General features: G+C 41.8%; 2 protein-coding genes across 3 annotated transcripts in view; one reads left to right on the top strand and one right to left on the bottom strand.

The window, feature by feature from the left end:
• The window catches only part of svbp (small vasohibin binding protein), a 7,023-nt gene extending 2,161 nt beyond the window's left edge, over positions 1–4,862 (top strand). The window contains exon 3 of the mRNA XM_088938013.1: positions 2,111–4,862. Within this exon, the coding sequence (XP_088794139.1) occupies positions 2,111–2,197 (87 nt within the window). The 3' untranslated portion in view covers positions 2,198–4,862. The remainder of the gene's footprint in view (positions 1–2,110) is intronic.
• Positions 4,863–35,847: 30,985 nt separating this feature from the next.
• On the bottom strand, positions 35,848–69,294 carry cdc42 (cell division cycle 42). 2 transcript variants are annotated; one of them, XM_088938409.1, is made up of 6 exons: positions 69,206–69,294; positions 49,948–50,094; positions 48,831–48,903; positions 45,448–45,557; positions 44,379–44,576; positions 35,848–37,149 (listed from the first exon to the last, which is right to left on the bottom strand). In XM_088938409.1, exons 2-6 carry the CDS (start codon positions 50,050–50,052, stop codon positions 37,060–37,062), a joined length of 576 nt encoding a protein of 191 aa, XP_088794535.1. In that variant the 5' UTR covers positions 50,053–50,094; positions 69,206–69,294; the 3' UTR covers positions 35,848–37,059. The 2 variants fall into 2 exon arrangements, with proteins under 2 accessions (XP_088794535.1, XP_088794536.1); XM_088938410.1 differs by lacking the exon at positions 35,848–37,149 and adding an exon at positions 39,229–39,973.
• Positions 69,295–72,089: the final 2,795 nt, after the last annotated feature.

Here is a 72,089-nt window from a genome sequence, read left to right as displayed (position 1 = left end):
GGACACCTGGACCAGATCAGAATTCGAATTGATCATTGTTAGCTAATTATATCCCACCTTCATATGGTTTTACAAAAATCAGCAGTTAAACTGCATCTTTAAATTATTTTGTTTTAATCACCATTATTTGAAATTTGCTTTTTATTATCAACTGAATACTGATCAATAGCTCCAAGCTGCACTGATCTCCCAAACCAAATAGTGACTGAACAGCTGTGCTTGTTCTGATCAGTGACGGGATTCATGAACAGCTGATCGCAGCAGGTCATATAAAAAAAAGAAAAATGAATAATAGGTATCGATAGTGACCCTGCAACTACTTGTTTTTATTTCCTTTGACTGTTTTATTGTCAGAGTATTGAGGCGATTGATATGTTTAGAACATGTTTTTGTTTTCGTGTATAAAGGTTTTTTGCTTTCAGTTTCAGTAACTTCAAACTTCTGTTCTGTCTGAAAGTGTCCAGTTTATTGCCTGGTGGCCACCCTACACCTACACTGGGGATCTGCAGCCCTGTTCATATAGAACTGCAGTCCTGCAGTCTACAGGGTGCTTTAAAAATTCAGTTCACTCAGATGGAAATACAGTATGTTAACTCCACTTAAAGGGGAACTGCAGTCCCAATTTCTCAGACTCGTTATTAGATCTCGGTAACAAAATAAATTCATTGAAGGTACAGAAAAATTTGACAAATTTCGAATTAAGCAATTATTTGTGAATCAAGAAAAGATTGTCTCGAAGTCAAGAGCATTAATTCTACTGGATTAAAAGACATGTCTTCACTAGCCTGCTTGTTCACAGTGTAATAGCACCGCTTCACATCACCGGAAATTTTGTCTATTTTGTCATCTAAATTGGAGGTTTTATAAGTTACTGTGTACATTACATACTTTTATTGTGGTTTGATTTGCACTCATCTTTCTAACCCCAAAATATAAAAATAGCGTTACAGTTCCCCTTTAATTAAGCAACCGTAAGAACTAAGGCAATCTTAGACATAGAGACCATCTGACTCATTTGGCACTTAAGTAGCTAATTAATCCAATCTTTTCTCGAAAGAAACCAGGATATCAGATTCCCCTACAAGGCTGGTAGCCAGTTCCATACTTCCACAACCCATTAAGTAAAGATGTGCCTCCTGTTCTCAGTTTTAAATGCTCTTTCCCTTGTCTCCACTGGTTCATGAATCACGGTTTACTTTCAAGAAGTCCATTGAGATGCCTTTTGTCAGTCCTTCCATAGTTTTTTCTGTACAAGATTTAAAACATTCAGTTCTAAAGATTCTCAAGGTCTCCTTAAATGGGTATAGAGACAAGAGACCAGCACCACTGTTCTGCATCTTGTGTTCTGTATTTTATTCCAGGAGTGAAATTTAAATCTCTGCCCCATGGAACCCCACAAGCTTGCTTTGTGGGTTGAATATACAGATAAAAATGTACCCAGTAGATTTTAACATAATTGCTGGACTATACTACATATAGTATATAAGATAGTTGTGTTGCAGAACGTCTGCCAGAATGTGGATTCACATATGCGAACATTGAGGAAAAGCTAAGGGTCAATCACCTGTCAAGACAGTTACATTATGAAAAACAGAGAAGTGCTAATATTACCTTGTTCCACTTTTACTGTTTGTCTACCACTTGCCATACTATGATCAGACAAAAAGGAAGAGAACCACATCAGGACACGGGATCTCCAATGACCAAGTAGTCAGGATCTCAGTTTAACATCTTATCCCGCAGTGCGCTCTTTGTGTTGAGTGTAATGAGTGCCAGTGCAGACATTACACAGAATTATTGGACTTGATGTTTTAAAATTTGGGGAGTTTCTCTTCACAGATCATCTCGTCTTACAAGCCTGTTCACGCTTCACGGTGACTTAACTTCTGATGCTGAAGAATTTGAGAATTTGAGATTTTGAGATTTTAGATTTTTGGTAGAAAACAAGTTATGTCGGTCCATGTTTTCCCAAATTTTAGATGCGGTTAAGCTGACAGAAGTCTAGAAAAGAAAAGTTTGATTACTACTTACAGAGTGATACAAGCAAAATGCAGTGTTTGTTTTCTTCCTTTCAAACTGAGACGAGTGTCCTGTCTGCCTGTCCTGCTAGATCTACGCCCTGAACAAGGTGATGACTGAACTGGAGCAGCAGCAGTTTGAGGCTTTCTGCAAGCAGATGCAGTCACAGGGACAGTGAGCAAGAGGCCTTATTTGGACACACCTGCAGCAAAACTGCGGGACGAAGCCAGCTTTCTGACAGATTTCACCTGTGGCCAATCACACAGGGAATCTACAGTTTCCTTTAGCTGTTGCAGCCTTGTTATGTGTGCAGGTTCAACCCCAACTTCAGGCAACTTTTTACAGCGGAGTCTGGGTTTTATTCATGCGGTCTGTATTCGTAGGGTTGTCTAATGCACTTCTTGGTAAGGAGAGCAGCGCATTTCTGATGAAGAGATCTTCACCCTTTTTATCACAAAGAGGCAGTGGAGTGTAACCTTTTCAGTTTGATGCAGCATTAACTGAAAAACTGCCCCTGTAGTGCACACCTGAAAGCTGAACATTTTGTCTCTAGTTAGGTTAAAAATATTTAAACAGACAAACCGGGATGAACCTTTGGTGGTAGACTGGTCTGTTACATCTTATTCACTCCCATGGTGAAACGTGCTGTCTGAATTGTTGTAACAATGTGTTATATTTTGAGATGGGATGTACCATTACTTCTATTGGTTTCCTGATTAAAAAAATGATTAAAATGCTATTGTGGTGTATCATAAAGGTCAGGCTCTAATAGTGTTCAGTAAGCTGCTACAGGGTAGTATACTTAATTTCTTTTTATGATGGACATCTTTTTTGCTTTGAAAATGCATCTGTTGTAAATTTACTCAAATTGTAAATTTGTAAATTTACTTAAATTTCGCAGTCACTTTGTTTGGAGGTGCACTGCTAAAATCACATGGCCTGAGTAACTATGACACAGCTCTTAAATTGAGAATTGCTGCTGCTGATCTTGTGAGTTTCTTGACTGGTTCCAGTTTATCACAAGTTTTATTTCTGATATCACTGTAATCCCTCTTTTGGAGAGACAGTGGTAAACTGTCTTAGTTGCCAGCTTGTTAAAAGTGCTATAATGTTTTAACTGTGTTAATATAAACCTTGGGGATTAATTTGTGTTTATTCTGCCCACTCCTTGGCTAGAATTTTACAAATAATGAAAAATGAAATAACGATTGCAAATCAAGTTCTGGTTCAGATGTGAATTTCTCTAATGCAGTGTGAACTGACCTGAAGGAGGCATCGGCCAAACTCACAAGATCAGAATAGTGTAGTTTTTGTGCCAGGACAATTGTTTGCACAAAATGTCATTGGAAACTGTTGTGCAATCTTTTCGATGCATCCACTTTTATGTGCCAGTGTTATAAATTTTCTTATTCCTGGCTAGAAAAATAAGTGCTTTTACTATTATGGTGATTCCGAAGCCTAAAAATAAACACTGTAAAATCCGTTCCCTCTGTTTATGCTCTGAGACTGTGCGCTTTCACAGTCTTGGATAACTTTCTTCTTTTAAACCCGAGTACACCACAATTGGCAGAGATGCATTCAGTTTTTGAAATCCAGTTCCATTTTCAAAATCCTTTTAAATTCAATTTCAGTTACTATTCCCTTTTAATGTCTTCCATTTCCATCTCATTATATAAGGCATTACTGAGCAACATGTATACAGCTTGTCAAACGTACTTACAGATTTAAATTAGAACTGTGTGGTTGCGTGGACTACACAGCTACATCAACACATGTTCTCATTTACACAGTAAGATCTGTCTTGCAAATGGAATTCAAATTGGGAATTAGTATTTACGAGAAACTGGGAATAGAGTGTGTATTTAAAAACAGGAATCAGCCTCAGTCTCGACACTGTGATAATACAATATCCATTCTCATGAAAATTATAGAGAGAATCTTCTGCCTACTGCATTTCTGTTTTTAATACACAAAAGAGAGCAGCTCATTTCTGTTTTATCAGTTGATTTTATAACTCCAGATCAGGGGTCCTGAGCTGTGATCCTGAAGATCTTCAATCCAGTTCATCTTACATAAGATTGGCCCTCTAATTTATTGCTGAACTCGGCACTTGAGGAAAAGACTACTTGGAACTAAGTCCCTCATAATCTCTCAGTTACTTTATTATGCAAATCATCAGCCTTTGGTCACAAAAAAGGCCATCTTAACATGTCAGTTGGTAGTAGTTAGTTGTCCATCTACCACTGACATGTTCCTTTTTTTTGGAGTGTGTTCTAATGATTGAAACTTTGTCTTTTTGCTTTTTAGATAAATGCTGTTGTTAACTTCTATGTCAAAAGCTAACCTTAGTCACAGTAAATGGGTGAGTTGGCAGTGGTTCATTTGAAGGAACAGGTTATAATGACTTCATATATTCTGTGGTATAAAATTACATATGCAATTTTATACCAATTCCCTTTCTGCATTTACATTTTTCATGAAGGCTAATAAACGTAATGCCATTTAGAAAAGATAATTGCTGTGAAAGTTGTGGCTTTATCAAAGGTTAAAACCAAAGTACAACAAAATCGTGATAACTGTATAGTGGCAAGCAAGGGTTTCTTTTGGGCACTGAGCTTTTAAAGAGAAAACATAAACAATATATATGCAAAATCTAACCTGTAGCCTTAGGAGATATAGCTGATGCAATATTCGCAGCTACTGCTGTAATCCACTTACAATTCTTAATTTTGAAGGATGACTCCTGAGCCATAAAGGCTTCAATGCAGTTTTACTTCTTATTGTTCTGTGTTGAAGAATTGTGTTATTGTATTTATTTTAACTTAATAAACTTAATTTCTTGATTATTATGTATAGTCTGTTTCTTTTTTAGAAATTCAGTATATTTAAGTTAAATTGTGTGGAATGGCTTGTAAAACCTTATGCTCCGTAATAAGTTAAATAAAATTCTTAAGTGTACTGTAGTAACTGGGTAAATTTTAAGTTCCCTTAATGCAGAGTAACATCAGGACAATGTGCAGGTGTAAGCAGTCCAATGGCTTTCTTTTGTGTTATGCAGCCACGTACTGTACTAGAATTGTCTAGGTACATCCAGAATTAGGAAGCCAACAGCAAAATAAAATGGTACAGATTGTACCGTAGAATTGTAAAGGAAAGAAAAACAGCTACAATTAATTTTAATGATCCAGTGGCTTTCAAAAAATGTTCTATTTAAATTATAAAAAATGCATCTCCAGACTCTTAATTTATTTTGCTTTTCCTCAGTAACGGAGATTGCTTTTCTCCAGACTGTAACTTGTTAGTTTCATACTAATCGAAATGCACAGTAAGACAATAGGAGCTGTATGTTCACAGGACAAAGTTCTGAGCCTTTGTGCATCTGCAATGTTGTGTTACAGTTGTCTAACACAGAGGTTCTCACCACTGGTCTCAGAGGACTCCTGTATCTTCTTGTTTGCCTTCCAGCCAAGCCCTACATTAACTGAGATAATTAATTCCTTATATTGTAGTACTTGCTTCATTAGGCCTTTTTAAAGCTCCAGCATCCTGAATTTTATTGCAGCTAGGACTGGCTGTGTGAAGTCTGCGTGTTTGTGCTGTGTTCACATGGGTTATTGCGGAGAGTTTACTCCTACCTCTGTAAACTGCTCTGACCAGGTTTGATTCATTATTTGTAATTGACAGGTGAGTATATGACGATCATAATTGCAAACTCCCACTCAACTTTTAAAGACACACTTGAGGCCTCAAAAAGCAAGTCGAGATTAGTGGGAATGAAAGTCAGAGGACACGTCTTGCCTGCTTATATCTTCACACCCCCTCACTCCATTCGAACCCAAAAGGCAAGAGTCTGGGTTATGTCTGCACTGGAGTGAGGGATCCAAGCATTAAATGGCTGACCAAGCATGAGAAAAACAAAACGAATCTGCTTTAATAAAGCAAATAAAACTGTCACCGCTGCCTCCCTGAAAACTCCTGCCTGTTGGTTTTGGCATTCAAGGACAATAAAGCCCAGGATTTATGGTATGGAGTGTGCTCCCACTCACTTGACAGGAATCAACCTTACTCCCGTCTGTATCCCTCTTCTCTTCTCTCTTCCTTCTCTACTTCGGCATTTTCTTCCTTCCTTCTTCCTCTCTTCCTCCCACACAGCAACAGCAGGTCTAGGACGGGCTGTATAAAAACACGAAGTCTTGCCATGATGCAGGGTGGTGGACGAATGCATCACAAACCGCATTTAACCCCAAATTACAGACAGGGAATGAAGCACTGGTGGGGAAGAAAGTACTGTATTAGAAAGGTTAAACAGCATACAGTCAAGAGGAGCATGTCCCGGATTACATCAGAAGTTTTACATCCAAAGACTATAAATCCATGATTTGATGGTGGGTCTTTTGTTTGAAGAAGGGGCAAGTCTGCACTGGATTTTTATGAGTTCCATCCAGACTTGAAAATGGGAATTCTGGTAAACCTGGCTACAGCAAACCTCCTTACCAGAAGGGCCACTGGCTGCGAATCCCTGGTGTGTGTTCTGTCAGAAGACATTTTATAAGTGTGTAAAATTACTGCTAACTAATTGTTAACTAATGTACAGGATTAGGACGGTGGCCCAGTGATTAGAATTGCTGCCTTGCAGCGCTGGGGCCCTGGGTTCAATTCCTGAGGTGCTATCTATGTGGAGTTTGCATGTTCTCCCTGTGTTTGTTTGGGTTTCCTTCAGGTGCTCCGGTTTCCTCCCGCAGTGCAAAGTCGTACTGGTAGGTTAATTGGTTTCTGGGAAAATTGGCCCTTGTGTGAGTGAGTGTCTGTCCAGTGATGAACTGGTGTCCCATTGAGGGTGTAGCCTGCCTTGAGCCCATTGCTTGTCAGGGTAGATAAAGGGATTAGAAAATGGATGGATTCACAGATAATGTATAATGATGTATGTGCTTGTACATTCTCTCTATTACTCTAATACTCTTTGTATGAATAGAACGCTCTGTGCAATTTCATGCATGATTATATTGGACATACAGACACTAATAAGTGGTTCTGGAAATGAAGTGTGAATATGCAGTAGATGCACAGAACTTCACATTGTATGTGCACTATACTTGTGTGTCTCTACTTTACTGAAGACTCTGAATGTCTGCAATATCTCTTGTATGCTGTTCACCACCACCCTGGAGCATTTGTGGATTTTGTGTTTTATGTACAACATTTATTTTGTGAAAATACATGTTTAATTGGCATTTCGTGTGAAAATGAACTCTGCTTTCCACTGTGGTCTTGCGGTGGCCTGGAACTATGAGCCCCGGCTGCCAAAGTCACTGCTCTTGGATGCCGGCCTCGCCTCTTTCCAGACCTCCTGCCACCTCCCTTGGTTTCGGGGGTTTAGGGGCAGGGCCCAGCTGGCTTTCCCGCTCCTGTCATGAGAGCCGGTCACCACGCTCGTGCGCCCCTGGTGCTCTGGAGAGCAGGATCGCCTGCCGCCTACAGCTCACGGGCTGGTGGCCATCACCTCAGAAGAACACTGGAGCCATAGAGCTGACAGGTCCAGTCAGTATTCCAGTACTAGAATACCTCTGCCACAAGCACTGCTGGCCCAGGAGCAGAACCCCAGAGACACCAATCTTCTGCTCTTTATTTTCTGGAACTGTCTCTTGTCAGTGCTCAGTTACAGCCTGCAGTTTGAACTCACAAGGTGGACTACAAAAGATCCCCGCCTACAAATACATTATGTTTTCTGCCAAGAATTACTCAATGGCTCCCTTATTCCTATATTTGTCCAGGCTTTAATTGCAAAAACAATTAGGATTATCGATTGACATTTGGAATACCAAAGTCATTCTACATTCAAATGTATTTCACATACACAACCACTAACAATAACTCATAGATTGAGAACATAACCCAGATGTAACATCCGGAGTACAAAGTAAACTTAGAAACTGGAGAGCTATTACCCAGCATTACTTAGGAGGGTTGACAAACTTCAGATTTACAACCTTTTAGAAAACCATGGAAATAGAATTTCAGTTGGATCAACTGAACAGGTAACTTACGATATTAATTGCAATAAAAACATACTGCAAATCCTGCAGTCTTCCAAACTTGGAGAAAAGAACAGAGGATGACCTTTTTTGGATCTCCAGGAATAAACCTTCATCAAACTGTGAAATGCACACTAGGGTTCTTACAGATCATTCTGACATCGCCAGTGTGACTTACAGCAGCCGTAAGAACAGCAGAAGAAAAAGTCACTGTCAATTCAGAAAAGGAGAAAGAGGCAACAAAATCAAGTTCCTCATTTTTACTTACAGTGCTTTTCTCTTCCAGACTGCTTGCAAGAAGATTAAAACTTATTTTTTCCAGTGCTGAGAAAAAAAAAATAAGTTGCAGATCCTCCTGTAGTTACCTGACCGTATCTCATCAGAAATCAATGGTACCACAGTACACAGATGAAAGGGACAGAGGACAGTGGTGCCTCTTGAACCTGACAAAGCCCCACTCACAGGGTTTTAAATCAAGCAGATTGAATTCAGACAGGCCTTTCCCATCAGAGGATTATATGGGATTCATTTCACAACCATCCACCCTGCCCCCTCACTTCTGCCTTGTGCTGTATTTCTGACATTTATGGCACTGTGAGAGAATCATGGACTTTTCTTGGCAAAAATAGAGCGTCTGTCTGCACTGAACAAAATCCACTTGCTGGCAATAAATTTCCTTGTTGCATGAAGATATACAGCCCTTCCAGCTGCACAATTATTATTTACACCCAAAATGTGGATCACTCTGCATTTCCTTTTGATTCACTTGATGCTCCATCAACTGCTCCCAGTTCACCAGTCTGTGATTAAAAAAATGAAAAACACCACAGCCACATAATATCTCTTTAATTAAAAGATATGCTGTATAATTAAAGTTTAAAAATCTGTGTATCTGTGTTTACATCTCTTTAAATTGTATTTATACACAAATTTAAACATTCAAGAACAGAAAACAGAAATTGGCATTGCAGCACTGTTCCGGCAGTGTAAGATACACAAGTTGGAATTTCCCAGCAAACAAGAACTGTCCTGTGGCTCCAGCACGATGGAGATCAATCGCCTGTTGAAGTGTCCTGGTTCAACAAGCGCTCAGTCCCGTGGTATTTGTGGGACTGTGGAACAAGCTACCCAGCCTTGCTGTTGAAGCCAATACTTTGGCTTCTCTTGAGAAAAAGCTGGATGAGATCCCCTGATTAATTAACTACTAACTAGCCAAGGGCCGTAACATTTCTTAAGTTCTCATGTTCTTAAACTAAATGATTTATATGAGCCCAATAGCTCCCTGTTTTTCATAATATCTATAATGTTTTTTTCTTTCCTATCCCACATACACACCCCTTGCTGAAAAGGGGTGCCGAGGGTGTCGTCCACCAGGGTGGCTGTACGGATGAGTGTTCCTGACCAGGGGACCAGGTTCCAGCCACAGGGATGTGCACTGGTCAAACCCAGGTGTTGTAGTGCTGTTAGTACAGCTGGTGGTTGCTGTTAGGTGATCCAGCTGGAGCCAGCGGGGGCTGGGCCTCAGACAAAGCGCCGAACGCAACCAGCACCGCTCTGCTGGGGTCCGAGGATAGGAAAAGCTGAGCTGCAGGGGCCACACCTTGCTGAGGCACAGCAGCGGATGGACGAGGATCTGGCCACAGAGCTCTGGAGCAGGCTGGCTGTACAGTAGTGCTGAAACTACCTCACACAGAGCTCCAGGGAGGGGCAAGCGCCAGCTTTAAGCCGATGTGTTGTTTTTGTTCTGTGGGATGTTTGTACAGTGTGAACTTTTTTAATGTAGAAAATAAGGTCCCACTGTCAATCCGTGAGAAACTCCCGGCTTGCTGTTGGGCTGATACCTGAGGATGTACTGGATGAGTCAAGCCCACCCAGCATCAGCGGTGCCCCAGACTGCTCGGTGACCCAGTCCTCGAACCGGGGATGTCTGAATGACAGGGTTCGACCTGTGCTCTGAAAGAGCACTTTTACTGGCAAAGCCTCCCTTTAATGTTCTTTACATTTCTAAGTGCAGTTCTAAGAGCAAGTTGTACCAATCAAGTAAATAGCAACATTTACACTAATTAATGTGCAGCAAGACATTCCCTCCCCTCAGAAATACCTTTGGCCAAGACAGCTCTACATGTTGTCTCATCTGTCTTGGGGAAGTGCAGTTTATGCAGCCAGACGTAGGACTCATTTCTCTTCCCGCCACACAGCTAGAAGGACCTCAAACCCACGATGGACACTGTGGGCTTACACACTCTTAGCCTTGAACACATACTTTACCATGAATGGCTCATCATGAAGATGAATTTATAAAGCCAGAGATGTCAGTCCAGGCTGCAAAGCTGGATGGGTGATCACCATTTTCGAGGATCTTTCTATTTCTTTCACTGATTACTAGATTGGGGGAATGGATCCGGTGAAGCTAAAGGTTTCTTAAGGAGAAGGAAGACACTGACAAGGGTACTGTCCTCATGATCCAGATGAGCAGCTTGGAGCTCTTCTAAGACCTGCATGTGTTCTTCAGAGTCTGCAGTGCCTTTCAGGAATTCTCAACTGCAGATGCACAACCTAGTGAACTAAAGATAGGTGTAATCAAATAATTTTCAACTAATGTAGATACCTTGGAGAGGTTTAAAAGGAGGGTCTGTAGAGAATGAATTACGCCTGAAAGAAATTTATCTGTATGTCATCAGCACACAGTGACTAAAGGGAGACATTAAGCTCTTTACAATATTAAAATGAATAAATAAGGTTGACTTGGGCATCTAATTTTTAAATGGAATTTGTCCTGAAAAATGCAGTGGACATAAATTGTTATTGCGCAAAATCAGATTTAAACCAAAAATAGAATTTGGAAACAGCCTTTTTCATACACAGAAAGTGATTCATATTTGTTAGGTTCTGTTTGTTGGATACCAAATTGTCTTTTGTCAGGTCTTTTCCTTCCCTGTGTCCAGTTTACATTCCTTAGCACACAGGCTTCTGTCTAGTCTATTTTGGGTAACGTGCCACACTAGTTTTTCAGAGTTGAAGTGTTTTCTGTTTCTTCTTCAGCATGAATCTGTTAATTAAAGTATTTGACTCATACACACACACATATACTATATATATAGAACCTTGGTATGTGAACCCAAAGAGCAGGATAATTTGTAGCCGATTATGTTTCCTAGCAACATTAAGGCTGCAAGGACACAAGTCCCTACAAGTTCTTAATATCTCCCAGAGCCACCAGCGCACCCACAGACCAGAGAAGACAGCATTACTACATAACTGTAGTAGTAATGTTTATTGCTCTTCAGCTACAATCAGTTACTGGTTATCTACTCCCCAAAGGACAACAAAAAAAGAAGTATTCCCATGAGTGAGACACTTGCACTCACAGACACGCATGAATCCTCATGGACCCCCAGTTACCCAAAACATAATGTCCCAAAAGTCCAGCATTGCTATTCTCCTCAAGCACCCCGGCATGCAGGAATGCAGGAGTCGGAAATGAAAACGGGGGGCGTGTCCAAAGTACGCAGGTGTCCAGGGGGGTGAGTCCGGGGCAAACAATCCAGAAGTAGTCCGAACGGGGAATCCAAAACGGGCAAAGTCCAAAGCCGGGCGGTCCATCTGAGACTAGACAGGATAAAAACAGGAACCGGCGGGGAAGAGGAACAGGAACAGAAAATAAAACCATAACAGAGCCAAGCGCATCCAGGTCCCGGGCTCGCACGATACAGGAATCAATGCAAAAGCCCCAAACTGAGTGGACGTCTGGCTTTTAAGGTGGGCTGGGAGGAGGCTGAAACAGGAGGCAGGTGCACAAAATCAAGTACGAAGTGAAAGAGCCGGAGTGCCCTTAAGGGGGAGGGACTACAATCGTGACACAAACGCTCTCTGCAGATCCCCCTTGAACGTTGGAGTCCTCTCTCGTGTCCACTAGTGTAATCCATGTGCCCCCAAATTCTGCTGTTCTCCACCTCTGAGTCCTCCTTACCGAGGCCTTAAAAAGCACTTCCCTGGCCGGGGCTCAGGACTCGTTATGAGAGGTGAGGGTGTCCTTGTCCAGTCATGGGGTGTAGGCAGAGCTGATGGCTGGGGGTCAATTAACAAACTGACTGCAGAGGACCAATTGTCCTGGAGCTCTGCCCTCTCTGCCCCAGGTCCAGTCCGCACGCCTCACCATGCCAGCCCTTTCTGTGTGGTTATTGAGTGACACTCAGTCTGTGTTGATTGGCACCTGCCCCATTATGTGAAGGATTTGTTAAGAGGGAGAAAACAGACATCAAAACCATTGGCCACCAGATGCAAACTTCAAGTCAGTACAGTCCCTGACAACTGTCACCCACTTTAGTCACGCTGTGACATTTTGCTCTGTTGGAAAACAATCTTATTTCCTCAAAGGTTTTTACTGACATTGTGCTTAAATATGCACTTGACTTAAAGTCAAGACAAAATGTCTTGGGATCACAGAATGCTGAAATGAGTTCAGAATCAATCTGAATCAGACCATCTGTCAGAAATTAGAAGTCAGAATCAGAACCAAGAAAAGCACAGGGTTGAGAAGTTGAGAAGGGGAAGACAGACACCTGAGTTAGATGCTGTTACAGTATCACTTTGAGGATGCATAGTGACAAAGCAGTGATCCAGGAATCATTTCACCCTCACCTCACCACTCACAACTGGCAGCCCACTGAAGCTCAGCATGTGTGAGCCTGGCCTGGTCTGGAGGATGGATGGGAGACCTCCTGGGAAAAACTAAGGTTGCTGCAGGAAGAGGTGTTAGTGGGGTCAGCAGGGGGTGCTCACTCTGCAGTCTGTGTGGGTCCTAATACCCCAGTATAGTGAAGGGGACACTATACTGTAAAAAGGCGCCATCCTTCAGATGAGATGTAAATCCGAGGTCCTGACTCTCTGTGGTCATGAAAAATCCCAGGGTGTTTCTCGAAAAGAGTAGGGGTGTAACCCTGGCGTCCTGACCAAATTTCCCATTGGCCCTTACCAATCATGGCCTCCTAATAATCCCCATCTTTGAACTGGCTTCATGACTCTGTTCTCCTCCCCACTGAGAGCTGGTGTGTGGTGACTGCCATCGCATCATCCAGGTGGGGCTGCACACTGGTGGTGGTGGAGATCCCCATTACCTGTAAAGCGCTTTGAGTGGAGTGTCCTGAAATGTGCTATTTAACTGTATGGAATTAATAGTATTATCCTCCCCTATATCCCCTAGCTGTGTCAGTGAAGAAGAGGCAGGAGAACAGAGTTTCAGGCCCAGCAGGGTTTATTGGCCTGATTCTGATTAACAGGTGTGTGTGCTGGTCTTGGAAAGGGGTGCAGAGCCCAGCAACCAGGAGAGAGAGTGCAGCAGCAGCTACTGTAGCACTCCATGAAGTAGAAAGAGAAAGCCACAGGATGCTAAAAGGACAATACACATTAGATGAGTATCTGACCAGGGTAAGAAACAGCAGGGAGAAACAGACACTGACAAAGTCCAGGCTCAGTGACCAGTGTCTGGCCATTGAAACTGAGGGACTCAGCTGGACCTGGCTGCCCAGAGAGGACAGGCTGTGCTCCCGCTGCCAGCAGGGAGAAGCAGAGCTGGAGCTGCAATTTCCTGCTGCACTGCAAGAAAAATTCTGGGATTAGACAAACATTCTTCTCTAAAATAATGAACTAATCCCAGAATTCCAGCTCTTACAATATGATACACTTTATTAATCCTCAAGGCGGATGCCAAAATCAGAAAAGCTTCAATTTTACTGTGGGAAGGAACTCAAAAGAGATGCAGTGCAGTATGTGATCCCCTGTCCCAGCAAGTGGAGCAGACAGAGAGTCTGTCTTACAATAATGTTTTATGTGATGTATGTAAATGTCCAATAATATATTTGTACTATTAATGTCTGTAAATGTTGGGTAAATTGTATTTACTTTGGCAGCCCTGTGATTAACCAGTCATGCCAATAAAGCCCTGTGAATTTGAATTTGAAGGGATCCTCCCCACTTTGTATTATTATTTGTATCGTATTATTGTATAGGGGCGTTGAGTGCATTTGGAAAAGGTAGCAGGTGAGGGGTCAGAGAGCTGTGTTTTGCAGTCCAGTCCCAGGGGTGAACGGTACAGTAATCTGAGATACCCTCTGCTCTTATGAGTAGTGTTAGAGAAAGTTACCTTTAAATGGTAATCCATCACAAGCTATTTATGTAAGGGATTACTTTCTGAAAATTCAACTAAAATTGGAGGAAATTGCTTTGAACAGGTAATGTCTTACTTTGCATAGTAAGTATACACACACTACATGGATCAAGGTAAGTGATGACATTAAAATTACTTCTCTGGGCCTCTTGTTGATTTTAAAAAGAAACCCCTTACCCATGTAACTTAAAACTGTAATGGATAACCTTTTAAAAGTAACTCTGCTTTAACTAATTCCATCTATTTTCTAACTCCGTCTTCTAATTCCAGGTTACGGAAGAGCTGGAGTCTATCCCAGCAAAAAAGAGGCACAAGGCAGGGTACAGCCGGGACAGGATGCCAGTCCATTGCAGGGCAGATACACAGACACAACCACACACACTCTCACAACAAGGCCAGTTTTCCCAGAAGCCAATTAACCTGCCAGCTTGTTTTGGACTGTGGGAGAAAACAGGAGCACCAGAGTACACCTCAGACTGGAAGACACCCTTGTCAATCCATTCTGAATATCAACCATACAACCTACTGACATATTGTCTACGATATGAATATAATTATTTGACAAAGGCACAAAATCTGAAAGTCTACTATAAGTATAACGCAAAACAAGACGTTTAAGAAACAAAATAGCTATTGTTCAGTTTTGTATATATGCAAATAAAAAAATCGCACAGATTAACCATCCTCATCGTTTCAGAATGTTCAGAAGAAGCTTTGAATTAATAATAAGGTTGTCATTTAAAGCTACACTAAAACGCGCGCGGTGCAGTACTGCCATCTTCCAGTGTTTTCAGAAATTGTTATGAGAAGACTAAAGCGGCTAATTTATTTTTTCAACCATTGTAGATTTCGAAAAATGTTGTCTTTCTTTGAATATATTTCATATTTATGAATCCCCAAATCTCATCCCCATTTTGATCAGTCCTTACACCCCAACCATAACTGCCTCTAATTTTATGAACATTATTGAAGTACATATTGACGAATTAACAATCAATGGGATTCAATAGTCCTGCTATACGCGTTACAGTTTAACCAGACCGAAAAACCAGCAGAATTAAAGACATTCTCAAAGTCCAATTTCCCATGAACAAGAAGACTGTACCCTTCAGTCCATATTTAGTAACGTCTTTAAGAATTTTCCCTGATTTTACTCTTCGTATTTTTTAAATTGTCCCCGTATAAAATTAGTTCAATACCAGATACAATTCAAAGGAGGATTAAACTCTGTTTTATACATTAATTTAGTAAAATGACAAACTAACCAAATTTAGGGCTTTGGGTATACAGTACTGTATTTGAACGTGCTGTAAAACACTCAAAATCGTCGGATCCTATGTAATCTACAAAATGCCTAAACGCTGAAATCTTAACCGCTGAATGTGTGGAAATTTAAGAATTTAAGGGCTTTGCAATAGGTCCCATCGTCCTTAAGTATTCAGCATAGCCAATGTTGCAAGTCATTATTGAGTAATGACAACTCTTTTAATAACCGGAATCACATACAGTGTATATATACTGTACATTAATTTAAGGAAATTCGGCAACACACTACTATAGGTTTCATTTTATTTCTAGAGCAAAGAAAGTCCCTTAAAATTATTTCCGAAAATACAGTGGAGAGTTATTTTTGAATAGTAATTGGGCCTCCACCTGAAATTAAAATACACTGACCACGTATTGAAATGCATTATTAAGTTTTCACATCAGGAATACCGGTCCTGGGTATATTCTGTTACGGGGAAAACATCGTTGCAGATAGCCCTGTAATGCCGATTGTGATATATCGTGACGAAAGCGGTAACGTCATTAAAGAGCAAAACATTATCATCAATATTATCTGTTTTTTCCTGCATTATCTTGACTATATCCAGTACCATTGTTTATTATAAAACCCGTGTTTTCATTACATTTTGTGGATCGCTTTCTTTCCTGGACAGTCCGGTAGGTAAACCAGCTCTGATTGGACAATTACAGTTATGTTCACTCAACTATGGATATTTTAATAAAGATTAAATTTAGAAGAACACAGTTTTTTCAGATTAAAATTTCTGATTGATTTTATCCACGCTGAATAACGATATTTTAGTGGTATCACGGTCTGATACAGTTTTGTGCAAATGCAGGAACTTTAGTCTGTTAAGTTATGTTCTGCATATTAGTATTACTAGTGTTAATAATAATATACTTTTTTAATTACATACAAAGCCAATTCGAACTGAGGTCGAATTGGACGGTCGAGCACGTTGTGCTGGTTAGATTGTGACATGTGCGATGATGTCATAAACCAGTAAACGTCACTTCGCGATGTTCGAAGATTCTTCTGTCTCTAACGGATAAATGTCAACATCCAGTGGCTCTTTCGTTCCCTGACACAGGACAAGGAGCGTGCTAGGTAAATCAGCAGAGGGTTTCATTTTGATTTGGGAAATGTAAAATCTAGTAGAATGGGGATGAGGCGATATGTCCACATTCTTAAAAATTCTGTCATCTTTAACCGTTTTTTCTTATATGCTTGTTTGTTTGTCCGATCTCCAACCCATAAATATGCGTGGAAATACATTAGTCTTTTGACGCAATGGTATGCAGTTAGTGTAAGAACTTCGTAACTTAATTCAAGACACCTTTAAATTCAAAATAGGTTTGCATGTACAGTAAGTTATTCTGCTGTCAGCTAAACAATACCAGACACAACAATTACGATAAATCTATACTTGGTAAAGGTATTAATGCTCATAACCCCTCTCTCTCCACCCAGTCCTCCGTTTAAAGGTAATTGCACCTAATGCATTATTTTGCAGTTCAACGACACCTTACCTGTGCTGTTCATTCATTTTTAATATTTAACATTAACCTCAAGCTCTTTGTCATTTCAGATAGTGGTGATACAGGAGCTGGTCCAGTGTTCGCTGTCTCTGTCAGTGCTAGTGCAGATAGACAGTGCTCTAACCCTGCCTCCCCTCCCGCAGGGATGTCCAGGCGCAGCCAGAGGTTAAGAACAGGGTCGGAGGATGAAGCTTCCTTTGGGATCCCCACTTACAGCCAGGTCTCCTACAGAGAGACGCCTGTCAGGTACTCCCGATTCCCTGCCATTGTACTGAACCCTGTTGAGACTGGGCTGGGTCACAGTCAGAGGAAGCCAGGGTCTTGCAGGTGGCGATACTGGAGGCGCAGAGACTCCACATGGCCATGTGTCTGTGGTGCACCTCTCTGGCTCCCCGTGTGTCACCAGCAGTGATGAGAATCCAGATGGGCACGAGGTGGTTGTGGCCCTGGAGTGTGGAGGCTCACAGGTGATGCCAGGCTTGCTGGGGGCCTTGATTAGTGCCCCCTGGTGGGCCAAGGGAGGGCAATCGCTTGACCTGGGACCCCGTCCTCCCCTCCGAACAGGCACCTAACCCGAGAAATATCCCTCTGCCCATCAAATATAAAATGGCCCAAAACAGCAGCCCATACCACGGCCCATGTAAATGTAATTGGAAACAAAATAAATACACATTATGATCCCTTTCAAGTAATTTATCTTTTAGAGGTACTGGAGATTTTCGCCCTCCTTGTGTCTGTCAGGCCAGTGCAGTGTCTCTGTCTGTCTTTCTTTGTCTGTCAGCCCAGTGCAGTGTCTCTGTCTCCCTGTGTCTGTCAGCCCAGTGCAGTGTTTCTGTCTCCCTGTGTCTCTCAGCCCAGTGCAGTGTCTCTGTCTCCCTGTGTCTCTCAGCCCAGTGCAGTGTCTCTGTCTGTCTCTCTCTGTGTCTGTCAGCCCAGTGCAGTGTTGCTCTCTGTCTCTCCCTGTGTCTGTCAGCCCAGTGCAGTGTCTCTGTCTCTCTGTTTCTCAGCCCAGTGCAGTGTCTCTGTCTCTCTGTGTCTGTCAGCCCAATGCAGTGTCTCTCTCTGTCGCTCTGTGTCTGTCAGCCCAGTGCAGTGTCTCTGTCTTCCTGTGTCTCTCAGCACAGTGCAGTGTCTCTGTCTGTCTCCCTGTGTCTGCCAGCCCAGTGCAGTGTCTCTCTCTGTCTCTCCCTGTGTCTGTCAGCCCAGTGCAGTTTGTGTCAGTGTTTCTTCTCTGATGCAGGATCTTCAAGAAGAGAAGGGGTGTGCGTGTCAGGGGTCATGCACCTGTATTTACTTGCAGTGATTCTGAGGAGCCAGTCAGGGCCACCACATCAGCCAGTGGTGGGTGTGTCTTGCCTTTGGTCTGTTGATAGATTAATGCCTCTCATTCACTAGACAGGTGACATTTTTATACAGTGCTGTTCAGGTGTGATTTGTTTTTTACATTTTGCTTTTTTCTAAGGCCCACGATTATTTTTTGAGGGTAAAAAAAAAAGAAATGCAGTCAAAAGCCTGGTGACATTAATCTTTTCTCTTTTCTGTTGATGAAATTCCAAATAGTTAAAATTTATTTGGAAAATAATTTCCATTGAAGAACACACCACATTATGCCTCTAGTATATTCCATAAAAATAAAATAAAATATTTCCAGTTTTGCACTTCTAATAGTAGTTTTAAACTTAATTATTATTGCTCGGACTCATTATAGCCCATAAATGTATATGAAATATTCTCAAGACCAGAATCATACTAGAATCTGTGAACTCTTCCAGCACCAAATCTTTAAAACCACAAGGAGCTCAGGCCCAGTAAATTCTCAACTACAGATCCAGTCTAGCTCAGATATTCTGTTTTTTAACCTCTTTCTCCCCCTCTCACAGCACAAGTTGCACAACCTGCTGTGCAGTCCAGGTAAGCAAACCCAGTGTCTGTGTGTCCTGTAACTGTTCTGTAAAACACCACAATAGATCCCCATCTGTTAAAGAGGTATAGCAGGGTCTTGGTGCATATGTGATGGTGTGTTTGAAGTTGTGTTGGCATGGTTATTCTCCTGTCCATCCAGCCTGTGCATCATTCTTTGCTGCTGTATTTTTCTGTCTGACTTGGTGCATCCGTCCTTCGGATGAGACGTAAAACCGAGATCCTGACTCTCTGTGGTCATTAAAAATCCCAGGGTGTTTCTCTGGGATGAGTAGGGGTGTAACCCCGGCGTCCTGGCCAAATTTCCCATTGGCCTTTACCAATCATGGCCTCCTTATAATCTCCATCTATGAATTGGCTTCATCACTCTGCTCTCCTCCCCACTGAGAGCTGATGTGTGGTGAGTGTTCTGGCGCACTATGGCTGCCATCGCATCATACAGGTGTGGCTGCACACTGGTGGGGGTGGAGGGGATCCCCATTACCTGTAAAGTGCTTTGAGTGGAGTGTCCAGAAAAAGTGCTATATAAGTGTAAGCAATTATTATTATTATTATTATTATTTTTATTATTATCTGTCTCCTCACAGCTCTGTGAAAAAGATGCTTCTACTGTTTGTTCTTCTGGTATTATTGGCTGTTGGTAAGTGGTCATGCTGAATTTTTGTAACTATTACAGTGTAGTTTTTCTTTGTGTGTGACTTTGTTTGCTTCTTAGCTCATGAAAGAAATAGGAGCTTATAGTCTGCAACCGCATTTTTACTACTGTGGTATTTCCTTAGGAATTTGGTTTATCATAAGAAGCACCTCTGTAAATGTATTTGTCATCAGGCCAAGACCAGTGCAACATTAGTTTAGAACAGCACGTTAGTATATTCAGTGATGTACCTTGTAGCATACAGACTACGCAATTCATTAAAACATTTGACTAATAATACTTCATTCAGTTAATAACTCTATCAGAGGTAATATTAAAATCCAATAAACTGTAAAAAAAACAACAACAATGCAAGGATATATAATGCAGAAGGGTGTAAAATAGGGATTTGGCAAAGGAAGAATTTAATATCAACTGTCAAAAAAAGGAACACAAAGATTGTTAACTGTAGAGTAACCAAAAACCTTGCAAGGCACAGGAGTGACAGCCGTAAATAAGCCAATCAAAAGGCAATGTGGTTCTCACTACTGTTTATCTAAAGTTTATTTCATTAATAGGAAAAGATATATTTGCTTTGAATTAATTTTTTTTTTGCTAGAGTAACTGTGATGCTTGTGTATGAGTGGCGTGTTTCCTCGGGGCGTCTTGAGTTGGGCACTGTTTTCCAACAGTGGTCTCAGTCTTCCCGTCTCTGTTCCTGGCAGGCGTTTGCTGTGGGCTTTCTCTGCTCAGTGTTTCCTCCAGCTCAGCAGGTTCTCTGGCAGGCAGTGGAGGTGCCCAGGTAGGATGAGTGTTTCACACCCAGAGAAATCTTTACTTTTTGATGACCTGTTACAGTCTTTACCTAAGCAGTCTGAGAGAGCATCTGGGAGACACCTCTGTGCCTCCAGGTATAAACCCAGCAGACTCAGGAAATCTTTCATTCCCACTGCAAATACACTCTTAAACAATGCGAAGTAGTAACTACCTTGTCTCTTTTCTCCTGTAACACTACTGTGTTCTCTTCCATTTTGGTGATGTCTATTTGTGTTGTGTTTGACTGTGCCATAAAACAAATTTCCCCCAGGGGACAATAAGGCTTGGATTGAATTGAATTGAGTGAAGTATCTTTAGATAGATAGATACTGTATTGATCCCGTGAAGGAAATTGCAGTGCAACAGCAGCTTAACACAGTCAACACAAAACAGTGTAACGAATGATACAATAATAATACAATACATACAATACAATACAATCCGTACAGTGAGAAGTGCACTATGAAGAGTTACTCACAGTCCAGAACATACAAAGAACAAACCAGAACAGTACACAAAAAGTGTACTTTATCCACTTTGGGGATCTGAGCCACTGCCTTCTGATTCAAAGCCCAGACCAGCCTTCACTGTTACACTCTGCTGCCTTTTGATTGCCCACCAGAATCATTTAATGCTTTCTTTATGGTTATGTAACAAATGTTATCAGTTCAGTTCAGTTTATTGTCATATGCACAAGTGCAATGAGATGCTTATTTGCATGTATGCTCCAATACAAGACATTAAGGAAACACCAAAAATATAATCAGTAATCTGACAGTTTATGGGAAGAAACTGTCTCTGAATCTGATGTTCGTGCCTTTATGCTCCTATAATGCTTACCAGAGGGAAGGGGGTAGAAAAATTAGAAACTGGGATGACAGGTGTCCTTAGCGATACTTCCAGCCTTCCTGAGGCAGCGAGTTGTAAAAATGTCTGTAAATATGCTGAGAAAGAAACTAGAGAAAGAACACTACAGTGAAGTAGAATACTCAATCCATGCCAATAAAGTCACATACATCAATTACACTTTATTCATGCTGTTTTAATGAGTGCAGGGACTAAGCCAATGAACATTAAAAAACTCAGGTTTAAGAATTAAGAATTAAGTGTTTCATTGAGCATTTTCAGATATAAATGTGACAATATATAACAAAATAACCTTGAAATAAATGTTTACATTAAATCTTAAATCTGAGTACTGCAAACTAAATATTTAACTCTAAATATAAATCTGAGGTTTCCCGTGTAAAAGAATACTGCATATTTGGACAGCATTATTTACCTGGAGGGGATGGATCGTGGGCTTGGATCAGACAGCAGCTAGGCAGTTCAGTTTCAGCCTGACAACATAGCACAATCCAGAGACCTTGCAAGGTGTCACAGTAGAAAAATATGCAGTATAAATGATATCTTCTTTCTATGTGCCAATAAATCACACATGCACAGGCATGGTGTCACAGGTGTCAAGTGTGCTGCCTGAGCTTTGTGTTTGTGCTGCCGCCTGCTGGTTCTAAAAGGAACTGCACTGGTTCTATAGGTACTGCTTTGAATGGATGAGGTCTTTCATTCACCTTCCTTCTTCACTGTCTGTGCCCCCTGTCTTGGCAGCACCCTGAAGTCCTGACGCGTCTGTCAGCTCTGGAGATGGAAGTGCAGAGGCTGAAGAGAGAGCGAGGGCATGAGAAACAGGGGGAGAGAGGACTAAAGGGGACACAAGCACCTGAATTTGCCTACCTTGGGGTCTCCGAGACTGAAAAATGGGGGAGAATCCAGGTACCCCATTGGGGCAGCACAGTCATGTGAATTTGGAAGGGGAAGGGGGATCTTGCGATAAGCAAAGTATTAACAGTCCTGCCTCCTTTTCCAGTTACATTTGATGATTGTAATGTGTTTTTATTGGCCCAGACAGAAATACAGTTTAACAAGCACCCATCTCCCTTGTCAAAATGTTCCCAGCTGGTAGTGTTTTGAGCTTGTTTCTTTGTTGCAGAAAGAGATCGCACAGCTGAAAGAAGAAGGAGAGAGGAGATGGACTGACATTAAAAAATCGTTTCACCATGTATCTGAGGTACCACACACTCAAAAACCCAGACTAGCTTGTCACAGAATGTAATCAGCATGCCCTCCAGAATATCTCTGGATTGGAAATCTGTTTCATTTGCAACTGCAGGCTAATTAACACTTCCATCATTAATTGTGCAGATGATGTGCACAGCACAGGAAATACACACAAGTGCAAACATGCACCTAGGGTATTGCATGTTTGCATATGCAATCAGTAACACTGGTGGCATCCTTTATGAAACACTTTGTATTTTAAGAAAAGATGACTGAATAGGGGCACCAGGGTGGTGCAGTGGTCAGCATTGCTGTCTCACAGCGCTGGGGCCCTGGGTTTAATTCCGGGCCCGGGGTACTGTCTTTGTGGAGTTTGTATGGTCTCCCTGTGTTTGTGTGGGTTTCCACCAGGTGTTCCATTCCAAAGATATATTGGTAGCTTAATTGGCTCCTGGGATAATTGGCCCTGGTGTATCTATGTGTGTGTGGCAGTGTTTGTGTCTGTGTGTGAGTGGTGGTGTTTGTGTCTGTGTGCCCTGCAATGGACTGGCACCCTGCCCGGGGTGTATCCTGCTTTGCACCTATTGCTTGCTGGGATAGACTCCAGCTCCCCTGTAACCCTCTATTGAATAAAGCAGTGAAGAAATGAATAGATGCATATTGACATTGCAAGAGAATGCCTGTGTAAGCATAAAATTAATGAGCTCTTATCACCCAGTTCTTCTTTTGACTTGCCTTTCCCTCAGGAATGGGAAGCTGACTTGTTGGCCATGAAAACTGCTTTGAAAAGGTAAGAGAATGTTCATTAATCCTGTTTTGTCGGGGCTGAATGCATTCTGTATTACTCCTGAGATTGGTGTGGTCTTATACCCCTGATACAGTACCTACCTTAGACTGGAACCTCCAGTCATTAGTCCACTGGTCTGTGAAAGTAGTGGGTAAGTGGTTTAATAGCCAGTGGGTTGTGGGTCCGAGTCCCTGCTGCAGACACTGCTGTTGCACCTTGAGTGAGGTACTGTAGCCCAGTGGCTCCAGTCCACCCAGCACTATGAATGTGGACCAGCATTGCTGGGCGGGAGTGATCCCTGTGACGGACCAGTGTCCTGTCCAGTGAGAGGGAGTGAGTCACATGATCCCTCCTCCTCTTAAAACAACAGAAACCATGGATGAACTCTTTGCCAGTGAGCCACTGTGGCCCTGGTATGGAAACTATCTGAAGTGTTGTGATTTCCATGCCAGCTTCTCACCACCTTGAGCTTTAAGACAAGAAGGTTTAAAGTCTGAATGATATTAAAGGGAATTAAGAGCAACAGCAAGAGACGACACTTCCCTTAGTTATTTTTAGTTCTACATTTCTGGTTAGACATCAGTAAAACAAATTCCTGCTTTCACCCCTACCCAAAAAGAAAGGAATAAAAACTCCCAACCCTGAGACCTCATTCACTCCAGTCAATCTAAAATCCATGTAATGACAAAATGTGTAACTTAAAAAGATGCCAAAATTTGTGAATAATTTTACAATTATTTAATTCAGGGGGAATGAAAATGTCCCACAGTATAGTCCATAACATCCAAGAAAAACAGCTCAGGAGGAGTAACTAAGAGTCCGTTATTTCAGTTCCAAGTCCAAAGCCTGCCGGTTGGTCAGTCACAGCTGTTGTGGTGACTCCTGTTGTCTGCTGTCTTTAGTGTGCAGTCCTGGAGCAACTGCCCTGCTCTGGCAGGACTCTCTCGACTGGAAGAGAGTCTGACTGCACTACAGCACAAATTCAGCGCACTGCACACTGATCACGGCTCTCAGAATGACCGGCTGGACTTGCTGGAAAGCCTGAAAAGCCAGGTACTAATTTACTGAAACATACAGAATCCTACAGCAGGTGAAGTGGAAGGAATTATTTAACATCATTTCGACCAAAGGTTTCCATTTGACACAGCTGCTGCACAGGCCGAGATACAATGATCTTCACTAACTCACAATAAGGCAGTGACAGTAGATGCAAGTTTGTTTAGCTTTATCTTTGATGAAATGGACTTTGATTATAAATCAGTCTCCCTGTCTTGTTCCTCTGTCCTCTTTTCCTACTGCCTGTTTACTTGCTCTCCTCTTGTGCCCCTCTCTCCGTGTCACTCAATCATTCTCTCTTTCTGCTTCTCCTTACTCTGTCTTTGGCCTCTTTCTCACTGCCTTGCAGATGCGCTCAGAGCTGGTAGAGTATCTGGTGCAGTACCGCTCCAGCCCACAGGAGGGCGATGTGCCCCTGGTGCTGAGTCCTGAGCTGCAGGAAGAGCTGCAGGAATTGGAGCAGAAGATTCTGGCCAGGCTGGCGCAGTGGGAAGGGCAGGAGTGGGCGTGGCACAGTGTGGACAAGATTTTGGAGAGTGAGGACATCACTGCAGTTACACTGCAGGTTGGTCAGAGTGACTGAGAGTCTGATTGTTTTGGTCCAGATGAGCTCCATTTTGCAAAATAATGTTGAACTGCAAAAATATTAATGATCATTTTTCTTATCTTTGATGGTTCTTCCTAGTTCTCCCTCCTTTGCAAATTGAGTTTTAGAAAATATAGAGAATATTTTAAAGCAGAACAGTAGAGTGTCCCTCTGTGTTAAAATGTGGGTCTGTTTTCCCCACTCGTCTGTTTCTTCATATGTTTAAGGATGGGTTGTCTCCTCTCTCTGTGCTTGTGCCTCATGAACTGCAGTGCTTATCTCTCTGTCCCAGGATGTCCATGCAATCACTGAAAGAGCGCTCAAGGTATTCAGAGCCGACAACATTGGATTGGCGGATTATGCTCTTGAATCTGCAGGTAACAAGAATTCAGCAAATTAAGTTCCTATTAATTAGCACTTCCAAAAGCTAGTGTGGGGAGGACAGAAATAAAATCAGCTTGAGCTCCTGGGTATGTGCTTTCAGTCTGATTGGCACTCTTATGCCTGCAGCTTCTTTTCCTTTGATTTACTGTCACCAAGTCCCCAGATACCTGGAAGAAACTCCATGTCTCCATGTCTTCAAGCATGCCTCACACTGTACTGGGTACTGCTGTCTTTATCCCAGGTGGCAGTATCATAAGCACTCCTGGAACCGAGACGTATGAGGCCAAGGTGTCAGTATTCAGCCTGTTTGGTGTTACCATCTGGTTAAACACCCAGACTCCCCGGTCCCTCATACAGGTGAGGCTGTAAAACTAGGGGGCACCTCTGCTCCTGGGGACCCACAATCCAAAAGCTTTCCTAGAGCACATTAGTGTTAAATAAAACTGAAAGCCCTGCAGATTTCCAGGACTGGATTGGGCTGTACCTGTTGTTTCCAGAATACTCCTTTGTAATGGGGTTGTATTCTGCAGTTGAGAAGGCTTTTGCTGAAATTGTCCCGGAGCTGAAATTTAAAGTGTCGCTTACACTGTTAATTCCCCCTGTCTGTCCCCTCGATCCCCCTTTTCCTCCCTCAGCCAGACGTCCATCCTGGGAAGTGCTGGGCTTTCCGGGGCTCTCAGGGATCTGTGATTATCCAGCTGATTGTACCGATCCAGCCCACGGCTTTCACAATAGAGCACGTCCCAAAATCCGTGTCCCCGCTGGGCCAGACTGACAGCGCTCCTCAAGACTTCACTGTATACGTGAGTAACAGTATTGTGTGACAGTGGAACTTCTCTCCATTTTCTAACCACATTTAACAGTTCAGGGTGGAGGGGGAGCTGGGGTTTATCCCAGCAAGCACCAGGCACATGGCAGGGTACACCCAGGATGGGATGTAGATCACACACACACTCACACCAGGGCCAATGTTTCCCAGAAGTCAATTAACCTGCCAATATGTCTTTGGACCGTTGGGAGAAACTGGAGCACCGAGAGGAAACACATGAGGGGAACATACAAACCCCACACAGATAGTATCCCAGGAATTGAATCCAGGGCCCCAGCTCTGCGAGGCAGCAATGCTAACCAATGTGCCAATGAAATATAATATAAAACCCTGTACCTCACATTATAACACAATAACAGAGTCTCTAACAAAACTAAAGAAGGTAGTGTTGGCTGGTGGTCAGAGCTGAGAGACTTGCAGAAAGGCAACAGAAGTTACTTTGTGGAGAGGGTGATTCGTGTGTGAAGGGATTTTCTCTCTCCACAGGGAATGAATGATGAAACGGAAAATGGGACTATACTGGGAATCTTCACCTACAATAAACACAGCAGTCCCATCCAAACATTCACCATCTCGGTAAGACAGGAACCACACTAGGAACTTCAAACTGTGAGAGATGCACATACTATACAGTGATAAAAGAACAACATCTTCACAAGAAACTGCTGATGCTTCAGCACGTGATGTTGTAGTGGCTGGTGTGCTTTGAAACACAGCCTTATCCTGTGATATAAGTAGTGATATAAGTTCCCCATTCCAGTGCAATGGGGGACTCTGATCTGACCAGCTCTTTTCTCAGTAGATCAACCCCGCTCCCCAGCATCACTTACATCATGAAGGACTTGTTAGAGCTCGGGCTCACAGTGGAGTGCAATAGAAGCACCAAGGCTGCCTATTTCTAATCAGCATGTATGAGAGGCTAAAAGCCAGTGGGATGAAGAGCATGTCCCCCTAACATGTTCTCTCAGCCACAGGTGACAGTGGGACTCGGTGATTTCTGTGTTACAGGATTGCTGACCGCTGCTAATCTCTCTCCCATTGGCTATAGGAACCTGTGGCTGGGACATTCAAGCTGGTGAAGCTGGACATTTTCAGCAACTGGGGACACCCAGACTACACGTGTGTGTATCGCTTCCGGGTGCATGGAGAGCTGCCCATAGCTGCCACAGCCATGGAAGGGGGGTGAACGCAGTGGAGGCAAAACTGATTTTTTTTTCTCTCACAAGACATTAAATAAATCCTGTTTTTTTAAAAACAACTAATCTGGAGAGTGGCTGTGTTTTCTCTCTTGGTGCGTGTCGTGTATCCCAGGGTGGAAGTGATAGTATTTTTTTTTCCTGCTCGTTTTTGTTGATGTTTTGGCGGTTCAGCGAGTGGTTCGCTCTTTCTGCAGAGGAGATCTGGGAGTCATGGTGACACAGCTCCCCAGGTGGGACCAGTTCCATCTCTCCTTCGTTATTCCTCTTAAGTTGCCAATACATTTTCCAGTGGTTCAGAGTCTTGCATCTGTAACATGACTATTTAATATTTAACTAGGGTCACATTACCCTAAGTGCCAACTCCTCAGATTTTCCAAATGCCAACATGGTTTTGGGGGTGTGGAAATGCAAATGACATCTTTCAGGCGTGACATTACTTTAAATGATGCTCTCCTCTGGGGGACTTCTAGGGGTTCCTAGGTAAGATGGCGGAGCCCTGTCTACTTCCCACAATTGATTTTTCTGAACAAAACGTAGGTCATGCTTGTAGTGATTAATAGGAAGATGTGGTGCACACATCTACCACATATATATTTCCAGCCCCTGTATCTGTTCAAGTCCCAGCTCTGCTTATTCAGTTTGCTTCCGAGCATCACACACTCCAGCCCCAAGCAGTTTAACACTTGAGGCTCTCCCAACTTGAGACAGTGCCTTAAAAAGCCTTTCTTACTGCATCTCCATGAGAGTTCGAAGGACTTTTTCTTCAACCATAAAGGAGAAATTACAATGCGTTCTTTATTAGGGCTGCTGTGCTGTTCTTCCTTCTAATCTGGACAAAATCCACAGTGAGCAAAGATCAAGTCTCAACGACTCTAGCACTGGTTTCTGAGCTGAACCAGAGGGCTAAAAACATGTCTAAGAAAATATTTACTTCCCTCACGCTGGTAGTTATTGACCAAAATGGATGTTCTTTTTATCGAGTTTGGGGAACAATATGTTGGAGACTACAGTGACCAGATGGAATTAAAATCAAATACACAAACAAGAAATATTAAAAAAATACAAGCAGTTAGAATTTCAAATGTTCTGAGGACTGGCATGTACAGTATAGGCATAAGATATGTACAGCTCACAGCACTTCTTTTGATCAGAGAGACAAGAAGAAAAATTAACCATGAAACATCACATTCTTCTGACCTGCACTGCTCAGAGTCGCTCCTCCACTCCTCCTTAATTCAATGAGCTTTGCACTTCGATTTCCAGCTTTGCTGGGGATCGGAGACAAAACCCCAGTGGAATTAAAATCTGCTTATAATAAACATAAAGGTGATTATTAATAAACTATGTAAAACACTGAACAAAGTTAACATTTGCAGACCAAGAGCTGCAACGTGGCCATCATGTTGACCTGCCCTTATTTTCAATTCTCACTTCTGCCCCGGATCTGTGTGCAGTGGGGCTGATGTGTGTCACACAGGTGGGGCTGCGCTCCAGTGGAGGGTGAAGTGACTCCACTCCTCTACATGAAGCACTGTGTGACCCTTGAGGATTAAAGGTGCTATGCAAACACAATTATATCCCTTGTTACATGATCAAGATGTCTGTATTATATAGCCTGTTAAGAGAGATAAATGATCACTATTGACAGAATGGGTAGTTTTACAGTTTGGTTTTAGTAACCAAAGCTGTGTCAGTACAGATTGAAGTCTCTAGTCTGTGTAATATACAGTATATATGCATATTCTGCATTTCAGAATGTGATACACTAAAAATAATTTACACACTTCCAGCTTGACTGGAGAGTCATTTAATGAACCAGAGGAGACACAAGTGGAAGCTATAGAGAGGCGAATTTAAAACTGAACGTTCTTTACACAAAGTGTTGTTGATGTCTGGAACAAGCTACAGTACTGATCGAAACTGATACTCTGGCTCAGATTGCTTATCTGCTAGAAAGTAATCAAGTTCAATTGGCCAAAAGGCCTCCTCTAGTATCTTTTGTTCTTCTGCAACACTGTACGTTACCCTTATCCAGTGTTGATACAGGAAACAGCCTGATGTTGTAATGTAAATATTTGTCATATGAAAACACAGCTCATACAGAATCTCCATAATTGGCATCAACCAAAACATATATATTTGCAGTTTTTCTTTCTAAATTGGGAAAATCATGTCCTGCGAAATCCTATTAAATCATGTTTACTTACCTTGCACACAGCCAATGTCCAAGCATTTATTTCAACTAAATTCTTTGCTAGGGAAAAACATAATATTTACATTTAACAGACAATTTTTAGTTTTCAGAGTTTGCGGAAAAACACAAATATTAGTTTTTTCTACCGAGACCCGTTTGTACTGTATTTGCGTCTTGCTGGGTGCTGGCAGTTCTCTAGAAAGTATCTGAAACTGCTCCTGTTTTTCATGGCCTTGAGCTGTGGGACAGGCTTTCTGACATAACTGAGCTGCAGGTTCATGGATCAACAGCACTTCCTCTGGGACATAAATGATTTTGGACTGCAGTTCAAGTAATTTGTTTTGTTTTTGTAAAGGTACCTTGGAGAATATTTAGATGCTGTTTATTTTGGTATCTCACATGTACATATTGTCTGTCAGTGCGTTGCTCCTGTTATACAATGTTAAATTACTGTGTGGAATGAAATAGGTTTGTTAAATGACTGCTGTACACATTTTGTAATGTATTTTATGTATAGATGTGTTATTAAGTATAATACATTACTTCAAGTAGGTGGCTGCGTCAGCATGCACAGGCTGCAAAGGAACAAGTAAAGGTTTATTCCATGCTGAAAAGAGAGAAAGAAAACACAACATTGTTGTGTTTGTGAAACACAAAAACGGTGTGTTTCTTTTCTTCTCTTTTCAGCATGGAATAAACCTTTACTTTTTCTAATACATTATTTAGATTGCAAAAAGTCTGCAACTAACAAGCCATTTCTTTATCCTTTTTGCAGTAACCATTTCTTCTTTAAATATTTTGCTATTGCTCAGGAGATAGACTACGTGAAGATCAGCCTTAATGTCTGGTAGCCTTGAACAAGTTCTACAGTTTTGCTGGAGACATAAACAGTGCAAACATCGCAGAATGGCTGTCATGTCCCAGTAATTTGAAAAGAACCTCACTGCAGCCCAGCAATGTAACCCTAATTTCCTACGCGAGAGTGAAGGGTTAATGTACTTTTTAAACAGCTGTTAATTCTTAAGAACTTCACACAAGCACATCTGGTCTGGCTGAGGCACATTTGCAGGTTGGCAATTTTAGCCATTTGCTGTGGCTGTAAACCAATAAGAATGCAGGCTTAATTCCAACTCCATCAAATTAATCCCAGTCACCCAGGAATTCAGATGACAGGCTCCTACAACCAACTAGGAGCATTCTTACCTGCTTGTATGCTGATAAAACAACAGCCCCACACAACTTAAAAATGTGTTATCGCCCTGTGTGCTGATTTAGAGGAAGCATGTGTTTTGTTAATGTTATGTTGAGGTTTTCTGAAATTTGAGCTACAGCAGGCCTGCTGATTGTAAATCAGGCATACCCAGTGCACACAATGCCTTCTGTATGAGCACATAATAAGAGCTACTGCAGGCCCTCTGTTAACAGTATTTATTATCCTGCGTGAAATATTTAGAGACACTAAACCCTCACCTCTTTATAACTTGCAGTTGCCTGAAGGATGCTATATTTAAATAGAGATGGTTAAGAGCTCTTCTGAGTGCACAAGCTTACAGTAAATAAAACATTAAACGAAGCATATTGAGTAATACCATTTCTTTCACCACTGGAAAGCCCTTTGAGACCAGTAGTATGTGTAACTGAGTAAACACACCAAAGTGTAGGAGCAAGAATGTATCTAGAAATATGCCAATCAAAAGTTGCTCAAATATTAAAAATAATCTTAAGAGAATATCAAATCAATATGACGGAGATATTGGTGAATTTTTTAAACTATTATTCTTGCCCTGCTAATTGGCAGTATTAAAAAGCTGAACAAAATGTTGCTTTTTACATTGAATGCTAATTACCATCAAACTGCAAACCACATTCTCTTATAAAAGAAGTTCCAGCTTGTGATCTCAATCACAAGTCAACATCAAATTGCAAGGAACTAAGCTGTATGAATTCTTGACTTGTCTTTTTAAAAAAACAACAACTTTAAAATGGATTTGATCTCCTGGAGCTTTTATTTTTATGGTTCATTTTCAGTGTTTAATAAATCTATTAACTTTGGACAGAAAGAATAATACTCACAGTAAATCGCACTTCATATGCATCCAGCAGAGTTTTTAATGGTTATTTTTTTCATATTACCGCTTTTAAAAAAACTCACCTGCACTGATGCTGTAAGTTCACGTCCTGCGTTGAAACAGTTACTGGTGTGTTATTGTCAACACCAGTAAAGAGCAGATGGCGCCAATGATCTTAACTTAAGGGTTAAACTATGTGTTTTTACCCTGCAAATTAGCAGTACTAAAAAAGCTGAACAAAATGTTGCTTTTTACATTGAATCACCATCAAATCTGCAAAGCACATTCTCTTACAAAAGAAGTTCCAGCTTGTGATCTCTGTGCTGGATTTCTTGTTTTGTTAGTCCCCACTGCGAAATTGTGGTGTAGAGGGTCTGATATCCCTGCTGAATGAAGGGGGTTAAAAGACAAATCACAGGGTTGCAGGACGGCTCAGCTGATAAAGGAGCACCTCGAACCCAGGTGCTGGTTCAAGTCTGGGTCAGGTCAGCTGCTCAGGTCAGGATGCCCCAAGCAGCCGCGCTCCACTGTCTGGATAAGCCAGCTGCAGCTGAGGGGTCGTCGCAGGCTCAGAGACGCCACTCCTTCAATCCACACTGACCCTCCGGGATGTGTATTCTGAGAAACACATGCCCACACAAAGCTCCCAACAAGTCGGCATCAAATTCCAAGGAACTAAGCTGTTTGAATTCTTTACTCGTCCAGGACTTGATCTCCTGGGGATTTTATTTTTTGTGGTTTGTGCGCACTATTTAATAAATCTATTAACTTTGGACAGAAAGAATAATATTCCTAGTGTATCCCCACTTCATATGCATCCAGCAGAGGTTTTGTTTTCAGATTCCTGGTTTGAAAAAAACTCACCTGTCCTGCAGGGCTGAAGCAGTTACTGAAGTGTTATTGTCAATACCAGTTGGTGCCAATATATTATAAACATTATAATAATAATCGGTTTTAAATTAAAAAGCCTTCTTGAGGTCTAACACACTGACTTTGCTGCTACACGTTAAGAAACCCTGAAGGCTGAGTGGTAAAAATACAAAAGACATACAAAAGGCCTGAGACCCATGATAATGTAGAAATCAACTGAACAATAAATTGTGAACAACTTCACAACTGAGTTCTGAGTGCCATGTATCAGGTGAACTGTAGATGAGGTATGGACAGTCAAGCTTATCCATATAACACTTCCGCCACCTTTGCAAGTGACATTATCTTGCATTTCTACCATGGTGCCACCTATGTGTCATTTTCAACCTAAGCAATTGGATTTCCAGGATCACAAAATCTAAAAACAGTCACTTACTGCATTCGCATATTCCTTTCTAAAAAGTAAGCACACTGGTTGATGTTGGTCATCTTGATTGAGTGAATCAACTTTATGAACCTTAAAATTTCAGTCACGTCAGCCTCAAACGTGTTGAGAAAATGGAACAAAAAATAAAGTACACCATGGAAATCAAATCACTTTCACATTCACCATCATTCATCTGTGGAGAATATTTGCACGTATTTGCATTACCATTTAATTTGTGAATTTTAAGAGTGCGCTCCATAAAATGTGCACAATATGCAAATCTACAGGTAGTGGACAGACCACTGTAATAGGGCATTAAACCTACTGTATTGCCTTTATTACCAGTGAAAGAGTCCGCCAGTGTGTGGAATTCCACAGGACAGACACAGCATCATGGTTTAATGAGAATGTTAATTAGCTCACATCTGGTTGATAGAGGTGGAAAATGCAGTTTTGTGAGTTGTTCCACAACCACCAATAAATGTTTGATTGGGTTAAAATCTGGTGACTGAGAAGGACATTAACCACGCTTCATGGCATCACTAACATCAGTGTCAGGCTCATCAAACACTGGGGAGCGTCACGTGCTTTGTGGATAGGGGCATTGTCATCCTAGAATATACCCTCTTCCCAACAAGAACAAGATCCTGGAATATAAGGTGGTGATGATATCTCGGTATCATTAAGGTGATGATCAGCCGTCTTAAGAGAATGGGGGCATCCAAACCATGCCAGGAAAATGCACCCCATAACATGACCGAACTAGCAGAACCCTTCACTACTGGAACCGAGCACTCAGCACTGTAGAGTTATTTGGTCCATGTGTGGAGAATATGGTGAAGGAAGATTCATCCAACCGCATCACATTTCCTCACCACTTAGTAGTCCATTGGCTGTGCTGTTTGGAAACTTGCACTTACTTGCGATGAGCAGTTTGTGCACTGCAACCTGCTCCTTGCATCCTGCTCTGTGGAGCTCTCGGCGACTGTTCGTGATGAAACTGGTTGCTCGTGCCCCCGGTTAAAAATTGCCGTTAAGAGATCAGCACTTGCTCACCTCTTTTGCCTTGAACTTCAAATGAGTGCACGGAGATTATGGATTAAGCCTTAATCTCGCTTCCCAGCTTTCCCTCTGAGTTCCATGCTGACACCTTAGACACTACTAATCACACAGCTGCAGGTTGAACTGTCTTGGTCATGGATTCGACTGCCACAGGTGCCCCAACAATCACTCCTCTGTTAAACTCACTGAGGTCTCCTCTGACAGGCTAGCCAACCAGGGCTGTCCCAAATCTTCATACATGGCTTAAGCATGCTGGCATGCTCAGCATCCTTAATTAACACATCAGCCATACCCGTGTGGCAGCCCTTACTTTCAATACATTTGGTGTCCCTCATGTTTTTATTTTTTGTACACTAACTGTACTATGCTAGCATTCAGTATTTAACCAGATAAGTCAATTGAGAATTTTTCCATTTACATTAATTTGTACAGCAGTGCATTTAACTGAATCGAAGTAAAGCACCTTGCTCAAGGGTGGAACAGAAACTGGCCGCAGCATTGAATCCCCAGCCTCGCGATTTCCCACTTCACAGGACCAATACACTATACTGCAGCCTCAAAATAAACCCATGTGTTTTCATACAGCAGTCTTTTCTTCAGGTTGACAAAACAGAGAAGCACATTTCATGTCAAAAGACCAAAGGGTTTCTGAGATTTGAGGGTTTTACACATTCTTTCATGACTAGTTTCACAGTTGTATTGTTTACAATCACAAAAATCAATATAGTGGACATTCCAGGGACGGGTTCACGTGTTTCTACCTGTATCTGAGACTTCATGAAATGCCAAACAATTTTGACACCAGATTTTAATTGGTCAGAGCCTGCCATCTTGAATTGACATGTAAAAATTAATTGTTCACAAGATTTATAGCATACCTACCACATTTTAAGTTGGACTAGCAGTTGCTGAAGAGTCACAATTCAAAATGGAAACTAAGTGTATTAACCCCTGGAAAGCATGTAACTTCACTGCAGCCATGTACCTGAAAGGTCTGAAAGCAACAGTTACAATGGCTCTTAAAAGTATTGCAAGGTCAAATGGATTTTTGTCCTCCTGGGAGCAGAAGGATATAAAATGAATCTTTACAAGAACAGGAGTCTTCCAGACTTGGACACTGAAATAAAACATCTGCTTATAACAAAGATTAAACACTCCAGGACTTGATTGATTTATTGCAGAAACACTCGATAAAGATAAGGGTCTTTTTCATTCTTGATTAGTAAAGTAATGATAAGAGGATGCATTTACCTGTATTCACCTCTAGCTTGTAGCAGAACAGGTATAGCTGCCCAGATCCCCATTTAACCCTGATGCTAGACATAGCAAAGTAAAACTTTTATATTGTCTTAAATTTAGAGCTTCATCTGTAGCTGGATGCTTTTAAAGGGGATTTAACAATCTGCATGCTGAAGATCAATTGAGATGCACAAATTCAAATCGATCTGCATCCCTTCTTGTAACTCCACTTGTCTGAGGAACTCGCATGTAATGTTTTACATTGATCTGCAAATTTTCAGTTCAGAACTCTGAGCTCGGTATTGTGTCAGTTAAAATCATTACTTCTTTGAATGGAAAGAAGGTGGCAAAACAGCACCTGTGGCTCCCTGCAACCCGATGTCTCCAAAAGGTCAGCAGCAGTGCTAGCCGAGCAGGAGGAACTTTTTCCAAAGTTTAAAATGACCAACTACTTCACTCGTTAAGCAATGTTAAACCCACACTGGATCAATACCAATGCAGTCACAATGAAAGAGGTCCTATCGATTTAGTGCAGCAAATGCTGAAAGGACAAGCCTGTTTTGTGGAGAGCACTGCTATGTTAGAAATCAGGATACACAATAAGCCAAGCTCCCGAAGCATCTTCCAGAATGAAAATCAATTTTCCAAAAAGAAAAAAAAAACAAAGAAGGTAGTAAAGGCAATCAAAGTATGTTTAATATTCTTGAAAAGAATGCATATACAAAGAACTGAGACATCAGACAAAGCATTTGGTTCCACACCAAAAGGTTATAAGATCTAGTTGGTGAAAGGTGAAACGTTCCTTTATAAAATGAAAAACAACAAAAAGGTTTTGGTAAAAATACATAACACTGGTGTCTACAACAGCAACTTTACCAGCTTACATTATCAGTATTAATATTAATCTAACCAGAGGAACCAGACTTTGCTCACATTTACTTCAACAAGTTCTGGCCAACGCCTAATTGGTCCCGGGCACCACATTAGAATACCACTTGTTCTGCTAACACTGTAAAGTTACCTGCCTTTCAGACTGTTTCTGATTCTCCCTCCCTTGCCCCCTTAAATACTCCTCTAAAGAAAGGTTTTGTTAACGCTGCAAACTAATGTGAGTTTCACGGAACAAAAAAAAAACACAAAAAATTATACATCTGGCATAAAACTTTCCATGCACTTCATTAAATTCCTATTATACAGTAAGTAAACTACAGAGCTGCTAAGACTGTAGTCTGCGTGGTGACTGGGGCACGTTTTCTAATCCGAACGTGCACACAGGGCCACTCGTGCAGACCGCTGCTGTGTTTCGGAAGGGGGACGAATTAAGGCTCATCTCCCACTGCTCGACAATAAAGAAAGCCAAGCTCCTGCTAAAGGAATCTCTAGACACTCTCTGAGCTTGACGCTGGAACTGTAATGAAAAGTGGCTTAGTCAGCAAATCATGATCATACAATGCTTTGCCTATGAACTTCTATTTTAAACCGTCACCCGTCACGGTTTAAAATGGAAAAAGAAAAATCTACATAACCCTGTTTTTGGTTATTCCAATGTGGCACTCAGGATTGCAATTAAGATCTCCCCCCAACCCAATTTACTGAAATGTTACAAATGGATAAATCACAGCAGTGGCTCTATAAAATAAAATAAGATCCTGACAGTACAAATCATTAAAAACGTCAACTACTACATTGTTAGATTAAAGGGAATGTGGTCACAAAAAAGGTATGCTTCATTTTTTTTTCAGCCCATGCTGAATGCAGGGGAATTTCTTTAATTCTCTATTGCAGAAAAAAATCTGAATCTTGTATTTGTTTTTTCAAACATTGCTTTAGAGTACAAAGCTGACGAGCAGCTCTTAGCGGAGGAAGGAAGGGGAGAGGCAGGGTGCTCATAGCAGCTTACACTTGCGTTTCTTCTTGGGCTCTGGTGGCTCCAGGGCAGCCAAAATTGCTTCGTCAAATACATTCTTTAGTCCTTTCTGAAAACAGAGAGAGTGGGAGACGAGGCCGGGCCTCATTTCATTGCTCGGAAAACACAGATTAAAACAAGAGAACAAGGAAGAGAGGGCACAAATCATGACAAAAACAAGCATTTCCTAGAAAATGGCTTCTATATCTGTGGCTGAAGGGCACTAGAGCTGACAACCTGGGAGTCGATGCAAGAGGGTCATTTGTATCCCTGGGAGAGATCAATTTAGAGAAGCTCCTTGCACTTTCCACTTTGGGTGGTCAGTGGTACAGTTTAGGATATCCATATAAAAACTCAATCCATATAAATCAGAGGTTTGCTCTCATCACATTGTTCTATGAACACTACTTAATAGCATTAATAAAGCATTTAGAAATGTCTTTTTCCATTCTAAAGTAGTACCTAAAATATATTGCACCGTGCGGAGGTTAGTCTTAAATTGTGTAAATGTTTAGTTGGTTTAATATTTTGATCTTCCATCTCTTTTCCTGGAAAGTTACAGCCCAGTAAGTTTTACTGCCCACCAGTGAACACCTGGAACAAAATTTTGACCACTGAAGCAGATACATTTGTTCAATTAGTTCAGTAATCGCCTAAAACCGTGGACCAACTCCCTGTAGCTTTAAAGCTCAGCAGAGTAGCAATTCCTGATTTAACCAAATCCATTAACTTTCTAAATTGCTCAACACATGCTTCAAGTCAATTGTAAAGGGTAACAGAAGACCTAATGGATAGTGGCTCTTCAGGACCAGGATTGTCCACTTCTGCTCTATATATCAGGTTTAACATTTTACACACTTGGTCATGGAGAAACTTGTACAAGTGTGGAACTTTGCTAGATTTTCTCTGACTGTATAAAACCTCAACAGGATTTGACAGGCTTTCCAGCACTTTCAACCCATTAACGTCAGGCGAGCCTTTAGCCATATTTATAGCTTACGTTGAACAGCAGGAACAACCCCAATTGCAAATGCAAAACTGAAAACAAGCCAGTCATTTACACAGTACTGTGTATATATCACTAAATACATAAAGGCACAGATGTACAGACATTGTGCTGATAAGAGTCTTGACATAACTTTTCAATTTTGACAAAACCTACAATGGGGAAAAAAATGTTTAGTCATCATGCTTTTGACAAGTGGGAAAGTTTGCTGGCAAAGAAAAAAAAACCCACATTCAATGGAAGGAAATGCATGCCAAAAGATGAAAACTCAAGACAGGAATGTGACCACTGAAAACGAGACGGTTAACAAGAAAGTGGAGGTGTGGAGCACAGGTAGACACGGATTGCTCGGGACTCAAAACAACTGGGGCCTAGGTGAGGGGTGAGGGGCTGCAATACACAAAGCCTGGGTTTAGACAGAAAGAAAAGAAAACGGGACACCGTTTACTCCGAATTACAGGCTTTGAGCCTCATCCCCCTTGTTGCACATACCTCAGTTTTTACAGATATTTCAATCTTCGCTTGCCGCAAGTATTTGATTACCTTCACACATGATTTCACGGTAAATCACACTGCCTCCCTGCCTGAGAGAGTGCAGTATCAATCTGTCAATCACAGACCTCAGTCCTTGTGTTTAAACAGGTAACGGGGAGCTTACAATTATTACTGGCTTTGTTCTCGGTGCAAGATCAACTGACAACCAGGCAAATATACCAACTAAGCAAAAATCCACAATTCAGGTTTGTGGGGGCTTAGAAATCCACTCATTAGCAATAGGAAGTTCATACAGATTATAAGACCTGTGATGGAAAAACAATCGATTCACCTGACAGCACAGAGCAGAGAGGTCATACAATCTCGTTTTCAATTCAGATTTTATTATGTCTGTTTTATAGGCTGAAACACATCAGTCTGTAATCACATGATTTAACCACAAACCTTACAGGGAAATCAAAGCATAATCTCTCCCTAGGCAATAAAATGATGTTTCAGGTAGGAGGAATAAACAATTTTCACATTGCTCTAAAGATAACACCATAATCCACAGCCCTATTGTAACAGTCCAAACTGGTGCAACAGCACGTTTTCTGGAGTTCTGCTGAAATACTGCAGGAAAGCAAGAGAAAGACAAGAAAAGGGTGACAATTTCAGTTTCCTTTATTCAGTTCACACATCATTTCACAAGAGTATACTGGGTTTGCATTCAAGATCTCATGTTGACACCAACATCATCCGCCTATGGCAAACTACAGCCATGGTGTACCATGTATAGAATTAATATTCTATCATACATTTGTAGTAGTACAAAAAAATAATACATTGACATAAGGAATGGAAAATATCTTAAAATCAGTATTAATTCACAATGCATTCAGCTGTAGATAAAGAAAAAACAGCTTCTCTTGAATCCTATCAAAAAAACACCAACCACTGAGAACACCATATAAACCATTTCTTTTCCTTAAAAAGAAAGTAAAAACTGACTCCAAGAACTATTTCAACATCTTTATCGCAAATGCCTATAAAGTGCTGATGTAGAGAAGGCGATTTTCAATGGAGGAATACATGGTAACATCCTCTTAATGGAGGTTATTCAAGAATGTGTTATTAGTCCTTAGAGTAAGGCAAAAGAAAAAAATAGCACAATTTACAGTAAAGCAAGATTCCCTCCAAGGCTAGGAAACCAGTCACAATTTTAAAAAGGGGGGGGTAGCGGAGTTTATTGGATGTAGAGACATCTTTACAGAAGAGGTGGAAGGAAAAAAGGAAGCAGCAAACAATGGGGAAAAAAAGACTTTTAGAATATACAGCACTTCCGTTTTCGCTGAGTTTCAGGTGGTTCGAGGGCAGCTAGGATAGCTTCGTCAAATACATTCTTCAGACCTCTCTACAAAGACAGAGGGGAAGGGGGAGAGAACAGCATCAAGGTTAGCAGTCACAGCAAACAGGTTAGAGAGCAAGCACAACAAGGAGTCCTTCTGTGCGTCTAGAGGACCTGGCACAGCGGCTGGACAGGAAAAGACGCTAAGCTTGGCATTGACAGTGCTGAAAGAGAGGAACAGTATGAGAGACCAAAGCTCAGATACAAGTACCCAAAGGCTGCCAGCATCGGCAAGCATGTTAGAAAGTCTGGCACTCCTCAACTCCCATCCTCAAGCTAAATGGTCTACTGCTCTTCAGGCAAAAACAGTATAATGGAACCAAATATTCACCTCACTGAACCAGTTTTACTCATTTCTCAGGTAAGGAAGGCAAAGCTTGGCCATCAAGGACAAGGCATTTGCTGGAGGCTTTTCCCGAACTAGAGATGCAAATGAATAAAGCCAGACCATGAAATGGTCTTGTTCTAATGTACCACCACAAAAATAAGACGCAAATTAAGACCTCCATTCTCTTCACTGGTTTTCATAACCCATGCGGCTTTTGCAAAATACTAGAGGTAGCACAACTATTAAATGATTTATACGCAAATGGTGCTTAAAGTTTCCCTATCAAGAGCTACAGTATCTTTACTGACTAGTCAACATGCAAAGCTATAAAGGTGTTTTCCAATGCGGCAAAAACTCAAAACCATACTGGCAGAAGAAACTTAACCTTTGATTTTCAGCAGTGATGCCTTAGAATACCATCATGGATACATTTATCGTTCAAAACTGTGCCTCTGAAAAACTAATTTGTGAAAGGAACACAGGGTACGAAAACAAGTGTATGCAGCTTCAAATGTAGTCTCACCTGTCGAGAACCACTTGCTGTTGCAGGCTGGACAACCCCAGACATTAGAATATAGGTTTCTCAAGAGAAAGAAGTGGAACAAAGTCCATCCTATTACCCATGACACCACAGAACAGAATGCTGAGAGTACAAGTATAGATCCATCGTTCTAGGATCAAAAAGTAGGCAAATGTATCCTGTAGGTCCTTGGTGTGTCCTTGTAAGGGAAATACATTTTTATGCAAGCTGAGGACAGACAGCTGCCTCAAAGATTCACACTGGCGTACCAATTTGTGCATTAACAGTGCATTAAACACAGCTTAAGGTTAAAATGTCATTAGAAAGGGGGCAAAACGAGACCAGCATGTTTCTTAAGCAGTTACAGCATGGTGATGCTCCCCATCATGAACCACTAAAAACCAAATGAGCAGTATGACCAAACAGCCTCGTCACTTTAGGAAACTAGGCACAATTTATTTTTCAACCTGCTTTCTTAATATGACAGATAGCAGAACTCCTCAGTTGCAAATATTTTGTTAGTGCTTAAACTCAGTCCTCACAGTTTGAAGCTTAATTTTAATTGACTATCTTGGATATGAACTTGTCCATCTGTTAGCATTTTAAGAGCTTTGATTATATTAAAACAAAGGTTAATTGCCAGACTACACTTGGCTGCTAAAAGAAATGCCATATTACCTAGAATGAATGGAAAAAAATGCCATTTGTACAGTTGTGGAATGCTGCTTACATCTAGGAGGGATTTTACACAAAATGCAGTTTAGTAGCACACTTTATGAAGCAGAACCAGGAAATTAAATTATCCCATTGGGATATACTTTCTGGCCCTTAACTCCAAGAAAGGAGACATCCATACACCTGTTAGGCCAGTAACAGGGCCTGCTGAAGAACTGTGACCTGTTCATATGCATATTAATCACAGAGATAGTAACTACTTCTACAGTCTTCTCTCCTTTAATGTCTGGTGATGCTGGTAGTTTTTATGGTCTTGTCTAAGATATCCATGTTTAAATTGACCATCTTATACCCTTAAACTCCAATGTACAAAAAGTGCACATCAGTAGAGTAATTTTCTACTAGAATTTAGTTTTATGCAGTGAGATACATAAGCTTTTAGCTGGATCCATCATCATATTGAAGGCCAAGAGATCAGCAATTGGATTTAGAGAATTTAGATTTAGAGAAGGAAAAAGTATGGAAATTAACAAGTGTCCATAAAATATTTAGATTTCTTAACTGCACAATGTCACATTGCAGTAACCAATCCCAAACATGTCTGAAGAACATGCATACCAAAGAGTTTGTAAAGCAGGTTTCAGAGGACAGTTGTGTCCTTACAAGGAGTGATGATCTTTGATTGATCCTGATACTATGGATGCAACAACATATGACAAATCTGTTGTACTTTGCACAAGAGCTTTTGGTAGCAATGCATTTAAAGGTCTGAAAAGCAGATCATACATATATATGCAGCCATGCACTCCGAGGTCACAGAGTTAGTAGGCAGGCTCTCTATTTCAAATACTGGCAGCAGCTACTGATTCACTGCATGTCACACCTGAGTAAGAGGTAAATGAGAAAAACTATAAGCCTATTCTAAGTAACTTTGTAGGACTGACGTCAAGCCCTCTAGTGTCAATACATCCCTCTGGAGAAACACTGCAATAAAAATCATTATGCATTTTAACACTCATACTTCATCTGCCCACTGATCGCTTAGCAGAAGGTTCCCACTGTTTAAAACAGAAGGCTAACAGAAGGTTAGCTTGTAGGGACTGTGTAAAATATGGGAGAAATTATGACGATTGAGGGCTGAGGCCTAGGAGGATAAAAACTTGGAAATCATCACCACATTCAATTAACTCTTGCTTGTAAAAAGGAACACTGCCATATGCAAAAAATACTGTCAGTGTCAGCACTTCTGCAATAGGATCCTGCCTCAGCAGTCACTCTGACTCTACAGAATATACTAATTTCCCCTATGTTCAGTGGATTTTGCTCACGTTTTGAAAACAAATTAGGAGAAAACATTTCTTTAAAATGGGGCAGGAAAAATTTAAACAGCATCATACTATCAACTTTCCAAAACAGTACTACATATTCGGACTCACTTTCAACAAGACAATAAATGTCTTCTATTAGAATTGTTTTTTTTGCCTTTAAATATCATAAAAGGAATAAAAACTCCCAATACTTCCCAATGCTTTAGTTCCAGTCCAACACATACACACAAGGGCAGCATGGTGGCGCAGTGGTTAGGCATTTCTGCCTCACAGTGCTGGGGCCCTGGGTTCAGCCCCTGGGGTGCTGTCTGTGGGGAGTTAGTGTGTTCTCCCTGCGTTTACATGGCTTTCTTCAGCGTATTCTCGTTTCCTCCCACAGTCCAAAAACATACAGGTCAGACTGAAATGTATTTCAATTGTTTGATACAAAAATCTATTAGCTGAATTTATGCAATGTTGATGCTTCTCCCAGGAAATATAAAGCAACTAATTAAATCTAACCCTGCACTGGCTTAATAAATTGAGGGAAAAAAAAAGGAGTCCTGAAAAGTGATAAGTGGAATAGGCAGATTGGGGAAAAAACAGCACAACTAAGAGCAAAAAATTTGTTTAAATCACCTGTAAAATTCCAACTGCCAAATCCAGACACACAGAGCGATAGTTCAGAACCTCATCTACTAATGACAGTACAGTCTATATAGCAAGGTATGAGCATGCAAAGTTGCATACAAAAACACTGGCAGAAATCTAGCTGGGAACATAAGTGAAATTTAACCCCTGCATTCCAAGTGACAAAAAGACATGTATGCCCGTGTCTCTGTGCAAACAAACAAGGTCATGCCTCCACTTTCTTGTTTTTACATTTTTTCCACGTTTCATGTATTAAAAAGTCACAATATGAAGCATTCCATTGGCAACAATTTTTTTCCCCTCAGTGCTGAAATAAAAACACTCCAACTTACCTTGGGCAGTCACAGAAATTGTACAGAATGCAAAGAAAACTCTTTTCAGCAGTGAAAAGCCATGTAGTCCTTTAACGAATCTTACCCAAGTTCCACCACATAAGCAAACAACATATAATAATGGTAACATTCGCATGCTTGAATACTTCCATTGATTTTGTTAGGCAACAATTAAGTCAGTGTATTATACACGACTGCTAGACGAATTTTAATTGTGTAGGTTAAGCTATTACATCATTTATCTTTGCACTAAAAGTAGCAAAGTCTGAGGCTCCAAATACTTCTGTTCCACTGGCTTCATGAGACTCCCCTGCTTACTGCAATGTATTTGATTATATCTTAGTGTAATGGAACTTTGATACATTATAAAACATCAATAGCCTCTTTCCATTATTCCTTTTTGCACTTATTATTGGCCCCTGGAGCTTATCGTTGTCTTTAGTTCCTCTTCTTTATTAGCTCATGTTTAATGCTGAAAATAATAGAAACCAGCACCTTATAGACCCCAAACCTCCCGTGACAGAAGGCAAAGTGGCACAGCTGTGTCAGGGGGTGGGCTTTGGTCTTTATTTAATAAAAGCTCGGCTGTGCGTCTTACCTGCGTGAGAGCGGAGCACTCCACGTATTTGACAGCCTTCAGGTCGCGGGCCAGCTTCTCGGCCGTCTCGGGGGTAATGGGCTTCTGTTTGTTCTTGGCAAGCTTCTCGATTGTTGAGGGGTCATCTCGCAAGTCGATCTGTGTCCCCACCAGCAGGAATGGAGTCTTTGGACAGTGGTGAGTGATTTCAGGTACCCACTGCAAACAAGGAAGACCTCGTCAATAACTCCCTTTCTGAAAAGAAACTGAAGGATCCATTTCGACATCCACTCCCAGTCCATTTCACTGCAGCTTGCCATCAAGACGGCCACGTTCTTAGACTTTTCTACTGTAATATACTGGAATGCCATTTGTAGGAGGAAAATACTAAGCTACACTTGATTTTATATCTGCACATAGTAACATACTTGTCACAGAAAGACACAGGTAACCAAACCTTTCAACAAGCATTTGTTTTTAAAGGACAAAAGGCTGACAACTGAGACATTTTGAAATGCTATTGAAAAGGCTAACTTGAAAACGCTGGCTTCATGCATTACCTACTGCATTTTTTCTTATGAAAACCCTATGAATAGTGAAACTTTATGAAACCAATTCCCATCAGAAATCTAGAAAAAACAGTTTTGTTTTTCACACCATTCCCAAAGGCAATACCAACATCACACTTCACTGCGTGGGAAGAGGTGCAGTTTAGTACACAGGTTGGTCCAGATGAGCCTTATTTTGGCTTTTGAAAACAGAACATGGATATAGATCATATGAAATGGATACTGTAGCCTAGAAGCTCATCAGGCTCAGCCTTCTCCCAGAGACAAACATAAAGCAGGGTTATCGCCAACAATGCTGGTACTCATTTATAGGCTTGGGTGGACTGGAGCAATGTGGGAAAAATAACTACTTTTTCTCAAACCCACAATCCTCCAGGTAGGAGTTCAGAACCTTTACTACTTTACACCAACTCCCACTAACATACTAAGAAAAGGTCAAAAAGTTCAAGGTGGCAGTAACATTAATGGAATTACATTCTTCAAAGTGTCAGTTTTCTCTATTACAAAATAAGTTAACTTACCTTTTCTTTAACGTTTTCAAATGAAGAAGGTGAAACAACAGAGAAACAGACTAAAAAGACATCGGTCTGAGGGTAGCTCAGTGGTCGTAACCTATCGTAATCTTCCTGACCTGAAAGGTAATAAAAAAAGGGTTAAAACTGCTTTTGGCTCCTGTCTCGGTGAGCTGCAGAGAGGAACACCAAGGAAGTGGTCTTCTAGCAAGGGGACTTAATAGCCAGCAGCCATATCACCCTACAACGCACAGCTGGCAGCCCACTGAAGCTCAGCAGGTGTGAACCTGGTCAGTACCTGGATGGGAGACTCCTGGGAAATACTAAGGTTGCTGCTGGAAGAGGTGTTAGTGGGTCCAGCAGGGGGCACTCACCCTGCAGTCTGTTTGGGTCCTAACGCCCAAGTATAGTGACAGAGACACTATACTGTAAACAGGTTTTTTCCTTCGAATGAGACGTAAAACTGAGGTCCTGACTCTCTGTGGTCATTAAAAATCCCAGAGCGTTTCTTGAAAAGAGTAGGGGTGTCCTGGCCAAATTTCCCATTGGCCCTTACCAATCATGGCCTCCTAATAATCCCCATCTATGAATTGGCTTCATTACTCTGTTCTCCTCCCCACTAATAGCTGATGTATGGTGAGCGTTCTTGCGCACTACAGCTGCTGTCGCATCTTCCAGGGGGGCTGCACATTGGTGATGGAGGAGGGGATCCCCATTACCTGTAAAGCACTTTGAGTGGAGTGTCCAGAAAGTGCTATATAAAAGTGTAAGCAATTATTAATATTTAGCATGACACCTCTCTCACAAGGTTTCCAGCGGAGTTTTTTTTTAAAAAATGGTATATTGTTTTAATCCTCAAAATCAAAACCACTATCAATATGAAAATTCAACGCTCTGTAATTTCTTAAGACTTACAAAATCCAAAAGATGCCAAGTCTCCATTAGAATGCACAGATCTCTTCCACAGAGCAAGACCTTGCTTTAAGAACACAAGGAAGTCTAAAGTCCACAGAATGAGAGTTTAAGTTTGATTTGTCACTTGATTACTCATTGGGAAAATAACTGGAAAAAACAGGATAAAGAGAACAAAATGACTGTGAGGCAAACTATTGCCAGGCAAACAATGGTGTGTTCTGTACCGATTGCTTGTTGGTTCGGATGATGAAGGTGCCTGAAAAGGTGCTCCTTTGGACAGAGCTCTCGCAGAGGAACATTTCCAGTGAGCACATGAGCACAGCTCTGGTCACTCGTGCCTGGTGTCCTGCTGCGGGCCTGAGCCAGGTTTCTACACCTGGTGTCATCTCTTACACCCACGCAGGACAAACAGCTGTGAGTGGGCACCATCTTCACAAAGGATACTCAAGAGCCAGGAAAACAGAACTCAACAGAAAAACTAACCTCGAAACTCAAGAATAATACAAATTGCAAGTTACTGGAAGGGACTGGGAGGTTTTTATCACTATGGATAGACATGACACTATGATTTTTAAATAACCAAAGAAATAATGAGTGTACTGCTTTAAAATACAATGAGGTAGTTTGATCCTGAGAAAACTGTTCTGAAATGATCATATAATCACAAAAATAAATAAGAGCAGCTGCAGTAACAAAAACCACCCAAAATCTGACTTTTGTTACTAATGATAATTTTCACCCAAGAACAAAACATGTCCTATGCATAAGAACACTTATTGGTGCACTGACTTTTTTCATTAAGGGATTATGCTGTAATGTTGTTAATAAAATGACGGATTTTAAAGTTCCGGATGAAAATAAGCTTCAATTAACAGGCATGCATTCTTTGTGAATCTATAGTGCGTCTCTACATCACTATGTTCCAGCGTTCGTCACACGTCTCCACTACCTCGTTTAAGTCAATATCAATACTGTTCCTGCTTCTGCTCTGCCTTGTCCAAGTTGAAGGATGAGGGCTGTACTGGTTGAGTAAGAAATGACTGAAAAACTTCAGAGCAAACAGTTGTTTTTAAATGGGACAACAGTGAGTTCATCTCAAAATCACGTACATTTAAATTGGTATTTAACTTAGAGATTTTGCCAAATAACTTCCTCCCAACACAGCGTTGCAGCCAAGAGAGCAGAAGGTAGGGGTCCTGTCTCATATATTCAAATTACTTTGGCCAGTTTTAAATTTGCCATGTTTATATTTTCTACTCATCTTTTGAGCCCTAAAAAGAAAACTAAACCAATGTGTACAAATATCTTTAAGGCTTATTCACGTCTTCTTGTCCTTACAACTTAGATTTGTTAATTATAATGCATTGCGTACTGCTATGTTCTGTAAATACTATAATGCAGTGTTCACACCAGAAAGATTTTGGAATTCAACTTATTAGTGTATGAAAAAAACTGCTATGAACATTCAGATGCGTATACGCATCTTTGACACCCAGGTCAGTAAGAGCTTTTCCTCTGCAGGTGAGACTTCCTCACCGGTCGTCTTGCCTGGGCGGGCAGGAGGCACAGTCCTGCAGCTGGGCAGGGCAAGGCCTCCACAGCACAACTTGAAACCGGAGTAAAAGGCACGCAAGACAAATGCTCGCTGGCTTGATCGGCTCGGTCACACCCAAGAAACGAGCCACTGAACCGCGTGCGCAGTCAAAGCCGAACGTGACTGAGGTAAGTTTGCCAGTCACCCCGCTGAACCGACATGGGAGGGTTTTTATGGCAGGCAGCTGAGCCGCCCAGTGCTGCGGCACACTCCTTTCCTGCACAGCTGGCCTCCGCGCCAGGAGACTCTGGCAGGAAGCACGCCCAGTGGCACCGATCCAGCACTTCCCTTTCCACACCACAGTCCCCCAGAGCCAGAGCGCATGAGAGCTAGAAATGAGGTCAACTCCAGGAACGCCTCTTGTGTATGAAGAACAAACCCTAACTATTTTCAACAGTGGGTAGAGAACATCTGGATACATGTTAGTCCTTATTTTGTATATTTGAGACTTTTCCTAGAAGGGCAAAATTGTTTTCTAAGGCTAAGGTTTCCGATCTTAAAGCAATTAAATCATGCTTAAACAGGAAAAGAGTAGGGATCCAACCTGCAGGAGGCTTATAGCAATTCAAAAGGGAAAACTGAACATTGACTATTTAACAGTATTATCACTGTAACCTGCTTCTGAAGGTTAAATCTCAGTTCTAACCTGAGCAAAGATTTAAAGGTTTCTGTTAATCTTCATTCCAGATTTAATATGCAACAAGACAGAAAGAAGGAGATCTGGTACTCAGTCATGAAAATCCGGGCTAGCACACTTTTATACAGACACACAAGAGCACCCAGGTTTTTGCACTTTCAATATATGGTGGTTCACACCATTAAACAACTGAAGCAGACATTGTATATACTAAAAAAAATACTGTAATTAAAAAAAATACTGTACCTGCAGTATCAAATAACCCTAGGGTGTATGGCTCCCCACCAATCATAACCGTAACTGCATAATTATCAAAGACCTGTAACAAGACAGGGGAAAAGATAAATGAGATCTTTGTTCAGTACAAATATTTCAATTATTTTCAAATAGACACTAGAAGAAGCCACTTCACAGTGTTTTTGTTCTAAAAGAAACAATAAGCAACCACAAGGGATTGAGGAGCAGTCCTGCCCTTGCGCTTCAGAGCCTGTGATCAAGACATGAGGAGAATGTAATTCTGACAGCTATCTGCCATTTCAAAGTCCGACTTCCACATGATTCAACTGCCAAGATGTTTAACGCATTCCGTATCGCGAATTGAACCAGAAAAGCAAAAGGTTTTTATTTTCTTGTCAAACTTCAACATTATCTCCGATATCCAGTTAGTGCCTACCCGTCTTCCTCTAACAAACTAGCCACATTCTCATGAGGATCAGGTCATAATGGTTATGTGGGTTCACTTGTTAAAGCAACTAGATCAGTGTTTGAAAAGCCTTACCTGGCAACTACCACTTCAGTCTGGGGTTCTTAAAACGTTTGTATACAAGATACTGCTTTCTGAACTGGTAGATCATGACTGCGTCTTAATCTATAAGCTAAGATCTCTACCACAAGATCAGAAGGTGCAATGGGAAGACCAAGTCCACAGACCAGAGAGCGCTGAGGCAGCAGATAGAGACTGTGGCGACTCCCGCTATGACTAGTCACAAGAGGCCACTATTAAACAAAGAACCAAAGGTCAGCTACCCACATCCAGGGGCCCTTCAGCACCCCCCGAATCATCTACTGAAAAAATCCCAATTTGAGCAAGTTGCCTCTGGACTACAGGCAACAACCTGCACTCTGGGCACACACCTAAAGCAGCTCATCCACTCATCATTTGCAACACGAAGCTCATAATGTGGCAACATGCTTCCTGCATGATAAAATAAAACACTTCTCAACTCGCCTCCCAATCTAGAATAACCTGCACAGCACTTGACTGCATTTAAACCATCACACAACAATGGCAGCTGTGGTGCGAATTTAAAGAACAATGCCCACAAATAAACAGAATATTAGCTCCGAAGAGAACAGGACTTACCGTTGGTACATATTCAGAGGGGAATTTGTTGGTTGTATACGAGATTAAGAGACAAGTTTTACCCACGGCACCATCCCCCACCACAACGCACTTAATTGTCTGCATGGCTGCGCTCGGTTAAAATCTGCTACTTTCATTCACCAGGACCTGGAAAAGAGGACAGAGTAGGAGTTAGCATTCAGCAGTATAGCCGAGACCACAATTTTAATTGTACGCTAAAAAAAAAAGATGTAATAATTAAACTTGCTCAGTGTTATCATCTTACCATGCAAATTACTACTAGTGAATTAGCACACTAAGAGAAATCACAAAGGTGTTGTGCACGATAGTAATGCAGCTCAGCAGGTGTGAGCCTGGTCAGTACCTGGATGGGAGACCTCCTGGGAAAAACTAAGGCTGCTGCTGGAAGAGGTTAGTGGGGCCAGCAGGAGGCGCTCACCCTGCAGTCTGTGTGGGGCCTAATGCCCCAGTATAGGGATATATTTTTTAATTAACAGACACTCTTGAAAAAGTCAATTCTGATATCTTTTCTCACAGCACATACAGGATATAAAATGTCGAATTACAACGCAAGTGAGACCTGGTTATCACATGATCAAAAACGTGGAAAACAGTTCAACACGAGTGGGAATTATTTCAAGTTAAAAATGTTACGAATTAAGTTTTCACTTAAAATGTAAACCCCTCCTCCATCTTCATCACATTCTTTCCCCGTCCTCCACTGCAACACTTCCTGACTCAAGCATTTTCACAAGCATTCAGATAATGAACGATATCACAGAATGTAAAAGACAATACTGTGTAACAATTTTCCTTCATGCTGCTATCTAGATCTTTCCCCTGCCTAATCCCAGTCTTACCCCTTAATACAAACTGAATACTTATGGAAACTCTGCATGATCAGTTTGACAACCCCAATTTCATATAAATCCTTACTTTCAAATCAACAGCTGTCAATCTAACAGCAATATCGTACATTATAACCAAGACAGGAATAGGGGCATTCTTTTGTCAAAACAATGGTTATCACCCATCTACAGGGTATGTTACTGCATCTTTTGTTAACCTATATGTGGCACAGACTGATGACCTGTTCTTTCCAACAAAAGGTCTTATTTGCATTTGGATAGACCATCTCGAAGTGCTTTCGCCCACCTGGGTGAGGAGTAACCATCCTGTGACAGCAGCCCCTCTACACACCAGATGAGCTAGCGGAGTGAGGAATGATTCAGCTAAGGGCGAAGGCGAGGCTGGGTGAGCGCACAGCAGAACAGCACAGCCCAGCCACCACACCGGAGCACTGGTTCGGAAATTCTGGTGCACAAGGAAGAGCATCACCTGGATCACTTATGGCAGCAGCCTGGAGTTTTCTTTCGAACTCACTTAATAGTTCTGAGCAGACTTAGTCCTGCTTAGATTTCAACGTGAACCTGAGACTCCAAAGTGGTAAAGTTCCTATAATAATAATAATAATAATAATAATAATAATTTGCTTATACTTATATAGCGCTTTTCTGGACACTACACTCAAAGTGCTTTACAGGTAATGGGGACTCCCCTCCACCACCACCAGTGTGCAGCCCCACCTGGATGATGCGACAGCAGCCATAGTGTGCCAGAACGCTCACCACACATCAGCTCTCAGTGGGGAGGAGAACAGAGAAATGTTGCCAATTCACAGATATAAGATATCAGCTTTGCAACTCGTCTTCATGTAAACGAGGTGGGGAACAACCATCGCCGGATGCAGGATCTCTGAAGGGGTGAAACGGGGCAAGACTGACCAGAAGCCGGTGCCAAGCAGAGGATGCATGTTTTTCATCGTTTCATTTGATCACATGCAATGCAGCCTGCTAATTTTAATTTACACATTACAGTCGAGTCGCGATTATTCGACCTAAATGGGACCGATAGTATGTCAGATATTGCGGAAACTGAGTAGACAAGTCATAGATTAATGGAAGCGAAGTCTAAGTATAAAATCTGGTTTATTAATCTACTGTAATACTAAAATAACAGAGTACAGAACTATTGATAGTTATTATTAAAAAAAAAATGAGTGACTGGAATCCGTTTCCCAGATGTGCTTCTCTTCCTTACAGCAAGGTTTTGCCAGCATCTTTTTAACATGACAGCAGCAGCAGTGGCCTCCTCTTGTTGTTCAACGTAAGCTAGTGCCGTTTCGAAAAGAATCGGAAAAATAATCATCACGAGCGCGAAATCAGCAAGCGAAGCACGTGACACACGGAGAGACAGGGTAGCATCGGACCGGGCAAAATATTATGCACGTGCACAGTGCACTGTATACACTGTACTGTGTATACTGTACTGTATACACTGTACACTGTGGTGATTGGCTATGTCGGATAAAACGGAATGTCGAATAAGCGCAACTCTACTGTACGTTTGTTTTTCTCAACATTACAGTACTCATTGACCACATTTATAGATGCCAACCTCTCAAGAGCATACAGCAGGTTAGTTCCTCATCATTTCTTATTACTAGAGAAAAGGCAGTTTTGCATATTTTGATTTGATCATAGTGTTAGTCCTCAATGTGTATTTGCACTACCCACTTCACTACCTCACAGAAAGGTACGCTGCTTTTCTGTATACAGAAATGCCAGAAAACTGCATTCTGAATTCAGACCTCATACTGTAAGGGATACTGTAACTTTCCCCACGAGCCCAGATAATTGAGAGCAGTCTGCGGCTGGCTCAGTCAGCGGTGTTTTCTTACTGAAGGCTGTTCTGTTTTTACAGACTGCAGCGTAACAGAATCCCGTTAAGCCTGAAGGGAGAAGTTTGCGTTTCTTTGCAGATTGTGTTTCACTCTCTCTGGGTTAAAAACATGTGCAAAGCACAAGAGAAAAATCAGCACAGGTCTTCAGAACAGCTGTGTGTAAAAGTAGGGTGGATCCAGCTGGAGGGTTTTTTCGGGGTTTGTACAGTGCCAGCCCGAACAGGCGTTTCTCATTTCAAGGGTATCGTGGATTTGCAGATAAAAAAAGAACTGGTGCAAAAATCTATTTTACATAAATTCAAAATACAGCCTTTCAAAAGGCGTCACAGAAAGCAGGCAGTCAAACATGAACCCCACCCTCCCTCCGTAAAATATTCCTTCACTTGATCACCCAGGCAACACACACTGCAGAAGAAGCAATCTCATGTGTTTTAAACAGCAACAGTTAATGGCTTTGCTTGAAATATTTAAATATGTTGCTCAAAACCACACCACAGAAATCCATATTTGAGCAACAATGGACACAAACGTGTGGGGGGAAAAAAAAGTAATCATAAATTTTCATAGAGCAGTTATGCGTTTTACACCATTCAGCCCCTTGTATTTTTTACAGTGTGCGGACTCAAATGAAAGCGTGCAATTCACAGTATAACTTGTTGCCAAACTGAAGACTTAAAATGCAAACAGGGCCAGAAGATTACCTTCAATAAAGAAGTCATGTATTTAAGGCTCTCCCCAGAACAGCTTTCAACCTTCGTGCTACCTTACAGCGTGAAAAAGTCATTACTGTAAAAATACTGGTAATACTTAATTAACTCACGGAAGTGGCCTGTAATGGGCTGTTCTATAGCTGGAAGCATTACCTTTAATACCTCATATGTACAAATTATACAACATACAGTTATCAATTTATAAGTATGGTAATTGTGTAGTTCAAACATACTTGTTATATGCAATGGGTCTTTTTTTTATATCAGTATTTTCTCCAAAACCCTTTTCTGTATACAGAAATGCAAGAAACCCTTTGGCAGATGGAATAAAGTCACTTCATATTAGAGATTGACTTGAAACAGATCTGAGCAGCAAACACAAGTTCTGTACAAGTGTGATCTAAGAACTAAAGATATCAGTAGCGTGTTCATTTTCTCCACATGACCCCCTTCCAGGCAGTCAACTTCATTCGCTTAATTTTAATTCATGTAGGTATTAAAAGAAGGATAACGAATGCCTGGAGAAATCAGGATGGAGGGCAAACGCACTCCTTTTCACACCCGTGAAAGCTCATCACATCACAGGTGTGAGGCAGTGAAACTTGCTCCCAAAGAGGAGCTTTCATCAAGCGTCACGCTGCTCATCGAGAAAGCCACCTCTGGAAATTCTGGACAGCCCAGAGAGAGCGGCAGTCCATTTGGAAAAGTTCTAAAAGAACATCCTTCACACCAGAGAAGACAAGAATACTCCCATTGGTGGAGAAAAACCACTTGAATGAACAGGGCTGGCCTGGAAGAGATGGACGGCGCTGACAGAGCTTTATTAAGTCCACCTTCTTCCCTGCTTATTGTTTTTCTTGGAGGGGCCTGTACATGCTGACCCAGGCTCTTCTCACAGGAAATTAACACATTCCTAGGCCAGCCACACCATCGCATTTAACTACTACTTTATTGCGCACGGAGGGCATATGCAAACAGCTCCCACAGCTTGTTAACAGAGCTACGGCTGTAGAACTTCACTAACGGAGTGGGTCTGCGCTCATTTACAAACCTAACTTAAGCCCAATGACAATCTATACCTGAAAACAATGGCAAATCTGATTCAAAGTCACTAGAATCCCAGTTCCGAGGGTCAATTATTCATTCATGCTTTTAACCAAAGTAACAGCTTAATCTCTCCTAGTTGCTCATTTATGCCTGTAAAGCGTAGAAACAAAAGCACAATGAAGTTAAGATGCATTAAAGAAGGGCCAATTACATCAAATAAGGTTGAGTTTGAATTACAAGGAACTGATGAAAATGTGACCCTGAATGCTAGGGTTGAGGCACTGATGTTAAAACAGTATCCTTTCCCCAGAAGAAAAAAAAAGGTCCTTTCTGCCTTGTCATGCAGTAGCAGTTTCACCACCACCTTAAGAAAGGATGGAGCTGTTTCTGTGGCTCCTTCTGGTTAAGCTGAAAAGCCAAAACCCTCAGACTGTTGCTCTTGAGCTGCTCTCTCTGAACATAACAGCACACCACTAAACACGCAGTGTTATTATTCACCCCACTTCCTGGACGATGTCAGTGACATCTATTACAACACCTTCACATCCTGATTGAGCCCATGACAAAATGGAAAGTTAGGTTCTTAGTCCCTGCACTTGACGGCAAGGGTCATTAATATCTTGAAATTGTCAAGGTTTATTCCCAGATCGAATGAGCAAGATTAAAAAAATTAATAAATCCATGTAGTATTCTAGATACTTCGAGACTAAACATCTACCAAGTTATTTCACTATTTGTTTTTCTCTTCCTAGATCAACTGCATGTGTATATCAGGGTCTTAAATCATTTAATTGAAGTATTTTAAATATGAATTTAAAGGTCTCAAACAGCACAATGTCCCCAGTAACCAGTCTAGGGTATTGGTTTACAACGCCTGGTCTAAAGGGAAAAGCACCGCCTACTGGTCTTCCAGCTCCAAGCACAGCTGCAAATGGGTTTTCCTTGGAAGTCACCCATCCCACCATCCCAGTACTGATCAGGCCTGGCCTGTCTTCCGAGTTCTGACACAACCAAAAGGTGGTAACATTTCTGAAAATTACTGCAGATCCTTCTGCAGGAAGCTGAAGCTTTTTTGAATGATTTCTGGGACTTTCAGTTAGCACAGTTGTGTAGTACTTGAATGGAAACTACAGTACAATCTTTACTATCTGGCATTCATGGTGCCAAATAAGCTGGTTAATCAAAATATAAGCATGTTATCACAATATGCAAGTTGGAGCACATTCTTTTTCTTGTACTGTAAATTCACTATTACAACTTTCTACAGTGCAGTAAGTAATTACAATATTACAGTACTGTAAAGTCACTAAGAATTTATACTACAAACTGTAAAACCTATGCCAGACCATGTGCATGTAAGGGAACACACGAGTCAAGCTATGCTGGATAGTGCAAATATTTTGTGATAAAACTAAGTAAATGATCTACTGTCTGTGCTAAGGTGGATGTCTACTGTAATGGAGCACACTGAATGATGGCAGCGACAGAGAATTATTTTAAAGTGGCTTATGGAGAAAATTCCAGTTAGTAAACAACTAGATATTAAAGCTTTTTTGAGAGTTTACAGTACAGAATAGGTCTCCTCATGCAACCCAAGATCTTGCATTAAACAACATACAGGACCGAGAATTTGTCCCCTACAATTATGCCACCAGAAGTTTCCAGTTAGGAGGCAAGTCGCTCTTCAATAGAAAAATCTGATGACGAAACGTCATTACGGCAAGAATTAACGGCAGGTGGTGAATATTTTAGAGAAAATCGCCTGGAACCCAAGACCCCCTTATCGAATCACAGCTAGCTTTCCCACTGACAAAGTAAACAACAGCGAAACAAGTGGAATACTGCTGGGTTATCTTAGCTTTTTAAATAATGAGAGCTGTCAAGCTTCATTTCTCTGGCAAAAAGACTGAACAAAGGTACAAATAGTCCAAGCTGCACCATTTGCTTAAAACAAAGCAATGCTGCTTAGAACTGAGCCAGGATACTTTAACATAAACCTGCTTATCAGGCAACAGAATGGATCCCTGAAAAAGTCACCGCAGAGTAAAACTCCCTGGCACAAGGAAGCTGCCATGACAATTCTATTTTTACCCACAAAGTTTAGATCAATTGTTTGCACTGTGAATGCTTCGCCTCTGAAATGCAGTCACCTCTCTCAAAGGCATATATATCACTGATCGGTGTCTGAAAGCCCTGAGTTCACTGGCGACAAGAAAAAACTGGAATCAACAGCCCAAGAACGGTAGGAACGTAGAAAACAAGCTTTGATTAGCACTGCTGATGACACTTGTGATTCTCAGCTCCAAAATAGCTTTGGATTTTCGTCATCTATGTACTGAACATTTGGTGTAAATTAAGAGTGAGAGTGTTTCAGAATTTCTTCCAATCTAACAGTACATCAAATTAACAGTTTGCAGTTACGGATATAGAAGAGGGAAAGGATTCTTAGGCATGCAAATTAAGTATGATTCTTACAAACACAGGAATATAACATTTCAATCTTGAATTAGACTAAATTATTAGATAGATGACTCATTTGCAAGAGTTTTGGAATTCACACTGGAAATGTAATTAAAAAACATGCATTTTAATCACAATATATTGTTTACAGTATATCAGTGATAAAGCAGTGAAACCTGTATATTTATTCCAGAAATGTGCTACTTTAGAAATGAAGTCAATCAGTAGGAGAAGATATATATATGGTATAACTTGGTCCATGGCTGGGTGGCACAGAGATTAGCATTGCTGAGGGGTTCAACTGCTGTTTCAACTAGCCGTGTGGAGGATTCCTCCCCGTATTCACTTGGGTTTCCTCCCACAGCCCAGACATACTGGCAGGTTAAGTGGCTTGCGGGAAAAGCAGCCCTGGTGTGTGTATTTGTCTGTCCCGTGCTGGACTGGTGTCCTGCCCAGGGTGTAGCCCGCTATGCACTTGCTGCTTGACGGGATAGACACCGCCTCCCCCACGGTCCCGAATTGGATGAAGGGGTTAAATAAATGGGGGGACGGAACATGGCGAATTTCTGAACAATGCATACGTCAACTGCCGGTTTTGTGCAGCAACGTCTCTTCAGGACCCACTTGCGTGATGATTAAGTGAAAAACGAGGGTCAAGTGTGCATTTTTCTAATATGCTTACTGCGGTGTTCCTGTGACAAGCGAGGGACCAGCAACTTCTACAGACCCTCCTGGGTCCCCTATCCTCTACGTCATGAGTGCTGTGAGCTGACCGATGTGAAAGCAGTTCATCCACTTCCCTACAGCGATGCTAACTGCATCCTCAGGGAACCTCAGGGTGAAGCCACCAGAATCAGAGAGCTAGGTTACTCTTCTTGCCCTTAGAGCATAGCTAATAAGCTAACAGCGCACTTAAAATGGAATCTTCCATCACTGCTCATAGTGGTCATTAGTGCCTGAATCATGAGTGTCAAATTTTTTTTTGCTTTTCTCATTAATACATTTAAACAAACCACACACTGTTATTCAGACTTAAAGTATACTGCCGTCTGTACCTTCACTGTGCTAGTGCATTTTCTGTTAGGAACTCCAGAAGCTACTTCCCAAAAAACAAGCTTTTTCCCCCACTATAACGTGCACATCATGGCAGGTTATTACAACAGAACTAACTCAGAATGCAACTCAGGGTTAAAGTTGTGGGTCAAGTTCAGAGTCTGTGCTTTACATGAGGACTTAAATAAAAGTGGTTTATGTATTCTAAGTGCAAAAAAAAAGAACAAAGTTATGTAGGGAGGGCGGCTCACCCTAAGTCACAAACATGTCTGTTCCATTTCTCGAGAAAGGGTGAAAAGTTTAAATGAAATCTGCAGTCCTGCTGAAAGAACAATCCATTGCAAGGAACGCTGACAAAATACAAATAAGACGCAGGGCTTCATGGTCAGCTGGTTACAACTCCAGAGCTCTCTGCACAGGGAGAGCAGGGGTGAGAGCTGTGTCAGCAACAGACCTACCAGCCTAATTAAAACTGAGGGGTTTCTGGGAAACCAGCATTAATAAGCAGTTTAAATTTGGCCAGAACACCAGTTAACACCTGATCCAGCAAGAAGTACTTGGATCCTCAACTTACAATAAAATCCAGAACACATGAAATATATATAGGACAAGTGCATACAATATCAAGCCACAGATAGAAGCCCAATCAATAATGATTAAGAAAAATCAGCTGGATTGCTATAACTGGTAGCAATCTAGTACTCCAAAGCACACAGACATACCTGCCTCATTATCTCTTTTCCCAGTCTAATCGCATGAATAAAATATTTACTTTAAGAGTTTCTCTACTGTAGCCTTACAGGCTGGCAAGTCGGACTTCTGTTTGGAAATACTTTCTACAGTCTATCTGGGTTAAACAAAATATTATAACACAACATTTCATATTTTGTGAAAACTAATTTACAAGCATTAAGGCACTGTCCCTGATATTAGTTTTAAGAGGCGAAGAACATTAAGTTTATAACCTCTGTTTTCAACAACTAAACAAGACCTTTTAAGTAAATTAAAACCACATCAGAATAAAGCACTGAAAAAGTGTTTCCAGTGCAGTCCAGTTCTTTGTGAAGAACAGAAATATGAAAGTTAACAGCATCAAAACTAATTAACAGCTTTAAACATGGGTAAACTGTCCCATTTGAAGGTGGAACTGAACAGGTTTCACCCTTCATCACAGGTTTTAAGTGGCTAACGACCTTAAGAGACTTTCTGGGCAGCAGCCCTTTAACGGATCTAATCCCAGAGGCTTGTTTCTCACGACTTGAGGTTTCCAAAGACAATTCCCAATCGGAAAACGAAGAAACGTTTCTTCGCCCATGAAGGATTTAGCAACTAACAAAAACAAACAGAATTCTGAAGGACAAGGGCTCCGACTGAATTAGAAAGCCAAGCCACCTGCCTCTTGAGATCTAAACCAGACATAGGGGTTAAACATCTTCCTATGGTCCACACTACCGTAAGAACAAGTGAAGAAATGACAGCAGATTGTCAATATACTTAATCTAGGGCTAGGCAAAACATAACAGCAGTTCCATGTATGTTACCATTGCAGTCCGGCCACTGGCTATACTCGGCAAATTCAGGTTCAACCTTCATTAAACCAACATATAGCTTTCACTTTTTCTGGCTCTTGAATTCCGAAAGGAGCTCCACTTGAGACCTGAGTGGCCGTATTAAATCAAAGTAATCGATACACCCCCAAGAGCAACAACCACTCGCGCTGAACGGTGCGCTGAGCTTCTCGAAGTGGAAAATGTATTTCCTCACAGGGTCTGACAGAATGGATTTAAAAAAAAAAACTCCAACTGCTGGAGAGAATACACCAGTTCCGAAAGGGGTTGTTCAAGAAGGACTTGTACAAGGCTGTGATACGGAGTTCCCCTCAACTAACAAATGTAAACTAGACAGGATGCATTTAAAAGCAAACCTTCAATAAGATGTTTTAGATCAAAGCATCCCTACAAATGGCAAGATGCACAAAACTGTTCTATTCAATTATCTGAATTTGATTTTCTGTTATTTCAGAATGACATTGAAGTTACTCACACTTCAATTTGAAGGAAGACGGGCAGCGAACCAGTGTGAAAGTCCAGTTCACCTGGTTCTAGAAGGAAACGCTCCACATAGCTCAGAGTACGAGCGTGGAGTCTGGTCAGAATCGACACAAACATCTCCAGCTCCCAAGCAGCTGAACAATCATTCAGAACCAAACTAACGATTGGCATCTCAAGTTCAGATTCAGCTCACCTTTTAAAATGCTACCTCCAGATACAAAACATTGGAATTAAAAAAAACTGTATAATAAAGCTTAATATTTTTAATTATGCCATTTCGGACTTTATGAAATCTCCCATCACAGTTTTAAAATTTCATTCAAAAAAACAGACTGCATCTCTCTTTGAACAATAGGCAGCACAACATGATGAATATATGGTGTTGTTTTGGAGCAAAGCCACCCAGCTGACAGGAAACAGAAAAAAAGGTTAATTTACAAAGGCATCAACCCTCAGAACCTGTCTGCACACAGACGCTTAAAAACCAGGCATTCAAACTAATCGGAACAAGAACCTACAGCAATAGTATTATAGCATATATTTAGATCAAAAGCTTTCAGATTAATAACCAACATACATCATTGGATCACTACTATAAATACCCTGCTCATCACTGCCCAAGCAACTTTGGAGAAGAAAGGTCTTCATTAACATACAGGCTTGACTGGCAGACAAACTCCTTGACCAAAACTGTCCCCAAATTCAGATGAAACACACAAGGCAACACGTATGTGCTTTCACCAGCAAATAACGGAAATTCTCTCAAACGGCAGAAGTGTACAATGGGAATCAAATACCAGCAAGGCAGTACGGAGACATCTGTTTCCACAACAAGCCCGTTAGGATATTAATTCGCCTATTTCTGTCTGCAGGCTGCCTAGAGGTAAGTCGAAATAAACAACCAGAATGCATCCTTGCCCCATCCCTGGGAGACGATCCTTTTCAACGCAGCCTGTCACTCAACAAAACCACGGCAACGTTCAGTTCTTCACCCCCCCTCTTCCGTGCATGCGTGCAGTGGTGGGGGGGGGGCACTGCGGCTTTAAAATAAAGAATGACATCATCTCGTTAACAGCTACACCACCCATGCATAAAACAAGAAGCAAGGGCGTTTGCGACCAGCTATAATGATAAGGCGTGAGCGCTTGCAGCAAATGCTAAACGTGCAGACCGATACATCTCCCCCTGCTTTCTAAAAGAGAACATTATAAAACGTCTCTACCTCCTCCTTCCTGTTGCAATGAGGCCGTGACAGGCTGCTTCTCTCCTCGGTGCATTCACTGCCTCTGCAGAGCTACGCTGCAATAAGGCAACAGCGCACTGAAACCAAGGGGGACTGCTCAGCCCTGACTTCCTTCCACGCAGCCCAACAGCTGCGGAAGTCGGCTCTGACCTCATCTCTGCATTTCAGACCTGAGGAGCAACTGCACCGCAGCCACCTCCCAGCCTCCCCAGCTGCAGCGGGCTGCCGTACGGATGGAGTATCAGATTTATGGGAGTTACAATGAACAGCAGCTCTCGATATTCATGCTTTTATTTGACCCAGTAAATCACAGTGCGTTAACACCGTGCTCTCATTTCATTCAAAAGCTTTTCAGCTCAGAGAACAAAAATTACTGCAGAGCACTAGGGTCCATTTACGAATTGGAAGCTGCAGAATTTTACAACCTATACTTATGAGGCAGGAAAAAAAGGTTTATGCATCTGGATATGCAAAGAAATTGCAATTAGTGAAACAAGCCTGAAATATCAAACACCTGCTGTGTACTTGGGCAAGAGTCTGCAGCACAGAAACTAGATTACATCCCACTGCTACAAAAAGTAGACTCTTATGTGCCGTCTCAAGAGATTCAGGTCTCTTCGCCTTGGATGAGAATTTAAAACCAATCCTCCAACAGAAGGGCCAAGTCCAACAGTGGTGACCAAAGGACTCTACAGCAACAGCAGTGTCTTATGAGGCGATATCCTCTGACTATTAAGGTACTGACCACTTGGTCAATAAAGATGCCACAGCACTGTCCCTAAAAAAAAAAGGGTGTTAACCGTAGTGCTTGGCTGAATTCCATGTGAGGCTTCCTTACTTACCTCCTGCCAGTTAAAAAACAAATCAAAGCAATTTCTCACATTTCTATCTGATTACTGTTTAATGGGATTACTAAAGCAAAACATACTGTATGTCGCCCAGGCAGATGGTTGATCCTCTCCTAGACAAATATCTTTGAGATCCTTTAGGACAAGAAGTGCTGTAGAAAAGCAGGTGCTTATTTAACTTGAGCATATCAGGAGTTCAGTATGTTTTAGATGTCTGATGACATTTAGCTTTTATTTTTCTTCTACTGCAACTTCCGACATGGAAAAACAGTACTTTTCTGAATCCACACAAAAAGTAAGATCCATTGTTGAAGCCATGCACAAATGCAGAGTTTGGTTAATCCAAGCAGCGTTAAATAATCCCCTCGTTCCTAACAATCATTGAAAACAGCACTGCTGAAGAAGGCAGAAAGAGATCTCTTCACTGCTGCTCAGGCCCTAATGCTTCAACACCTAAAACATTCAAACAGCAGTTCAACATCCCCAGACTGCCCAGCACAGAGGGGTTTTCCAACTGAATGTCAGAACAATCAAAATGGAAAAAAAAAAGACTCAAACAATACCAACCCATCTCTTTTTGGAAAGTTATCTTGAATTCTGATTAAAAATCACCAACAGGTTCCTGTAATACTTCCCAGTACTGTGACTTAATGATATTCCATTTTATTTTTTTCAATCGGTGCTGTGATCAACATCAAAGGTAGTATTAGTCTTGACGGATCCCCTTAAAAACTAAAATAACTATCAAAGAGATGCATGCAACTTCTTGGGTTTTTTTCCTTGTTCTCCAGATAGAAAACCCTACAACTGCTTTTAACTCGTACCTCATTTCCATCAACAAGGGTAAAACGTTATACAGCCTGTCACATAGCAAAATTATTTTGCATCTTATCAAGAGAAATGTTCCACACTTCTCTGGCACAGCTGGAAACACAAGGCAGCCACCTTCCTGTAAAGCACAAACTCCCAACCACAGACTGAACAGGAAGCAGCAGTTCCCCGCTGCCCTCAACCCTAACTTTAATTCAGCAAGACAGAGAAAAAAAACTGCAGAGGATTACTTTCTTTAACCTCAAACTCCAGTCTACTGTAGAAAAATACAGTAAAACTTATATATTTAAGTTTGATAGAATAAACCTGTAGAACCGCATATGAATCTAGAGGTGCTGGATAATTTAAAATGCCAAAATATCCAAATTGTGAAAAAAAAACTTCCCGTACGCTTTAGCAGATCCCTGTTCATTGAGATTCATAAACTGAACCAAGCATGAGCAAAGCTTAATTTAAAAGAGCCACAAATTCAACAGCCCTTTAGACACTGAACCAAAGTTACATTAAATCTAGCATTTCGATCCCAAACTGAAATCATTTTTTTGTGAAGTTAACATTTCACATTAAAGTTTAGCCCCATTACAATTTGATTAATTATTTCTTGCAGTATTAGTACTGATTTTTTAAAAATTATTTGGTGTAGAAAGCTTGGGACCCTAGGTGTGCTACAAGCTGAAGGTTTGGGAAAAGCTGCTCTACGGTTTCATTCACAGGACTATTTTGTTAAGCAGTTTAAACTCAATCTCTTGCTCAACAGAGAGGAAGTTGCACAGTCTGCAGAAATGTGCCAAAACTGGACTGTACCTTTACTACACCACCCTCACAATGTCTCTTCAGTGTGGCTGTAAAAGGCTGTGCAGATCAAAGCTAGGAGACCTGTAAAAATCTTACATCCGGAAAGGTAAAATCTGTTAATTGGCTTCATTACTCTGTTCTCCTCCCCACTGATAGCTGGTGTGTGGTGAGCATTCTGGTGCACTATGGCTGCTGTCACATCATCCAAGTGGGGCTGCACATTGGTGGTGGTGGTGGAGGGGATCCCCATTACCTGTAAAGCGCTTTGAGTGGAGTGTCCAGAACAGCACTATATAAGTGTAAACAATTATTATTATTAAAAGCAGGCATGCATATTCTGATGACTGTCACCCAAACATCTTACAGAGGAGAGATAAAACACAGATCAGACTTCAGACTTTGAAACGGCGCAACATTTGGTCATTCCATATTTGAGAAGATCAGTGTTGCTGGTTTTGCAACACTGTGACCAGAGAGCTCCTCAGAGCAAAAAGCATTCACACATCCCCTATTTCAAACAGAATGAGGACGTGGGTATTTTAATATGAAACACAGAACATCAGCAACCCCCAGGTTACAGAAACTTAACCCTTTGGAAAAGTGTTAGGACTGGGGGAAGGATGCAGAGCGAGCTTCACCACATAGGGCTTCAGCAGGGACTGGAGGAAGAGGGAACAGAGTCTAGGCTCTGATAATTAGACCAGACTGTGCTCAAAGGCGCACCAATTCTGAAACATGGGAGAGCTGCTAAAACTCCAGCTGACAAACCCTGATTCAAGGATGCACTCCACCCTTTGGTCACAGCGATAAAGTGCAGAAGAAAGAAAATAAAGGTTACAAAACAAGAGGCCCTTCAACCGAAGAACTCACCCAGCTGTTGTGTGAAAGAAGCCTGGACATCGGCTTTCATAACATGGCTGGTTAGCTGCTCCAGACACCCACCGCCCCTTCACGTAAAGAAGCCTCTTAAGCGACAATCAAAATCGCTAAAGGACCACTAAAAAGAGATCAGCTTTGCACACTGCATAGTCCAGAACAACGCCATCTACAACAAGTTCCAAGCAGAAACAAAATAGTGAACCGGGGGGGGGGGGGAAGACAGCATGCAAATGGACAGAACGGGCCTGCCTGCTGGGCACCCTCCCAGCTCGCCCTGCCAAAAAACCTGGTGCAGCGAACGAGGTTTCCAACACGGCACTCGGGCGTGCTCCGCTAACTGCGCCCTCCCTCTGCACCGACAGCCACGCTTCGTGGGCACATTGTTGCCCTCCACTCATGTAGCAAGCAGTCAGCCTCAATCCCCATCACCGCTCCGGGACCGCCAGGGTACAAGCGGTCCACTGGGCAACGTGTTCGCACGGCACGACCAGCAAGGCGAGCAAAGCACGCACCACAGAGGGGAAGCTCCAAGATAACAAGATTGGCTATTGTTCGATATTAACAGTAACAAAAATGCGAGTACAGTCATAACAACATTCTACTGCACCCTGCCTTACTGCACTAATAAAGACAGCAGTTGAGATATAACACTGATCTGGTAACCAGGACTAAATTTCAGTCAGAAGTGACCAAGGAGTCCTGCTACAAAACCAACATAATAGTGGCTGGAATCAATCTGCATTGCACTGGATAATTTACGCACAGATTTACTGTTCATTTGGCATCTAAGCTGCACGACTGTTTCAGGGCTACAGCGTGTACCAAAATGGCGAATAAAGGGAAACAAGCTAAAAAAATGATCAACAAGATTATAATAACTTTTTACGGGATTGAGAAAAATAGAAGTGTTATCACTCATCAACTTAAGACAGACAACCGTGCTTAACTTACAACTACAAAAATCTCTGAACTCATTAGTCATAACAAAAAATGCTACAGATTTATTACTTGTACATAGGGCTGGGCGATATGGCCAAAAACATTATCACGATAAAAATGTTCATATCAGTCGATATCGATAATTATCACGATAAATGTCAAATCATTATTTCTTTCAAGTTTACAGGCAGATTTTTTCTCCTGAGTAAAAGTTGAAGAAACCAGACAGTTAATTGGTAAATTAAACAACTCTTTATTTTAAGAACACAACAAACACTTGCCAAACAGCAGAAACATTAAACAAATCTGTTAGCTGCCCGGTCTGCAACATGCACGCACACTCGCACAGTATTTTGTGCGCATGCCCATATCATGCGCAAAGCATAAACATATATATCGAACATTTATCGAACTTTTGTTAAAATTATATCGAGGAAAGTTATATCGCGATAATTATCGTTATCGAATTATCACCCAGCTCTACTTGTACAGATGACAACCGTATTTATAGCCAAAACAGAAAAGGTTGAAGTTAAATATCCCATTTCCTAAATGTTACAGGAGAGCAGAATGCCTAATGCATTGTAAGGGAAAACGATAATAAATTCAGGAGCAATTAGTCTTCTGGACAGCTACAGAGAACGTGCCTGACTTTCAGCTGATAGAAGGTAAATCCATACGATCACTGATGCAAGATGAAAGAGACGGTTTTGAATCGGTCAGCAATGGGGGAGGCCAGGCTTTTGCTTCTGGGTCAAAGCCATCAGCTGGCAAGAAGAGGTGATGACGTGCCATCTTCTGCGCAGAAAAAGAAGAGCCTGCTCTCCGTTAGCACCCTCCTTGCGTTTTGTGCGACTGCCATGTTCACTTGATTGGTACCATCGCACAGCGGGACAGGACCACCGATCAACATCACGAAGCCGTAGCCAGCGAGCCGCCGTGTGCTCTGCGCCTTCCTTCAAGACCACATTTTCCTAATCAAACATCCCAGTGTGGCGACAAGAGACAGTGTGAGGGTCCTGGCCTGGAACAATCTGGTCCCCCTAACGTCCCCCCTTACATTCCACTGGTGAACTGACTCCTCACTCCTCCCCTGATGTGCTGGGCAGTAGCTCTGCTGGGGCAGAACGGCTGCACTATCACCTAGGCCTGGTGCTTCACTTTACATCAAGGTCTCTGGGACCTTTGGGGATGAAAAACGCAACTAACTACAGCTCTGGAGCACTGGATCCTTCAGGAGAAACAGAAGAGATCCCTGGATCAATAAGCTACTAGCAACCAAGCATGTGATGGGCTGGGCTGAATGGCCTCCTCTCATCTCAGACCTCTTCTGTCCTTGCATTTTTCATCAGAAGACAATGACACAAATATGCAGCTGAAAAAGCACTAAGGCTAGGACTAGTTTTAACACAGAGAAAGCAGAAGGTAAAATAACTGACCCTAAAAATCTATCCTTTACTGCCTATAGATCCTGATAATCCATCATTTAGACAGACTGAATCAATATATCTGATCATGGCTTTTAGTCAATAACAGCAGCAAATTGGATGTCATTGAAGATGAAAGTAGAAAAAAATCTCAGGGGAGAAAAAAAGTACCACTCCTAAATAACTGATTTCCTGTTTCACAATGCTTTCTCATTTGAAAAGTTCACATAAAATAATAAAACACGCATGACAAAAACAGTCCATTCAGATCCCCAAAAACCAAGCGATTAACTTATATTGTCAAGCTACTTTTCATAATATTTCAAAATACAGTTACAGCCCTGTCAATTCCGTTCAATGATTCTCTGTGTAAAACACACATTTTGGAGCTACAGCGCACAATTTCAACATTTCTCAATAATCAATTGCCCCTTCTTTATCATGAAAGGCTTTTCCACGCACAATAATGTATAATCCTTTCTAAATCATTTCCCAAGTGAAAAAAACAAGAAGGAATTAAAAAATACTGGGGGATTCCTCAGCAACATTTACACAGGCAAATGCTCTTAAAAGGCACAAGAGGAAGAGGGTAAAGTTATTTTCCAGCATCAGCAACCTTTGAAAACAGCCCTGGAAACCAACGTATCAACCTCTACCATCGAAAAGTTGCTGTATTAAGACCTCCAGCTGGTACATACAGTCACAGCCAAGATTCTCCTCCCACAAATGACCAACTGGGCTCAGATTTATTTTGCTTGAAACAGATGCATGGTTTCAGAAATATCCTGAAAATAAGCAAACCAGTTTCACAAGTAGGTTTTTCTTTAACAATTTTCCCCCAATACGTTGTTGCCATAATTTGTTTTAAGTATTTATTTTTAAACAACTGGTTGTTTTCTAGACTAACAAAGGAGATCCCCTCCTCTTAACTCAGCGCCCTTATCGCGGTGTACAGTAAACTACTCTGCTCCAGGACACACATCTAAAAATACAACTCCTAGACAAAACCCATCTGGGACCTCTGCGAAAGTGGGTTACCAGTACCTCACACCCCAGCAGCAAAACTGACCTATGTTCAGAAGCACTTTCCTCCCTATGTGAGAAGAGGTGTCTTCTTCTGTCAAATCCCGGATTTGAAACTACATTAAAAGACTACTGCCCACCTCCGACAAATCTCAGAGCCACAGACTATCGATATGCTGTCAAAAAAAAAAATCGATATGCATATCCAAGCAGGCAAACATACCCCCCTACTGGGAAAGCTCTCAAAACATTTTCCCACAACATCACTGTGGCAGGAACTGAAAAGCGCTTTCAGGGGCGTGAGAAGTTGCCATGAACAAGGACGGGGCTCCTGCTGGAAACGCACCCGGCCGAGCGAAAGGGGGACGGGACGGCACGGCCAGCTGAAGTCGGCACCGGGGGCATTTCACCAGCTGCAGAAGCCGTGTCCCGGCGGTACCGGACAGGAGCACCCCTCCCCGGACACGGACAGTAACGCTCTCGCGATCTCCAGCCGCTCAAACCCCCGACGAGCCGCAGTCCGTTACCACTCCAGAAGGAAAGGGACATGTGCCTAACGGGTTTTTTTTTCTTATCCTAAGCAGGTCACGCCTGTCAAACCCGCACAGATGCCCTAATCCCTCGCCCGGCCAGCAGCCCCTCAGCGCCCGGCTTCCGGGAGGGCATTTAAATCGCCCAGGACCCCCGTTTCCGAGGGGCAATCACGGGTTTCGCTTCCGTACAATAACCGCTTTAAATCGCTTAACGGGGGCATCCGTATCGGGGAATCCCAACCGGTCGAGAGCCGGCCTTATAAACCGCTGGTCGATGTGTCTCCCGTTTCCTTCCTCCCCCTCCTCCTGCGGTCTCATCGCCATTCCGCTGCCGTCCGGCGCATAAAAGACAGAGGTGTCAATTTTACATTTAAAACAGAAAAACAGTCCCAATCGCTCCCGATCTTAATGCAAGCATTTGGCCTCCTGGGTGTGACGGTCGGACACTTCCCCAGCTGCCCGCCGCGGAACATTTTATTGTTATTTTTTTTTATTGCTGAATACGAAAAATTCGCTCGTCCGCAAAAGCTCCTGGCTTTCACGCACACTAGGAGAAAACAAAAGCGAAAACCGACGTTCGGTGGGAGAAGAGACGCGACCCCGCACGGGAGCCGAAAGGTGATCCGCCGCTTTTTTAGGGAGAAATGTGAAATAAATTTCGGACGGGCAGCCTTACCGTGCCGCTCGCTGCTGGTGTCTCTGCGCCGGGCGTTGGCAGCTCCGCGCTCGGGGTTCCTCACTCAAAGCTACAGGGGCACGTACTGCGTCGCGTCGGACTTCCGGTCGCTGGGGAGAGCGACGTCACTGGGGGCGGGGCGGCGCTGCGGCGTGCCTGGGTATCCCGAGCCGCCAGTTCTCAACATTTCAACAGCGTTGGTCAGTCTTAAGGAAATCCTTTCTAATCTGATGATTAATGCAGGGCTTGAAAGCAGCACAATCACGACGTTGTCCCTTTCCTAATTGAAGGAATGGTTTATTAAGGTGTTTTATTGTTATGAAAGCATTGTTTTCCTAGGAAGAACAAATGTTTCTGGAGAGCTAACTTTGAAACCGCCTGTTGTTGTAGGCTTCCCAGTCCGTCCTGGTCCTGCTAGCTGTCAGTCTAGCTGAGCTGACAGTGGCTGTCTTTATTTGGACATCCCGGTTACTGAACTGATTACTTGTTTTTAGTGTTTTTCTTTCTTAAAATGGTTGAAGTCTGAAGTTTTATAAGTAATCTGCAACTTTTTTTTATGGAAGACAGGATATTAACTTATCAAATTAGTTCATTTGGGGGTTTTAATTAATTAATAAAGGATTCAGCAGGAATGCACTACCTACAAAGACTGAAGTGATGAGGACAACACAACTGAAGTCAGTCTCTAAAGCAGGAATTTCAGACTTGGCTCCTGGAGGGACAGATGTCTTCTATTTTTTCTTCTTTCCAAACCCTCAGTTTCTAAATATTGGCCTAATAATTAACCTTATAATTGAGCTTCTGTGGTGTTTCATAGTCAGCTGTACTTTAATGTAGTGAACTGTAATGTAGTTTTGAGTAATAATCAAGCAGGTCAAACAGCAAACACACACACTCACCCCAAATCCAGTTTTCCTAGAAGCTAATTAACCTACCTGTATGTTTTTGGACTGTGAGAGGAAACCCTCACAAACATGAGCAGCACATACAAACTCCACCCAGATAGAACCCTTAGTCCAGAACCCAGAGTCCCTGTACTGTGAGGCAGAAATGCTTAACCACTGTGCCACTGTGTCACCCTTAATTGACCCAATGGATTAATTTTTAATATGTTTTCGGTGCCCAGGATTTATCTCACTATATCTGTTATGTGCATGTTTTCCAATAAACAGAGTGAGCAGAGCGCTTTCAACTTGATTTAAAATGATTGTTCCTCTAGAGCTTTCTAAACAACTGTTGTTGTGTATTAATGATGTGCAGACAAAGGTGGGAGTGATACTGTTGAGCACTCTCACATCCTGCATGGGGCGGAGCAGTGGTTCTGTGGCTCTGTGTCTAAGGATCTGTGCTTGTGACTGGAAGGTTGCTGGTTCAAATCCTGCAGCCCGCAGCCCACAGCTGGCAGAGGAATCCTACTCAGGTGGGCCCCTGAGCAAGGCCCTTAACCCCAACTGCTCCAGGGGTGCCGTACAATGGCTGACCCTGTGCTCTGACCCCAAGCTTCTCTCCTTGTCTGTGTCTCATGGAAAAAAGCTGGGGGTATGTGAAAAGACGAATTCCTAATGCAAGACATTGTATAGGGCTAATAAAGAAACATTACATTACATTCTTAGTGCTGCATGGGCCCACTGTTCAGTCAATCAAGTCTTTTAAACAATAAACCTGACTATAAAGTGAGAGGGGGGTTGAAACCCAGGAACTGGCACAATCTATGTGCTTCAAACCTCATTCTGCTAACACTCAAACGGTTTTAAATATCCAAACAGGTCAATTTAAGAGCAGGATGATCCGATCAGACATCTCTGGTAGAATGAAAACCAAAAGAAATAGGGCTGCACCTGTACCAGGACAGAGAAAACTCTAAACTGATCTTTGCTTCAAACAATGCAAAGCACCAACTTAATAATAATTGCTTACACTTATATAGAGTGGTGGCTCTGTGGCTTACGTGCACCAGAACCCTTACCGCACATCAGCCATTAGTGGGGAGGAGAACAGAGTAATGAACCCAATTCATAGATGGGGATTATTAGGCCATGATTGGTAAAGGCCAATGGGAAATTTGGCCAGGACACCGTGGTTAAACCCCTGCTCTTTTCAAAAGATGTCCTGGGATTTTTAATGACCACAGAGAGTCAGGACCTCAGTTTTACGTGTCATCCAAAGGAAATGCCTTTTTACAGTATAGTGTCCCTGTCACTATACTGGGGCATTAGGACCCTCATAAACCACAGGATGAGTACCTCCTGCTGGCCCCACTAACACCTCTTTCAGCAACAACCTTAGTTTTCCCCAGGAGGTCTCTCATCCAGGTACTGACCAGGCTCACACCTGCTGAGCTTCAGTGGGTTGCCAGCTGTGAGTTGCAAGGTGATATGGCTGCTGCTTGTCTTTTTTTATACACTCACATTAATTAAAGGAAGCATTAAAAGTAAAGTTTCTCTACTATCATCAATTGCTTTTCCAAACACTTAGATTCTTGTAATAAACACATAAATTAGTTAAATGGCTGATATTTTGTACTCATTTAATGGCCTTTTAACAGTATATTTGGAACAATAATTTATTCACCATAAAACAAAGTAACTTCATTCAATGTATGAGAGAGAGAGACAAAACTCACCCACAGAAGAAAGAGAACACAAACCACCAGTTCTGAGCATTAGCATCACAATAACCATGGAAAATACTACAAATCTAAATGCGTGCCAAGGATGTGGATATCCTGAAGCTCTGGCAGAAGGGTGAGGCTTTCCAGTGTGCCATGCTCCCTGTAGCATGGACTCCAGCATGGTGGGAGTGCAGGAGACTCCTCAGAACACGCTGTATTCACAGGGGGTCACGTCTGTCTTTCATATCTCCGTCCAGCAGTGACCTGCGAAAT

The sequence above is a fragment of the Atractosteus spatula genome, chromosome 20 (assembly GCF_055471065.1).
Source record: "Atractosteus spatula isolate fAtrSpa1 chromosome 20, fAtrSpa1.hap1, whole genome shotgun sequence".
Classification (NCBI taxonomy): Eukaryota; Metazoa; Chordata; class Actinopteri; order Semionotiformes; family Lepisosteidae; genus Atractosteus; species Atractosteus spatula.
The sequence above is the reverse complement of the archived record's forward strand: the minus strand, read 5'-3'. Positions and strand labels throughout refer to the sequence as shown.

Excerpts from the sequence above, each read along its gene's own strand:
- cdc42 (XM_088938409.1), bottom strand. The coding sequence starts at position 50,052 with ATGCAGACAATTAAGTGCGTTGTGGTGGGGGATGGTGCCGTGGGTAAA. Across the intron at positions 44,577-45,447 it reads TTGAAAACGTTAAAGAAAAG|TGGGTACCTGAAATCACTCA; the intron begins GTAAGTTAACTT and ends CCTTGTTTGCAG. Across the intron at positions 37,150-44,378 it reads AGTGCTCCGCTCTCACGCAG|AAAGGACTAAAGAATGTATT; the intron begins GTAAGACGCACA and ends CTCTGTTTTCAG.